The sequence below is a fragment of the Nicrophorus vespilloides genome, unplaced genomic scaffold (assembly GCF_001412225.1).
Source record: "Nicrophorus vespilloides isolate i.1.1-1 unplaced genomic scaffold, Nicve_v1.0, whole genome shotgun sequence".
Taxonomy (NCBI): Eukaryota; Metazoa; Arthropoda; class Insecta; order Coleoptera; family Silphidae; genus Nicrophorus; species Nicrophorus vespilloides.
In genome coordinates, this window is record NW_017096877.1 from 91,152 (window position 1) to 163,240 (window position 72,089).

General features: G+C 31.3%; 1 protein-coding gene across 1 annotated transcript; it reads left to right on the forward strand.

Annotated features, from left to right (window-relative positions):
- Positions 1 to 7,829: 7,829 nt before the first annotated feature.
- LOC108558373 (RNA-binding protein MEX3B) lies at positions 7,830 to 26,775 on the forward strand. The gene is made up of 2 exons (XM_017915270.1): positions 7,830 to 8,566; positions 25,583 to 26,775. The coding sequence occupies exons 1-2, from the start codon at positions 8,293 to 8,295 to the stop codon at positions 26,593 to 26,595; spliced, it is 1,287 nt and encodes a 428-aa protein (XP_017770759.1). The 5' UTR covers positions 7,830 to 8,292; the 3' UTR covers positions 26,596 to 26,775.
- Positions 26,776 to 72,089: the final 45,314 nt, after the last annotated feature.

Here is a 72,089-nt window from a genome sequence, read left to right on the forward strand (position 1 = left end):
CCGTGAAATATTGCTTTTCTATAAAAGCGTAAAAGTTCTTTACAAATTATTCATAAATTTTTGTACCTAAACGCTATGAATGGAATTCCCTATTGGTTTAGATTCCCAAGTGACAAAAATAAATTCAGTTTTTGATTTCTATACATTCAACAATTTCTTTTATATATTTCTACAAAACTACATTTTATCTTTTAACCCTTTCCAGCCCAATTTCAAAAAAATGTTGTATTCAAATCTTTATAATAGCACTTCTTTAATCACAAAAATATCTTACATGATTTTTTTTTCATTATTCAACTTTTCCTACTGTTAAAAGTACATCTAGCTTCAATTTACATTATCATTAGTTACAGTTAGTTCATTTCATTCATTCATTTAATTTTTCTTATTATGTTCTTTTTTTGAGTTTGTGTTATGGTTATATTATATTGAAAATTTTATTTAAAGTAAATTCTCAAATTTGTATTTTAAAATTTAAATGCTGATGAAATTCAAGTATAAATTATAACATTCGTTTCGATAATAAATCAATTATTTTTTTTTTATTTTAAAATTTTATTTAAAAAATGTTTATAAAATAGATATTTAAATTATAAAAAAATAATTCAAATTTGCTATCAGTTAAAGAAGTATTTTCCTTCACAGTTTTATTTTCTTCTTATTTTGAGAGGCTTGAAGAACCAGCAGAATGTGTACAGATCGTTACAGATTGGAACTAATGTAATTAAGTAATTACTCACAAATGAAGACCTTTCTATTAGAAGAGCAAGGGAAAGAACATAATAAAATTTGAGACCAATTTATAATTTTAATATTTGTTAAAAGGAAAATTTATTAAATAATTATGAAATATATTTATTTGCTTTAGTTTTCTTTGAAAAAGACATTCACTTTATTGCCTGGATTATTTATTACTTTGCGAATTTCTAATTATATGAAAAAAAATATGAAGCCAGATATAAATGCATATAAATTTTAATTAAAAATAAATTATACTGTATGCATCTATAATATTACTAAATATTAATTAATGTTTATTATGAAATCAGTATAAAATGTATATGGTAATATGAAAATTCATACTGCAAAGTTTAGTCTTTCATGTCGGACGTGCACGAAAAGTTTGCCTTTTGAAATGAACGTGATAATTATACGCAAGTTGTGTAACAGTTGGTTATTTTATTTAGTCATTTTGGGTGACTTATTTAAAAAGAAAACAATAACTTTCGTGTAATGCACGATAATCAGAAAATCGTTGAACAATAATGTTATTCATGCATTATTAACAAATTATTCATTGTGATTCGTCTAAATTAAAAGAAAAAAGGTCAATTACTTTATATTCTGTGCAAAATAATTATAATGTTAAGTTTTTGATGATTTGGTTATTTTTAGAAGAATCAGTATTTATAAAAAAAATCAATATAAAACTGAAGCTATTATATAACAATTTTATTAACACTTTGATTAATAAATATTTATTAAATATAATATTACATTAAACTCAAATGCATCAATTTTCAGTGGAACTAACAAGGCTTTTAGTTTCACCTAAAATATTGACATTCTCTTGATACTAGAATTCAAAACTCTTTACAACTCTGGCAGAAATACACAGGTTTTTACAAGGTTCTTAAAAGAACAAGGCTCAAAAACAGGCTAATTCCTTTTTTATTATTATAAACCGATCAAAGGGAATTATAAAAAAAACAATATATGCGGTTCAACTAAAATATATTTATTTATTGTTGTTACCAATAACGTTTGTTTAAGCTATTATATAACAATTTTATTAACACTTTGATTAATAAATATTATTTATTAAATATAATATTACATTAAACTCAAATGCATCAATTTTCAGTAGAACTAACAAGGCTTTTAGTTTCACTTAAAATATTGACTTTCTCTTGATATTAGAATTCAAAACTCTTTACAACTCTGGCAAAAATACACAGCTTTTTTTAAAAAAAAAAGTAATACCTGCTGTGCTGTATAATCTCTACTGCTGCGCCAAACTTTCATAATCATAAGAAATAAAAGTGGCTTAACGAGCACCTCGCATAACGAGAATTTCGTTTAACACGCAAAATGAATTGTAAAAAAAATGACTCGCTTAACGAGCGTAGCGCGCCTGCTACATCATTTTTAAAACTTGGGTACACATATTAAGTGAATTTTTGAATATATTTCACTATACGAGTAAAAATCCGTAAATTTTGGATCGGATTAAACTCGTTAAGCGAGGTTCGACTGTAATACTTCACCAGATATAAGAATTTATTAAATCCTTATCTGTTTTCTTCACCTTGTATAACAATTATAAGGCTTTTAGTTTCACCTAAAATATTGTCTTCCTCTTGGTATCAGAATTCAAGACTCTTTACACCTCTGGCAGAAATACTCAGTTTTTTTTTAACATAAGTAACGCCTCTGACGCTGTAGAATCTCCACTGCTGCCTCTAACTTTCAAAATCAAAAAGAAAGAAAATAGGAATCTCTGACGACATTCAAGCTTCGACTACCCCCACCAATAATTGTACATGCGCACAACTTAGGAAAAGATTTTTCGTACCTTTTAGATAAGATTTAGTTGAAAAATTAAGTAAACTACAGGAAAGTTAACCATTCTAGTGGAGACTTACAATTTCGAATACCAAAACTTGTTATCTAATTAAATTTTAAGGAATTTATATAATTTTAATAAATTTCTTGTACATAACTTTGTGATAATATCTTAAAATGTTTCAGTTTACTTGATCAAAACTCACTTAACTAACGTTTCTTAAGTTGTACATGATTATTTACGGATATCTGATCGAATTAACGTACATATTCCAAAGAACTTACAATGATGTATCAGATCACTTTGATCAATGAATATTTGATATTATTTACTATTATATTTATTAATACAATATATTTTCCAATTTAATTACAATTAATTGTTTATTTTGTAATATGATAATAATTATGAAAGATTGACTTTACTTAATAAATTACTAAATAAATAATTTTGATTATTTAATATTATATCTAAAACAATGACAAATAGTAGCATTAAATTGAACATAACCTCAATAAACATATCAAACTAGTTAGTTTTCTCGCTTCCTGTTAATTTGTCATACTAAAAACTGTTTTTTTTGTGATTTATTATAATCGACATATTTTATAAACATATTAAAAATAACCGCTTTTATTGATCTCATTTTTATTTAATTATTTATTTTATTGGTTTTTAAAACGATTCAATTATTTCGTTATATATTCAAGGATAAATGGTGCAAATTTATTTATTTTCTTAGTATTACATAATCAAATAAATGTATTATAAAGATATATAAAACGTTACGTTTCCCACTAGACGACTTCGCTCAAGTACAATAGTCATTCTGCACCCCATAGAGTTGCCTACCATTTCACCCTATTTCGATCATAATATATTAGAAAATATACGTATATTTAATATCATTAATAATATTTATATTGTACATAAACTAACAAATTTATTGTGAGATTGACCTTGATTTTCTCACTCTAAAAATAATTATTTTTATATAATAATTATCATTATTGACCGACTAATAACTCTTTTATTTAACACATTTTATTTTTTATAAATCAACTTTTTTTTTTAAATAAATGCAACCAAATTATTTTTAGTTATTCACATTCTTTTTAAAATACTATGAAAGAACAAGGTTACAAAAATAGTAGTATTACCTTTTACGATTTTTTTTTATTATCATAAGACGATTATAGAGAATTATAACTGAAGACAAATATATTGTTTTATGAAAATATATTTAAGTACATAATTTATTGTTTATTTACAAAATCCAACTTTGTAATATGGTAGATATATAAAAAATAAAATAAACAAAAGGACTAACAATTTTATTTCTAAAAAATCAACTTTCTTTCTTATTAAATTCTTCGTGATTCACTTTATGCACGTTTTTGCAAGGTTCTTAAAAGAACAAGGCTCAAAAACAGACTAATTCCTTTTTTATACGTGTTTTTATTATTATAAACCGATCAAAGGGAATTATAAAAAAAAAACAATATATGCGGTTCAACCAAAATGTATTTATTTATTGTTGTTACCAATAATGTTTGTTTTATTTCGGTTAACCTCAACAAACCTTGAAACTCTTACTTGACCTATTCAATTTGGTAATCCATGTGGTTAGCATTTTGGTTTTACGAACAATGTTTGACCAATAAAAGTTATTACACCTTTTGTGTTGTGTATCCTAAACAGACTTTTCTCAGTTTTTATAACACTAAATTGTTAATTACATAACAACTATTTATATAAACACTCGATGTTAACTTATTTAATAATAATAGCATGCAAAGCCGAGTTTGCAAATTTGGAGCGTCCTAAATCAATTATAAATGATCTTAAGCGACTTGAAGTGATTAGATCGATTCGGAGCGATAGCTTCTGGGACCCGGGTTTAGTGAAATTTAATGAAATTCATAATCCGAGCCATCGCCGAAATTGCCTCTAATAGAAATTTCTACCGAGACAAACCAATTTGCCGTAATTTTTTTTATCTAATCAATTGTCATCGTGATTTCATAACTTAATCATAGTGTCTCACTTATATCTTTTAAATTATATGAAAAATTGTATTCTCTATTCCATTTAAAACAAGTTATAATAGAAATATAAAGTAACCATAATAATTAGTTTTTTTTTTAATAATAATAATGTTTATTGCATCAGTCGTACAAAAAAACATATACAAAACAAAATAAATATATAGAATTTAAAAAAAGTTTACTGATACAAAGGGCTATTGACCATAGGTCTTTCTGCCATATTTTTTTATTAGTAATTTAAATTAATTTAATAAATTACACTAGATATAAAATCGAATTTTGTAACTATTCATTTTTTTTCAAATGCATTCAAATGATATATAGAACTTTTTATAATTACTTCGTTTAAACAGCGCTTTCTAGACTTACATAAGAAATCATGCTCCACTAAATCGTTTTAACATAAATCTGAATGAAACATATAAATAAAACTAGTTACGTATTGAATAATTTATAATGCAAATTTGAAAATCACATAAACAATGTATCATATTAGGTGAAATTTATAGAAACAATATCCAATAAGATTCTCCTATTAAATATATCAATTCTAGTAATTACATTAAGAAATACTGAAATAAGTGTAAACTAAGTCTATACATAAATAAACTTATTTTTTTTTGTATTTTTTACACTTAGAGGATTCTAAAAAACATCAAACTTTTACTAATTTATAAAAGAATATTTATAAGAATAGTTTATTTTGTACATAGTTCCATTATCTTTAAAATTATGGCATGAACACAATAAGAAAATGTACTTACATAATATGTGTTAAATTCTGAAAAATTGGGTTCTGAGAAGAATTTCATAATGGTTTATTTTCTACAAAGGCATTATTATATGTTTCTGCAAACAATTGAAATAACAAAATTCTTCAGAAATGTTAGTTGAAAATATATGTCTATACCCAAAAAGTTTAAATACAAAGACCTGTAAATAAAGAAATTTAAGAATGAAATTTGAAACTTTAGAATATTGTGTACTTACCGCATGAATTTAACTCATTTTAGTTCAATTGTAATAAATACTTAGACTTGCATGAAAAACTTTATACCAAGACAATAATTCATGCTAACCAATTCACTTAATATCCTTTTAAGGATAATTGTAAATAAACACACATGTAGTACAAAACAAAAAGAGTAGTGAAAGCGTGGGCTGTTAAAATTCTGTACAAATGCGCGTTTGCATATGCAGAGTGTTTTTTTGAAAATCCGACAAGTCGTTCAGGAAATATTAATAGAAATTATATTGTGCAGAATATATTTGGGACATGATGCATCGTTCTTTTCAGTCGGAAAGGAGCGTGATTGTTCATTCAAGAAATGTGCGCACAAAAGCTCTTTAACCACCCGACCATTTATTCCTTCTACTTCATCGTTTTTTTTTTTTTTTCGAAACACATCCGTTCCTTTTTTCTGTCCTCCGTTTTTCATTCGGTATCCTCGCAAAAAAAAGGTTGTCGCATCCAATCATAACATTGCAGATTCAAAAACGCAATAAATGTCTTCATTATCCGGACATTCCCATTCAGGTCTTTAAGCCATACATTTTTGTTTTCATTTCAGATCCGAGTTTTTTTTTTAATGTCATGGGATTTACTCAAAATTCAAACCCATTTTTAATTCAATCTTTCATTTTTTTTTAAATAAATTTCTTCTAAGATTTAATAATTTCATGAAATTCAAAATGCTTTGGAAATCAAAATATGTTTAAACTATATCTTGTATCAACATATATATTACTTTATCCTTGAAATTGGTTTAATAACATTTATGTAAAAATATTTATTTTTATATACCAAAATTCAAAAAGTAAATGTATAATTTAAAATAAATTGGAATAGATTTAATACAATTTATTTAAAAAGAAACTATATAGTTATATAATCTATTAAAAAAAAGCTAAATCGTTATAATTACTTCATAAATATTGTAAATTTTGATTAAAAAGAAAATTGATTTATTCAAATACAAAAACAATAAACCTACAACGGTGCCATATTATAAGTATTATAGAATAAATATATATTAATATTCAAAAACGTTGATCTATATCTATATTGAATATATAAAATGCGTAGTAATATTGAAAAGGAAGTGATAGAATTAAAAGAAGTTATGATTATTTACATTAAAATATAGTTTGATGAATTTATCAAAGATAGAGGGAAGTGGATTTGCAAAAAAAAACCGTTTCCGACGTCTAACTAACAAAGAATTTCTTGTAAATTCTTATCGATAGACTTTGCATGAAATAAATGGACTACATTATTCATTTGCAACATTTTTTCCTTCAAGTTTGAAGTATTAACAACAGAGAGAAAACTTTGTACGGATATACAGTGTATGCGTGTATATGTATGTATTTATATGTGTGTAAGTGTGCGGGCTAACAACCTTCGGCAGCGCAAACTCCCGACACAATCGTAAATATGTTTCCTTTTCGGTTTGTTGTTCTGATAAAAGTCGAAGTAGCTAAATAATAATAAAGTAAAAACAATGCGCCACGGATCGGGCACGATTTCAGCAGTTCTTTAACCATTGGTTATGGTTCAGTTTCTTCAAGTTTGGCAAGCGAAGTTGTATTGGTGAAAAGCAAAAGAAAAGAAGGGAAAAAAAAGGCGAGAGACGTGAGCGGGGTTAATGAATGTTGGGAAATTAATGGGCGCATTAAAAAAAATAATATTTAATGTGCGTCGGTGAGGTCACCGGAAGTGTATCGCAGTGGTCTCGGAATTTAAGATGCTCCATTGTCTGCCCGACGACGATGTTTCGTCGCCAATTTTCGAATTTTCGCTGTATTTTTCCGGAATGTGAAAAAGAAAAAGGAAACGTCCGTTTATACAACGCTCGATGATACGTACACCTATGCACCAACACGTGTTGTTATCTGTTATTTCTTTGTTTGCCTGTTCTATGTAGAAATTCGTTGGATATCGTAGCAGTTCGTTGGATATAGGTACATATGTGTGATGCGTGTGTGTGTGTGTGAGAGAGAGCGCTCATGGATGTGTCTGTATGTAAAGGACGTGGTTGGTAGGGGGAAGAACCTTATGTATGTGTGTATGTTTTGTATAGAATAGAGCGAGAGAACTAAGGTTCAAAACTCGCGGCCCGGCTTTTGGGTTGGCGCATGCTCCTTGATGGAAATCTTGCGCACATGGTTCTACCCAACACGCTTGTCGCTTAAATTTCAGTCAGTTCCAAGCAAGCAGTCCGAGTACATCTGCTTGATAAACACAATAAACACTTAGACCCTTAAAAAATATTTAATACTATATTTTTGTACCAGTGAAATCGTTTTTAATACTTAAACGTGGTTTTTATTGTATTTATAAAAACTATTTGCGTTCAACCAGAAAACTTACTAGACGAGAGAGGAAGCACCATAAACAATAAAGGAGAGAGACATAGAGAACAAACAAAAAAACTATCAAATTAATCGACTATATATATATTTATATATATATAGATAATTGGCCGGGCCATCGCCGAATCTTAAGTGTGTATCTTAAAAAGAACTGCGACAATCAGTCGAGGATTTAAATTGGAATCGTCCGAGAGGGAGTAAAGATTGCAGCCAGAGACCTTAGACTGTGAGAACTGTTTTTTTTAATTTACGAAAATCGCGAGCAGACGAAGATCGGCAGCAATCATTTCGAGTGGTGAAAATATGCCCGCAAGTTTCTTCTCTGAAATGGATCGTACCAATAGCATCGGCGACGATAGGGCCCTGCAGTTGGCTTTGGAACTCACGATGATGGGTCTGAATGATCCGCTGTCGTCGGTGTCCGAGCCTGATAGCCCGACGGATCCGCTCGGCTCGTTCGTAAGCCCAATGACCAACCTAGGTCTCGACGAGGTCCGATCGAAGAAATCTCAAAATATGACTGAATGTGTGCCGGTGCCCAGCTCCGAACATGTGGCCGAGATCGTTGGCAGACAAGGTAAGCACTTCTAAAATTTATTTGTTATCGTTTTATATATCTATCTATGTTTGTATCATATCGAAACCCATCATAATCTAGTAGTATATATGTATCGGACTACGAAACATCGACAAAAAAAAGTAGCAACGCACCGACATTAGTCGGTTGAACGCACGGGAAACGCGCGTACGTCGAGGCAAAACATGACCATGCCTCGTTATCTACGGATTCGAACGGAAACATACACGTTTTGTAGTCGGCATCTTCTATTTATAAATAACGTAAATTCGTGTACGATGATATCCGATCGGGTTTGGATTGTTGTAGTCCTGATCATCGATGGCATGCGATGCGATAGGACTGGGTAGTAGACATTCGATCTTCTTCATCCGCAGGATGTACCCACACATTCCTCGCCGACGATGTGGTTGAATGCCGATTCCTCTCCCCTTGTTCTTTTCTTCTTTTTTGTCTCCTCCATAATATATATTCCACGAGGTGTCCCGCATGAGTCAATGGCAGGAAGTTGTGTGAATATATTATTCAGACGGAATGGAAACCGCGCGATTCTTATACGCTTCATTCCTTCACTTCAAGCAAAAACTATCGATTGCTGATTCTCTTGCTCTTTCCATCCCCCTCGACTACTCCAACTACAGCTCTATTTACCGCTCTCCTCTTTTTCGCGATGACGTAACTCCCCCTAAGGGGTTGCTTCTCTCCTTTATATACATCCATATACTATATCTATATACAACATCTATATATACGTGCGACAAAAGGGAGGCCAACGAGCGAGTATATTATGTTCACTTTTATTTCCATTTTTTTTTCGCTGCGGCGAAGCGAAATTGCGGACGCGCAAAAATATGTAGAATTATGTATTATTAGTGGCGCGCTGAGAGCAAAAAACCCGGCCTGCACTACTACCAAGAGTTCAAGGCTACGCTACCATAGTACAATACCTTTTCAATGAATTCCGACTTAGTGTCTACATATATTAGCAAATATATGTAGTATTCTCCGATCCACCAAATAGAATACACAACACCAACACCGGAAATGCAAGTCAATTAACTCGAGAGTAGCTCGGGTGTAGATTAGGGTGTTAAAGAAGAAGCGAACCACAACCTTCATTATTTTAGTTTATTTTTTGTTCTACAGCGATTCGAATGCGTAGCAACATGTGAATACAGCCGTAACAGTTTTCTTGACCTTGTCTGGAGAGATTCAAGGCTACACCATGGTCTCTTTCTCTTTCTACCACACACACATATTTGTTTCCTATTCGTGGTCTATCCTAGACGCGATTCGCTTTTTCCTAGTTTTGTTTGTTTAAATGGCATTGTCAGAATCGATCGGTTTTTGCGTTCAGCAGAACTCGAGTTGAACGAACTGCGATCGCGAATGGAAATTTCAATCGTACTGGAATTGCAATTATTAAAGTAAACACATATAGAAACGGATGAGACGATGCGAAAGCAAATCCTGAGATGTCTCACTCCTCTTAATTGATACTAATTAAAGTAATTGATCAACAATTCATTTGCATTTAATCGATTGGAGCTTCCGTTTAGATATGTTTATTACCGAATACTTAATTTATGATGTTTCGAAAATTAACTGATCGTATATAGTAGTCCTCGTAAATCTTATTTATCAATGAACATTTTACAACTAGAAGATCAAACAATGATTGTTTAATTTAATAATATAAAACAAACAAGAAATATTAAACAAACTCAGCTAGTCCTGTTATATGTATTTGCTTCCGTTTGCAATCAATAATATAATGCGACAGTAAAAGAAGTAAATATACAAAGAATACATAATCAGAGCTATGGTGATTGGACGAAGGGGTCCAGGAAAAGTACTCAGCCTTGAACTTGTTAGGAAGAATGAATAAATCATTGCGTGGAATTAAAGAAGTAATTGAAAACTGTAAGAGCCTTAAGCGCCTTTTCGCAGCGCGATTTTGATGATGATCATATTTTATTTGTGCATTGTGAAAAAAAATGCAACCGATGTAAAATGCAAAACTGGATTCCGATTGCATTTTTGCGCCGGACGTTACAAAGTTTTTTTTTAAATAATTTACGCGATATGTTTTAAAGCCGCAATAATATGTGGATGGCTATTGACCTAGCTTTTTTCGTGCGGTTACCATAACCAAAATGTTTGACACCCAATTTATCTAATTGAATAACTCGATTGCGTATACTCTTAAGTTGCGCAATTTTCGTAGCTATTAATCGTGTTTCTCTTCCATATTTGCATTCATGTTGACAATTTGGCATTTCACTCGATCTACATGATTTATTCTACGTATTTTCTACTATGATCTAATAAAAAGAAACAACATTGATATTTATTTGTTTCGAAAATTAATTTCTTAAAACTAGAATCATTTTATTTTTCATAAAATTGATAAAATAAGTACGATTAACTTTAAACATTTTCCATGTCATTAAAAATTATATTAATATTATTATTCATTAAGTATTAGACTTAAAGTTTATTGTCTCAAATATATATTATTACAAAAAAATGTACAAATAACTATGTAAATGAGGATCGAGAATAATTGCTTTTGAAATAGTCTTTAGGATGAGATTAATTAGTGCAACAAAGGATTGAGAGGCTCTGGTTTTGGAATTGCTCATAGCCGTCGCTGTTCCACCTTTTTCATTGATGTTAATTAAGTTTTTGGTATATCTAAACTGGATTGTTTCGTGTTTGTTTGTTTCTTTTCGGACTGGAGATGAAAAACAACAACAACAGCAGCAACAAACAATAAAAATAAAAAACACGCTTCGAGGGATTGGGTTGTTGTTCTCCTCGTATTAGTGGTCATCAAGTTTCATCTTTGTGTGGGGGCCCCAGACGGGCCTCGTACGTATCTGTGTGCGTGTGTATGAGTGTGTTTGCCGGTCGATTGGATCGGCCCCGAAGATGTAAATTATTGTCGAGCGAATGCAGAACACGCGAATTTTGTAAATTAATACACACACACAGAGGCCCGACGTATTGAGTTGGTTGAGTCGAAATTCTTGAGATAACCATGGTTCGGTGGCTTTTCGCTCATTTTGCTCCCATTTGTCTCTCCAACGGGCGCGTTCTGTTTTTGTCTCTGTGTGTTTGTGTGTGTCGTTGTTGTATATAGTTTGTATATTGCATCGAGTTGGTAGATAAGGCGCGCACATGTGCTCGCTCGATTGGCGCAAACCAGACCCCAGACACTTTCCCTTTGCATCGGAAATTCGCAAAAAGGCAATATTATTGTTGGCGATGTTATGAAACACAGGCGAGCAAGGGGCACGGCAATAATCCAGTAATTGTCCTACATTATTAATTTTTTAATTGTGTCACCGCGCACATAACACACCACTCTTATCTACAATTGCGCAAACGCTCGGGCCAACCCAGCAGATCACATATTCAAATATACAAAGTTGGAAAAGAACTGCGGCAAGTAGACAGACACGCAGCGACATCCAATTATTACATATATTTCGTAGAGTTTCCCGCTTGACATTTCCAGGTGCTAGGTCCAAAAAGCAAAATATCAAATCGATTGTGCAAGATTTTCGTTGACCCGCGCGCTTGTAATAATAATTAATGAGCGAAAGTTGTACTTTGACTAAGTGGGAGTCGAACCATTGTCGACATACTCACTATTGTAGGGTTCGTTTTTTTCCCTTTTGCTTCTGAGACGTAAGAAACGTTTCGACCGATCAGAACCGAATTATTATTAGTAGATTAATTGGATTGCGGTTGTCGGTATGCAAAGCAGAACAATCACACACGCTACTATTATTATACCTGAGAGACAGAGTGAATTGGTGGATATAATACAAGGGGGCTTCTCGCCAAAGCTCGCACAATGCTCCATATTTCAAAAGGAACCTGAACAACCTTATTCCCTCTCTCTCACACACACTCTTCGATTATTATATATATTTTATTTCTGCACAATGGACTTCTCGGGCATTTTATTGATAACCTTGACGTAACTTGCTATTCATCTTCTCCAAGCTACAGCGCGGACAAAGGGAACTTCTACCAAAAAACTTATTCCACGACTCATTAAGGACAAAATGATACAGATATTTCTTGTATAACACGTTACTTTTACAAAACGGTTTCCTTCCAACTTAATTACAAATAATCCCTCTCATAACACGAAGTCGAATGAATGACACACGTTTTTTTAATAATAATAAATATTCATAATATAATAACTTTATTTATTGTAATAATTATACTATACTAAATTTTCTACGTGTTATGTGCTGTATACCTGTAAATCAAATTGGTAAATAAATTGTGGCAAACTGCATTATTCCGCAATGTGCGTATTAAAATAAGCAAAGAGTTGCAGTTTCGGGTTTCTCCTCGGCTGCAATCACCATAAAATCGCCATAAATGTCGCCTCCGTACCACGGCGCTTCCTTTTTTGTTGTTCCCTTCGATAGGGAGGGCTCTGCGGTAGGTTCCATCGTCCTTTGCAGAAAGATATTATGTTTCACTCCACGCTCACGACGTTCGTTCCTCTCATATTTTTTTCTTTATTCTCCCATTATTTTTGCTCCGAGGATCCTCCTCCCCTCGACCACTGAATTTCGTTCCATCAAGAAAAAAAACAAAGAAAAGAAATGAAGTGGTCTCTCCGCAATAAAGCCGAGACCCGAAAGGTTGTGTTTAAATTGCCCAGGTAGCGACTGAAAACTAGAACTAGAAAACTGGCGAACGGCGGCTGTGGGAACGACGGAAGTTGCCTATTGTAAACTATATACGTTTTTCAAGTAACGCTGCTTCTCTTCTCACCTCGTCTCTTCACTCCTCTTCTTTCGTATATGCGTATGAGTGTGTACATATATATTTTTTTATTACGTATTAAGAATAATAATTCATCGACACATGAGCGTGTCCGGTGGTCAATGTCTGCAAGCCATAGTAGCGGTAACAGGAAGAAGAAGTGCTTGGGAACCTGAGCATGAAACGTTCCTCTCCTCCATGGAGTCGCCTCAACGGCGCGCCGCCTCAGATACACTTTTCTAACCCATAAAACCATCTACCTGGCTAATTACATCGATTCATCAGCGATTTAATATACCGTATTCCATCTTTCCCTGCAGTCGCCACGGTCTCGCCATGTCTTTACATCCTTTACCAGACAAACATCCATTCATATTGGATAATACGTCGCGTTGGCCATCGCGCTAATTGCAATGGAAAACATGGAAAATAAGACTAGGCGCTCTTCTGCTGGTGCTGCTGCTGCTTATCCTCCGTTATAATGGACGGTGTGGCGCTTGTCCAAGACATTTCCTGGCTCCGTCCACTTTTCCGCTGCATTCAAATTTCAATTAATTCATAACAGTATCCACCGATAAAACCTTTACCATAAACTAAACCTTATTTACACCAATTACTTTCATCTCCAGGATATCATTATTATGTCAATTAATATTGGAAAATAGACGCCACGAATTTAATCATATAAACACATCCATCATTATCACCTAATAATATAATAGTTATAACATTATAACTAATCAAGACACATTATGTATATTTTTTATCATTCATCTTGCATCAAAGATTTGTCGAAATCTTTTATTAAATCATCTTTTTTGCCTTACTTCATTTTGCAAACGTTACAAAATTTCAAGTTTACATAAACGATTTTTTTTACTCAATTTAATTTATTAAGATTTTTATTTATTTGAATTCTAATTAGAAAAATAATAATTCATATTTTGCTATTATGCATAAATTAATGTATATTCTATTTCAAACTTATTTTGATTCAATTTCAATAGGATTTCTCTATATACTTTGAAATAATATAGAATTATAAGTTTCTCTTTTTTGTAATATTAATTTGTTATAAACATCATAATAAATTAAGATCAATATTTATATTACTAGAACTGCATCAACTGATGATAGACAGACAATTTTAATTTGTTGCAAATTTATCATTGCTTATTTTTTTGGTGAGAACAGACATTTAGCAAATTGCGATTTTTTCGATTCGGGTTGCGGCCATGTCACAAATTGAAACTCGACCGATTATATAACAACGTGCTCTTGCATATACACGAATAACGCGCGCGCTCCATACTTATATAACACGCGTTGTGTCTGTTTGTTTATTTATTCAAATGCGCTTTGGTCGAATTAATATTCCGAACGAGTCTCGGCTCCGATTTGTCAAAGGCCACCACCAATGTTTCGTTCTACGATTTACGCAAAAAATATATAATGTATTACCAATAATTATGAGCTGTGAAGAAACCTATTGCCGCTTCTGCGGCATCATCAAGTGTGCTCTTCAGTTAGTAGCAATTGTGTAACGCAGTCTTCGTTTTTCTTCATCTTTGTCGCTAAAATATTGTTATCGTTATTGTATAATATCGATTAAATTAAAAACGCAAATACTTTCACTTGAGACAGAAAAAAAAATACGACGAGCTACATTAAGATTCATCTTTTTGATTTTTTTTTCCTTTCCTCGACTACTTTTCTTGTATTTCGATGCGGGATTTATATTTAGAAACGACCCGTGGGGTAACAAATGTCTTATCTATTTGACTTATATGAACAACTGTTTTTTTAAGTATATCTTTTCTTAATCTTGGAGAAGTGAAATATATGTATTTAGTAGATAGGATTTTGTTTGTGTCGCATGAAAATTTGGGATTGTTGCAAAGAATTTTTTGTCTTTCTACGAAGCGTGAAGTGTGTCAATCCGTATGATTCTTTTTTTTCGTTTCAATGTTAGGTGTTTCTAAATGTATTATTGATCAGATTTTCTCTCCTTCTCGTAACCTTGAGACAGGTTGATTGAGTAATGGTGTGCGAATTCGTTAACATAGAAAATGTGTTTCAATAAGAATTAAAGGTTGCGTCGGTTGCGTAAGCTTATGCAATTGATATCGTTCAAATTGGAATTGGATGTATATTTTTTTTAATGAATTCTACGAATACTTAACAAGTGGTGAGGTTCTTCGGTGGTTAGAGAGAGAGTAGACATCAGCAGGGTAGCAGCTGCTAACCAGACCTTGTCATGGCACAAAGCTTCCGGCCAGCTGCTTGTGTCCTCTAGACAGACAATTCTGACCCCAATAACCCGCACCCGTAAGTCGCAAAACGTTCTCACGAGTCTGCAAAATTTTTCCAACCCCCAGAAACGCACAAAGAAACTGTACCTCCACTCCCACGCGGTGAAAATTGATTAGTTTCTAATGCATTTTTGATACACACGAAATTATGCCCTGTTGGGACCAAAAACAAAAACCCGAAAATTTCTCAGGGGAAATCACAGGTATACACAAAAGCATCCCTTTCCGTCCTTCATTTTTCATAATCTTCTTGTTCTGCTTCATCTCTCATTTGATTTATATCCGAAAGGCAGATGCGGCGAATGCACCATTTGAAGTGCTGATGATGATGTGGTGGAAGAAGTAAGAGCACATGTGTAAAAATCTTTTTCTTGAAGCCGCGTGCCGCGAATCTATTTTTATATGTAACACAAACAAATAATTGCTATTATATAGAAAATGGACGACTGATCTGAAACAATTTTAATTGGCGGAAAGAAAAAAAAGTGACTAATGGTTATGACGGGTTCGAAACATTTGCAATTCTGATTGGATTGTGGTTGCACTATTCGTTAACCCCCTCGGAGTATTCCACGGGCCGAAGAACCGAATGAAAAAAGAAGAGATTGGGTTGTATGAGGAGGAGGAGGAGGTTGCAGCAGCAGCCACACACACAAAAAGGCACCCAAATTTAAGAAGGTCTGTCGGGCCTTTCGCCTCCCGGCAACGCAACATCGGTCTCAACAAATAAAAGCCAACCACTTGTAAGTTATTATATATAAATGCCTCTCCGCCTGGAGAACCAAATCGGCGCAACCCAAGAGAAGAGGATTTTGAAATACACACACACTCGCACACACAAACATACGTCTGCCTTTTTTCTTTCCACCGGGCCAAAAGTCATTGTACCATATAAAAAATAAGGAAAAACCGTGGATGCTAAGGATTGCGTGAGAGCGAGCGAGAGACCAGGAAAAATCTGTTTACTTTCGGTAGTAGTTATATCCAAATATTTACCTCTGAGAATTACGTAGTCAACTCCAATGTTTTTAGGGCACTCGTGTTCAGGATATTTGACACACATCTTACATTTTTTTTTGTATATTTATAGAAACTTTTCTACTTCACTCTTTTGAATGATTAACTTTTTTTGTATTTCGTTTGGATCTTGACTATTTCGCAAATGCAGCGCTGATAAGATATAAAGCCGAGGCTAGGCAAATATTGAAAAATGGGATTAACCGTTACGCGAGTTGCATTTGGAATTAGGAATGGTTAAATTGTTTAGAGGCGCTAAATAGATTTTTCTACGAAACCTTGTGGCGAGCGAAGAGAGCCTTTTCTACCTGCCCGTTTTACCATCTATTTCTGTAATCTCGTGTTTACCTGACCTATTATGGGATGCTCGTCGGAGCCTTCGGAAATTAAAACTTGTCAAATTCTTTAAGAGGAGAATAGGAGGTGAAGAGGAGAGGAAAAGAAAAGGAAGATCGTGATTAGATTAGATGTAATTTGCATTCACGGCTTCGGATTAAGGGAAGCTTTTGATGATTCAGAGATGTTAAATGGTCGTGGGTGCTGGTTTCTTATTTGCACAGGGTGTGAAATAAGAGTGAGTTTAGAGTAAGACGCAGTGCACTTGACTCGGATTATGGGTCATCGTTTCTCGTGGAAGGCCGTTGAATGCGAATCGTTTTCGTTGTTTACGCCGTGGTAGAAAGTGATGCAGAGTGTCGTGGAATGCAGCCAACCTGCACATTAGGTTGCGTCTGCGTTTCATGGCCCGTGGTTGCTTTGAACGGTTTGTTACCTTATAAAGGAGTCCGCGATGAACTCTATAATAGCTATTGTTGGCTCGAATCCCCCCATTTTGTTTTTAAAAGATACGAGTGGCGATCCGAAGATAGAGATAGGGAGCCCCTTCAGCCGCGACCCGAGCGGCAACCAAAAGGTGAAGAAAACGAAGATGGAGGCAGCGAGGATAAGATGAGGGAGACGAGGAAGGATGCATGATGAATAAGAAAAGAATGAAGGCGAAACGAAAAACGAAAGGAAGAAGTAAAGTGGATCATGCAAAATCAGTCCCGAAATTCTGGCCCAATTCCCTCTCGCTCTCAACGGAGGCCGATCCATTCAACGGTGATGATGTGATGGAAGATGATTGAATGAAAGTGAAATGAGTGAAACTGGCCCCGACTCCTCGGGCCGGAGCAGCGCGGATGTTGAACTAGGTCCGTCTCAAGGTCTCTCGCAGGAAGGAGCGAGAGAGAGATATAGAGAGAAAGAGACAGAAGGAGACGGAGATAGAAAAAACGTGCACACACATACAGTCGCACTCACGATGGAATGCTCCGCGAATACACAAAGAACCTTAGATCCATTCAATGCACTCTAAATATATTAATTACTTATTAATAAACCTCTATTTCCGTTTCCAATGACAAAAGATGATTTTCCGGTTTCGTTCTATTTGCGCTTCTTGGCACCGGTACACGGAAAAATGCTGCACAAAAATATCTTGGCCTCGGCCACAGCTTCAGAAAATTAGAGAATATCAATCAAAAAGACTTGGAAATTATCCTGCTCTAGCTTGTAATCGCTGACGAAGATGCTGCACGTGTATGGAAATGGAGCCGAAGAGTAGAGCTTCATAATATACCCATCTTATCGCACAATTTCTGTTGACTTTACCTGCAGATAAAAAAAGAAAGAAACGCGGTATTCACCTTCCTTTTTTATTATTTCTCTGATACTGTATCACGTTTAAATTTCTAATGAATATCTCAAAGATAACATTCGTGTAAACAATCTTACGTATTCCATTTCATTTATACAGTAGTTTTTAATCAACAATCTATTTTAAACCATTTTACTAGTATTCAGAAAATCAGATATTGCTATATTGTAAAAAATGTATTACCTTGATAAATATTTAGTTTACATGCTTATTTAACAGATTAATTAGTTCATAGTTAGAGCATTTTTTTTAAATATCTACGTTTCCTGGCAACTGTTTTAATATGCAACATATAATAATTGTCCACTTTGTATCGTATGCCAAGAATGCTCACTAAGGAGAAACGATAAAATATGATTCATCATAAGCCATCCCGATTATTTATTCTATGATTTTTATCTCCCAGAAATATTATCTTTTAATTAAAGATGGGAGACAAAATTAAAGTAAATGTTATTTCACCGAAACAAACCTGTTTCGTTTTGATCACTGTGTGAACAACCACCGTCTCTCATCTTCGAACATCATTGAGACTCGACTTTTCTTCCAGGTATTTTTTTTACCTTAAAAATTGTTTATTACTGAAATAAATTGAATTGTTTATTTAATTCAATAATTTTTATGTAATATTCGTATTGTTATTAATAATATTGAAAAATCAGTATCTTCTTACTCCATTTGTAGTAGATATTCTATAAAATAGTTAGTTATTTCATAAAATAACGGATTCTATGCTTTAGAAAATAACGAAACTTATTTCGATTGTTGGTGATAAATGAAGTTAATATGGTTGATTTTAATAAAGGAAACGTGTTAGATAAGATATATGAATTGCAGTGCGCCTTTCTACCATGCATTTACAAGGAAAGTGTCGTTCTTTATATTTTAAATTTAATTTAACGTAATTATACAATAGATTGGCATTGAATGAACGCAGAAGGTGAATCGTCGATAAACAAACGTAGATAGCATTACGTCATATCGTCGCGTCGTATGTAGGAAAGGTATATTCTTCATTAGAGGCAGGAAGTACAGCTCTTTCATTACCAAGTGCAGCGATTCATTCTAATAAGCGGCAACCTCCGCCGTACTGATGTTTAACAATTGTCCACGAAGAACAGGAAGAGATTGATTCGTTTGAGCAATCATCAAACATAAATATCGCTAGAGACGTGACGCGGTAATTGCTTTGCGAGAGTTTTCTGCCCGTCCACCTCTTAGGCGTGGGCATTTGTATTTTGGATGTATAAATAGTGGAGACGCCTTGGTGAGACAACTGTAGCATATATTCCGGATTTAAATATAGTGCTTTCCGTTTAAAATGTACGAAGAGCCCGGATCTCCAAGCCCATCGAACGAAATCGCACGCATTGAATGAATGGGTTGGTGGTGGCACATCCTCTGGCTACATGCGGAGATGTACGAGAAGAGAATAGTCGTGGATGCAGCGTCGTAATTAAGCTGTATGTGTTATTTTAGCAAAAGGCCGCATATCACTTCTGCGAAGCCATTTGGAATAGTTGCATCTTGCACATAATTTCACGTCCGTTGACCATGGTTTATTAATAAAACAGAAGGGGTTAACATAATTTAATTATCCTTCACGGTTTGTTGCCTGCGGCCAGATTATTTCGGCCTTACTCACTCTATTATTGTTATTATTATTTACATTGTTATTTATAGTATTGGTATATGTGGAGACGTCGGTTTTGCGTCTCGTTAAATACGGATTTTCATGCTGGGTGAAGGAAAAAAAAGAACATTGGCATTGATTTTTAAAATATATTTTTTCGCGCGGTTCAAGGATATTGTAATATTAGAATTTCAGCGAGCCGCGCGGAAAATCGTTGAAAAATGGTCGCGAGTTTTTTTTTAATAACATTTTCGTGGTCTGGGCGGCGCGTGAATGCAGGGTGTAGTAGTCGTAGTAGTAGTAGTAGAAAAGGGGGTAACGACCCTCCGAGTCGTCCTGTGCCGGAGCAGAGCTGCCACCACGCCCTGCTTGGTGCGATTCTGGTTAGCAGGACAGGACGCGGCGTGCAGCGGTAGCAGGCAGCAGGATCGGGACCAGGAAGTGGTTCAGGACGATGGCAATGACTCTTATTGAACTGCCGGGGTCGACGTCTGCGTCGCGGCGCGGACCTCCAAAGCGGTCATGGGGTGGCGGCTCGGCTGCCGTTCACTCCCCCGGCCCGCAGCCGCCGCCGCAGTGGCGGGGCGCAAGGGGTGGAGGCGGTGGCAGCGGGCGCACTGCACCGGGCGTCACGTGATGTCTGCATCCCCCACCGATAGCTGCAGCAGTTACTATGACTACGCTACGCCACCCCTCCAGACACTACGTTTTATTGCAACTGCGCCCACCCCTCTTTGTCCTGAATACATACGTACATATATACCTATCTTTCTATATAACAATTTATAAACCGGGGGCCAAGTCTAGCCATAACAATAATCGTTTTTCGGACATTAATTAAGAACTTGACTCCAAAGTGTTTATATGATTTTGGGACACCACCCTGCGAAATTCATCATCCTACACTATCCGGCCTTCAAGTCATCTCTTACTCAAAAAACTAGTATATATTATGTAGCATCCACATGTCCCAACTACTATTGATTATGATCATGTCCGTCAACTGAAATGTCTTCTACAATTGCACACAACGTTTACATAATACTTGGTATGCCTGACAGACATTTATGTCTCATGTCACGCAGTGTGGATGCAGCATTAGATTAAATATTTTTTTCCTATTTGTAAGTTAATTAATTACAAATTACTTTGTATCGGTAATAGAATTAGCATTACCATTGATATCGATCAAAACATAAATCTAATATCAACATTCTAAACAAGATATCATACGCGTTTCCATGCATTTAAAAAATAAATTAAGTCAGCCATCATCAATTAAGAATATTAAGTTTAAACTTGTCATACGTGTGTTTAGTTTTTTAAGGAAATATAAAATTGGTATGGCTCAAATAATTTAACTTTGAAATTTGGCATTTTCAATCGTTTAATTATTATCTCTTAAAACTATATTTGTTTAAATAAATCGTCCATATTTATTTATATGACATATTTATTTATATGATGTTCAAATGCTGAGCATTGTCGTCGTTCCATATAACCAACAAATTTTTAAGCAAATCTGAACAAAGCATTTTAGTTAATTTCAAAATTTTACGCATCTATTATGGAATCCGTTTTAGCACTTGCGACACATTTTTTTGACATTTTTTAAATTTTACATCTTGTGCTATTACGGTTTGCTAGCAAACATAGCCTTCTGTTGTTCTTTACAATATAAAAATTAATTATTTTGCTAAGATTGTACTTAGTCAATAATTATTTGCAAGAATTTTAATACTACAACACTAATTAAATATATTAAATTAGTTAATTGATCTTTAAGATTATCCAATTTATAAATATCTTATAGTGTAGTTTAAAATACATTTAAGAAGGTACTTAAACTTTAAATAAAGTCTGGACACGTTCAGGGTCTCAATTAGCATATGGGAAAGTGTTCTTCATTATTAACTCCAGCGACTGTGCGATTTGTAAATTAATTAATTAAATTAGTAGACGCGAATTTAAGTTAACTACTTATTATTATATATGACAAATAGTTTGATTGAAGAGTTGTTTTATTTGACACATGCTCAGTTGAAGAGAGCTGACATCCTTGGTTCTTGAACTCAAAAAATCGTTAATGATATCTACATGAAAAAAGGTACGAATTCGATCATTAGCATAAACGTTACGTGTATCACCGGGGTGAGGGTTGCTGCACATAAAGCACGCGTTCAGTTTCGTTTTTATCCCTCTCTATTTCTTTCTCTTTATGTGTGCTTGCTCGCACGAGCGGTTCCCAACAGCAACCCCCCAAGTGTAATTTTATTATGTGCGTTTTCTTTCGTTAGGAGGGTGATCAGCTTGAATTTTTAATCCCATTCGTTACGCTTAGCGAGAAAGAGCTAGGGCTTTCCTAATGCCCCAAACGAACCGCAGTTGCTGCTTAGTCCCCCTATTACCGTTTTCGTACCAATTCTCCTCCCCTTCTTTCACCTCATACTCTCTTCGTCTGAATCTTTTGTGATATATTAATAAGAGCAATTTTGTTTAAATAAACGATTCCCTCGGCGCTTATTCCGAAGTGGATATTATGTCGCGATCGATACGCGCTCGGCGTGGGCTTTCTGTTTCTTATGTAAAGGTTTTTTTTTGTTGTAATGTATGTTGGGGGACCAAGGTTGTCTGTTTATTTGTAATGTCATCACGTCCGAGGCGTTCAATATTCTCTCCTCTTTGCTTCATTTTCGTTCGCTTTCGGGGAGAACGAGTGGAAACAAACACATCCATACTCGTATTATGCCTGTGTACGTATATATACAGATGGGAATGGCGTAGTGCAAGGGTCCACGTGGTACCTAAGTACTTCTGCCGCTCTTCCATTCATACATTAACATAATTATTTTCATACGGCCGTCGAACGTGCTAATTAATTCACGGTCTCAGAGGAGGCGGAGGTCTATTGACATGCTCCAAGTGTGACCCTCTTTCAGACTCTATTTACATACGCCGATGCCGATGTCCAGGGCCTCAGAAAGCACCACGCCACGTTTCGACATCTCTAATCATTCTTGTCCGATGATCTCTATAATTACGTAACGTCACCAAAAATGTATCACGAATTCGGTGCTTGTAACACCATTTCAGAGCTCGTTACACCTTTCGTAGTTGCAAATTTAAACCGCGTAAATATTTGATTTGTCGATGGTAACGACCCACAGTTACGCAAGGCCCCACGCGTTTCCAAATTTTAACATCGAAATGCATGCATGCATTCATCTATGTAGCTTCAGCATGTGTAGTAGGTATAGACATACACGCAATTACAATCGATCAAAGCAAATTGATTCAATTGAACGTATCCCATCCGTTTCCTCATAATAATAATAACTTATGTAATTGTGGCAGCTGTAATCGCTTTTATCATCATGTGATAATAGACGGTGCGTGTGAGAGAGGGGACGGTTTGGATACAGGAAAGATACGTACACATGCACATTATTAATACATATATGTATTTATGAATGTTGTATGTGTATGGAAAAAAATAAATAGTGTATCCAGTAACTGGTGTTTTCGCTAAGTGGGTATAAATATAGATAAATATTTACCTATGTGCCGATGTGCTAAAAAAAATAAATTCAAGTCTCGAGATAGAGGTTGGAGGATCGGCGCTACGAAATAGTTGGTGGAAATTGTGCAATTGTTCGTCCTGAAAATTGAGCAACAGGCTCGGCGATATCGGATGGCAGGAATGCGATTTCAGTGGCAGGATTCTGTGTGTGCGAGAGATATATAAGACAACACGCCGCATCGGTATATAAAAACACTTAGCAAGATGGTCTATTATTACGTGGTGGCATTTACCCGAGGATATTTCTAGACCCAGATGCTAGACTGTAGAGCGAGTGCAATGCTGTCGCCTGGAGCGCGGCCAGCTCGTTGACATTTCCACGCGGGTGCATTCCCTCTTGCTGAGAAAGGAGCGAGAGATAGACCACCTCTCTTCATCCAACGAACATGCGAGTCCATCCAAGAAACCTTATTTTTTCACTTGTTCTTCATCTTCCTCCTTCTCTCTCCCTGTTTTTTTTATTGATGTTGTCTGCACGCCGAAGCTCGTGCACTCCAGTTTTCTGTGTCCGATCCACTCCTTCTGTGCCCAGGACGAACACTCATTTCGCTCATTCACTTTTCATGCTCGCCAAAACGTATTTTTTTTTCATCAGCATTCACCTTGAGCCTACATATAATTATATTGCACACATCCGCAGCCATAATCCACCACTCGCTGCGAAAACCTACAACTTCGCCTCGCGATATACATATAAATTTTAGTACTACTACATAATAAGTGCAAGGCAAGAAGAAATAAAAAATGAAAGAGAGGAAAATGAATAAAGGAAAATACTGTAATGGCGAATAAGTTGATTCTCGAATAATTCGAGGTTGACAACACCGGGGGTTTCCGTTTCGAGCGCGGAATAAATCACGGTCCCGTGTGAATGAAGTTATAAATCGAGGTGTAATTTATTCTCTGTTCTTAGTATAAATATGTAAATTATGTGAAGAGCGTCGGGACTGTTCTTTCTGCATGTGTGTTGGAGCAAGCTGCGTGAAGAATGCATTGCCCCGTGCGCTTAATATAGTCTCACTGACCTCCGCTGAGCGCTTCTATTTGAAGATGCAAAATACAACCCCGAAACGACGACGACGGAGTGAAAGGAAACGAAATGGTCTGAAAATGAAAAAGAATAAAATGAGAGAGAAGTAGATGGAGGAAAAGAGGAACGATGGTTGCGGTGGGCCATTAGGCGAAGGGGCCTTAATTAAATCGAAGTTTCCGAAGGTATAAGAAACAATGCGGGATGGAGCGCTCTCATGCGCGGGGGGAGAGAATTCTTTAAATGAAACCTGTCTTCCACAAGCATGAAGAGCGGTCCATAATAAATCCCGACCTTACCTGGTCTGCTATTCCATTCTTGCATGCCAAGGTTACATACGTGTACAGAACCAAACTAGAAAGCAGTACGCAGTTTTATGTATGCTCTCTCGCACTTTTTTAAGATCGAATTCGTGCGCGAATATTCCTTGAGACGGCACTGTCCTTTGATTTCCATGTTCAGATTCGCAGGTTTATCTGGGAAAAGTTAACTATTTTCGGTTCGTCGTTCATGCGAACCAAGTCAACGAAGACGATACGACGACGATGATGATGATAAACAATTTCTTATGTTTGTATGAGTGGATGTTTGTGTGTGTGTGTGTGTACGGAATGGTTGCATCAAAAATGAAAATAAATAAAGAAGTAAAAGAAGAAGAAGAGAGAAATTGTTGGTTGTCGCTGAAGGTTGTCCGGGTGCAAATGCATTCGCACGCAGTCAGCGCCCTCGCACAAGGTGAATGCAACTGACCTGCGAACAGGTTGAAGGGCGGACCGTCCGTTGCTTTGTCTGCTCACCCATACCGTTTCAATAAGTCAATATTTTTCCGCGGCCGGGTGTAAAAAAAGAGAGTTAAATGCGAACGATGATGGTGGTAAAGCTGTGAGCTGTTTGGGATTGCTGTGAAATGTTTCTAATATTCTTGTTTTGGTTTGCTTGTTGCAGGTTGTAAGATCAAGGCGCTCCGTGCGAAGACGAACACGTACATCAAGACGCCGGTGCGCGGAGAGGAGCCCGTCTTCGTGGTGACCGGCCGCAAGGAGGACGTAGCGAAGGCCAAGAGGGAGATCCTGTCGGCAGCTGAGCACTTCTCCCAGATCCGTGCCTCGCGCAAGAATAACTTGGCCGGTTTGAATTCAGGTGCTAGTACACCTCCAGGACCACCGGCCAATGTGCCAGGACACGTAACGATCCAGGTGCGTGTACCATACCGTGTGGTAGGTCTTGTCGTTGGACCCAAAGGGGCAACCATCAAACGCATCCAGCATCAGACCCACACCTACATCGTGACACCCAGCCGCGACAAGGAGCCCGTCTTCGAAGTGACCGGACTTCCGGAAAACGTGGACACGGCTCGTAGGGAAATCGAGGCCCACATCGCCATGCGCACCGGCAACGGCACTTCCATTAACGGTATCAACGGTTTGGGAAACTTAGAAGACACCAGCGATATCCTGACCAATCTGTATAAGACAGGATTCACGTCGCTGTTTAACTATATGGAGCCGACAACTGACGCCTTTCCGAACATGACCTCCTCCACCGGCAGCACCGGGGCTTTTTCTAGCTCCGGATCATGCTCTTCGAGTTCCTCGAGCTCCGGAGGCCGCGGCGACCTGGGGGCAATCTGGAGTTCGAATGACCGCGACGAGGGGCTCGGCGATTCGCCAAGCTTTGATAGCTCGACAGCCCTCTCCAGTATCTGGTCATACCCGAGCGTTGCGGCGCCTTCGCGTCCATCCCCCGCGAACAGCACCAGCCCCGCCGACTCTCTGCTGAGCTCAGCCAAATGCTTGGTCTGTGGCGATGCCAAAGTCACCCACGCCCTTGTGCCATGCGGCCACAACTTCTTCTGCATGGATTGTGCCAACCGGGTGTGCGACGCCAGCGAGGCTCAATGTCCTGTTTGTTGCTTGCCCGCTGTCCAATCTATCCGCATATATTCGCCCAACCCTTAAGCTGCCTATCGATCTCGCTCGAATCCTCCACCGCGCCCATCCACATTCCCCGGGCCCGCGCCCCGTGTTCAGCCCGGCTTGGCTCGCGCATCGCAAGCCATCAACGGCGCTCACAACGAAACTTATTACTACTATATTAATATATATATACATTATTATTATTATAATTTTATTTTGTTGATTGTTTTCTATTTCGTTTAACTACTTAACTTTTCTTTTCAATATATATAAATATATTTTATATTACATAAATATATATATATATAGGAAAAAAAAACATAATCGTGGCTTGGGAGGTGCGAGCTTTGCCGGTGCGTAGTCATCATATATGCCAGTTTTTTTTAAACAGATTATTTAAATATTTTCTTATTATATCACAGTTTTTTTTAAATAGTATTAGAATTTATTATTATTATTATTATTATCAGATCGGTATATTTTTTATTGCATTTTGTTTTATTTAAAGTGAAAAGTTTTTATGAAAGATAAAAAAAGAGTTTGATAAAATAACAACACAGTTACATAATGCGAAGAAAAAATATATAAATAGAAACAAATTGATACCAAGAGATGCAAAGAAATAAACAAAATAAACAAACAAACAAAAAAAAATAGAGAGAAGAGTTTCGTTATTTTATTATATTTTTTTAAAATATATTTTTTTAATTTTGCCATGCGGCGCTCCCCCCGCCGGGGATCGTCTAGCATCAATTAAAGTCTGATTCAGCAATTCTCAATATTGTTTAAGTATAGTAATTGAAGTTTAATATATTATATATATATAAAAAAAAAAATGAAAAAAAATTATAAAACGAGAAAAAAAAGTGGAAATTGTAATAACGAGAAAAAAAAAAGTGAAGTATATATATGAATTATATTATATTATATAAACAAATGAAGATAGATAGAGATTTGTGCGGTGTGAGAGAGACACATAGAGAGAGAGAGTGAGAGAGCAGGGTTTTGGGGGTCTGGCTGTGATCCGAACTGCCACAGGCTTCGACGGTTTCCAGGGGGGTGCGCACGGAATAAAAAAACCTAAATAATTACGAGTAAAATTGAGAAGTGACGGAGAAGTTTATTGATGAAATGGATTATAATGATTATGACGACGATGACGAAGATGAACAACAACAAAAGAATGTAGATTCTAATAAAAAAAACGTAATAAACGACATACATATCCCTTATTGTTAGTTAATCACTCATTGTTACTATTGTTCTGTTATGTCATGTGATGTGTGATAAACATATAAGTATATTTCTTATAGCCTATAAGTTATTGAAGAGTATTTTATGAGAAGATGAAATTATTTATTGACGCTGTGCGCAGCTCTGTTTAGTGAGGAGACCGGTGCCGTCGCGAGTTGCGTGTCTTGCTGCCATCGTTTCGGAAAAAAAAAATATGGTGGTTTTCCGTAACATTCGTCGTAGATTTGCGCGGCCCCCGCCCCTAAGTTCGTGCCTCAGAACTCCAGTATTCACTGTCAACTTACTTAAACTAGGAAACAATATAAAATTCAAGAGAAAGACGATAATATTTGAAGAGGAAGAAAATCAACCCCCACCCATCCCCCTGGGCACGATTCTACTACTATTATTACTACTTAATGAAAAAAAAATAGCATATACGTACATATACATTCATATGTGTATATATATATATATACATATGTTAGAAATTGAAAGTGTGTGTACCCTCTTCCAAAAATTAAAAAAACACACAACTTAAACCTTAAAGTAACACGCATAAGACAAGAACAAAACCATCGTATTATATTTTCTTTTTGTTTTGCATTTTCACCCAGCACTTAGTGAATTGCGGCTAGCGTGGACCCGACAGGAAAAACAGGAGAAAAAAATAATAATGAAACAACTATATACATATATGAAATATATATATGCTTATTATTACTTAAGATTAATATATTGATTATATTATTAGAAGCAATATTCTGTTTATTATTTATTTTTTTATTTTTTAATTATATACATATATATATATATATTATTTTTTTTTTGTGAAATACTATTTACAGTTCGGTTATGATAATCGTTATTAAAATGAAATGATATATTCGCCTATATGTTTTATTGGTAATAATAATTATTATGAATGGAATGACGTAACGGACGGAAGTGAGACGCGATAACATGATGATGAGGAGTTGCAAGTGGTCTACGCTAGCCAAGTGTGCGGACCCCCAGCCGCCCGCCAACTTTAGTTTGTTATACGTATATTTGTATATAAGTTGTTGTTAGCTCTTAATACCATATTATTATTATTATTAATTATTATTATTTTATTTTTTTACATATTTTTGTGAAGATATTTAATTATGAATGTTAGTACAAGTACATGTCCACAGCGTCTGTGTGCAGCGTGACTGTTTTTTCAAATAGTTTAATTAGAATTTTTTTATTATATTATATATTTATATTGATATTTTACTTTTATATTATTATGTATAAATCAACTTGTGGTGATTTTCCTTTATTATTATTATTTTATTATCATTATTATTTTTTATTTCGTATTGATTATTATTATTTTGTTCGCCCTTTATTATTATTATTATTACTATTTTTTTTAAATGTATAAGTTTCTTCATTTCGCGAGTTATTTAATTTCTTTTTTTCAATTTTCAGACGATATCCAAAATCAATACCAACAAATAAAAAATGATAAAATGATACGATAGTAATAATCCGCGTGTGACCGAAAACGCTTAAACATTAAAACAAACAACAACAAAAAACATATAAGACTTTCTTTTTAACTATTTCTTTATAATATTTTTTTTTCTTGATTCTGGTCATGTCGTTATTTGATTTGTCCCGACCAGTCGCTTTTATTTTTTATTATTTTTTTGGAATATATTTATTGATCTATATATACACTATATATATATTATTTAAGACTACCGGTACGCTGGCTCGGGACAAGTCACTAGGATGATTAATATTTTTTATTTAATTACTACTACGAAAAAAAAATATACAAAAATTTTATTTTGACTTTTATATATAAATTTAATTGCTACCAAATATTTGTAATAAATTTCGTGATTTATACATTTTTTTTCTTATTATTTATTTTTGTTTTATTTTCGCATGTTTTTTCTCTTTTCAGTATCCTTTTTATTTATTATTTTTTAGTAGATTTGGATGTTCAATGATTCCTGCATGTTTTGTGAGTACTGTAGTTTTTAGAGATACATTCACGAGGCACAAATTCTCATAAGGTAATGGAATACACGAAAAAAAACATTAAACATGAAAAACAAACTAAATTTAGTGGATGAAAAAAAACGAGGAATCGCGTTTTATATTTTAATAACTGATATTGCTATAATCGCAAGACATATTTTAGTAACGCGTGAGTGTAGTTTAGAGCATATATTTAATAAGGATTAAGGAAATATATAAAATTATATATACATATATGTGTGAATTATACAAATATATATATATATATATAAATATTTGCGACGTAAATGATCGATTGACAAATTCTGCTCAAACAAAATGTAATATTATGGTTGATTGTAAAGGAAAATGATTGAAAATCGGGGTTGGGAACGGTGTTAGTTAAAGTAATAAATAGGCTAGGCAATATGAATATTTAGGGTATCGATTGAGGAATATATTGCACCGTTCTAAGACAAATGGGGCTTTGGACTTGGCGAGAGCAACCGTTCAGATTAGGAACAAAAAACAAGTAAATTTAACAAAAAAAAAGTAACTAAGAAGTCTTCCCGCCCGAAATCATCCCATCATAGACGATTAAATACTAAAAGTAATAAGAGAATAGGAAAAAATCTTTAAAAACGAGTATTTTAGTTCATTTTTACTATTTGTAAAGAAATAAAAAAACAAAAAAACAAAAAAAAAACAAAACAAATGAGATCCAAAATGTTGAACATTTTGTCGAAATTTAGATAGTCAAATTGGCATAAATCGAGACACTCATTTTATTCTATACTCATTTCTAGTTTCGTGTTCTTATTTTTTATAAAATTTAAACCTTAAAAGTGGGGCATCAGCCCCACCGCAATAATTGAATGAAGGAATAAAGAAAGGGAGAACAAAGAGGAATACCATATTTTCATCGTTTACATGGAAATCGACTGCGACACACAAATATATTAGCAAATCACACTGTATATTAGCATATTTTTAAAAGAAAATGAAAAGTGGGGATTGATGAAGAACACTTAATATACAGGCCTAATTACGATATTTAAGTAACAATATCTATATTTCATAATATATTATATGAGGAGTAATTTTTTCAAATAGCATAAGACAAGATGAAGAAAAAAAGAATTACGTAATAGATGTTTCTAGTAAAAAAAATATTTATATTATATGAAGAAAAAAAAAATAAATAAAAAAATTATATATAATAAAATATATCTTTTTGTAGCCTCCTGTATGAGACATAAGCTAATGGATCGCAGGTCTAACTGTTACGGGATTCCAATGGGTTGTCAAAAAATAAATGGTATATAATATGTGTGTGTAAATGAATTCAGTTCCCATGTTCCTATTTGCATATACAGTAGGAAAACGTAAAATGAGGATGATGAAAACTGATCTAGAAGATGGAGAAAAACGATGAAAGTAAACAAACAAAAACCAAAAAGAAAACAGCCCCTTGATCCCCATTTTTTTTTTATAATAATTGTTATTTATATAATATCAAAATTTCGTCTTCTAATCGTAACTGAAAGCAATAAGGTAACGAACTAACGTTTTAAAGGCTATCTATTTATCTACTTTTTAATAAGTGTAGAATAGACGTGGTGAGGGAGTAGAGCGTAACAGAGTATACTTGCGAACCAGGCTAGTCGACCCGCTCAGCATTATATAAACAAAATATATATATACATAAATATATGAAGAAAAAAAATAACTATATTATATACTAAAAAAAAGATAATATTTAGCAGCAAAATGTTTTAATAAGAATATAAAAAAAGTATTTCTATATAATATTATATAAATATATAAAAATTAAATGTGTGCGAGACGTTTGAACGTACTATTTATTATATATATATATTAGATTTTGTCTTTTCTATATTTTGTGTTGGATGCTTTACTGCTGTTGGTCGTTGCTTTAATCGAATCATCGAAATCGTAAATTAATTAGCATTAACAAAAAAAAATGAAGATGTAACTCCAAATGGACTTTCCAAAGAAAATATTAAATAAAACAGAATCACACAGATTTCCAATACCTCTATTTCGTTCGATGCACTGCATAACAATAAAAAAAATATATGGTGGAGTATTAAGATTTAATGGATGAAGATGAAACAACACAGAGAAACCGAGCACAATAATTTGATCATATCAAAGCTTCACTGTGATTCGTAAGACTGACTTAAATGTTATTTCGGAATAGAAAATAAAAACGCAAAAAAAACGTATAAAATAAATTTGTAATAATTGATAATGCAAAAGAATTCTGGAACACACAGAGCCCTTCCTAAGAAAAGCGAAAAAAAATGTGAAAACAAAATAATTAAACGAAAGTGAACAAAGTGAGGAAACGGATGTCGATGGAGAAGAAAATGTAAGAAAAAAAGACGTGCTGACGATTTCGCATTAATTCAATTGCGCCAACAGCTCTAAAGCCTTTGAGAAATATATATAATAATGAATATATTGAAAATATAACAAAAAAAAAAGTGAATAACAGATTAAAGAAAAAAAAAGACAAAAAATATATTTTGGTGTGCAGTGTGTATATTTTTCCAGTTATATTTAAAACAAATTATAGAAAAAGAATATTTAGATACGTTTCTATCACAATATATTAATTAATACGTATACTAAATATGTATATATAAATATATTATAATTATAAATTCTGTAGGTGAAGAAATAGCCAAAAAGAAAGGAAAGAAAATTAAACAGATGAGTTGCTTTCTGTCGATTGTCGCTTTCAACAAAAAAAATATGCAAAAAAATATATATAAATAAATCCTACTTAAACCAATATTGTCGCACACTTAACAATAATTATATATTGGGGAACATTTGTCAACATAAACATCGATGAAAATTTAAAAGAATTGATACGCATTCTATAAACAATTTTGTAATTATTAAAAATTTAAGTAAAAAAAAAGAAATATAAACAAAATCACAACAAAATATGAAGAAAACTATATTAAAAAAGTAAATAAAATATAAAATAATATTCTGGTGCCAAAGAAAATAAAGTTACTAAAATATAACACTGGTAGTGCAAGAGCATGAGAGTTCTATTGTTTCTCATTTACGTGGAGGTATTCGTTCGTGTACTATTTGGGGTTTTCTTATTCAATCGACGAGTGAACTAATTAAATTAAGAAGCGAATTTGCGCAAGTGAATTCAAATTCGTGGTGACCAATCTTATTGATCTTATTTCATCCTCAAGCAATATTAAGTGACGAAGGAGAACGAACAAAAAGAACTAAATTAAAAAATAATAATAATATAAAACACGCACGCTCCGCAAACGCAAAGTTCCGGCAAAACCGGATGAAGAAAGAAGACTTATTTATTTGTAATACCTGAAAATTCATCAAGTACAAAATAATTTAAAGAATAATGAGGAAAAAGAAACTAATACTAAAACTAAACAAAGAAGAAAAAAAACAAAAACAAAACTATGAACAAGAATTTAAATGTCCAAAGGAAATAAAAGAGAATAAGAAAGAAAAAAAACTTTAAGTTGCCTCCTGAAACGGAGTAAGAAACATATATGATATATTTTAAATATGAAATAATGAATAGATTTATTGAGCTCTTATGAAATGTTATCGCGAAAGAAATGATTTATTTATCGTAGATTTAAGCAAGGGATTGTTTGTTGGATTTGCTGGGAATTTGCGGATCGCGTGACGCGTGTGCTCGAGCGACGGATATTTCATATTACTCATATTATAGTAGCCTAGGTAGTGGAATTTTACCCAGAATTGAAAAAAAAATATGGACAAAACAAACATAGGTTGTTGTACGTACCTCGGCGTGTGTTACGAAACGGAGGAAAAATTTAACAAAATAAAAACTTAAAGCGCACCATGTATTCACACCAATAATTAATTAAATGACGAAGCGAAATGGAGAGATGATGAAGTTTTTTGTAAAACCTTAGCCGCATGAAAATTAATATATTTTCATATTATATTGATATTTTAAAAGTGCGTCAAGATAATCTAATCATAAATAAATTTTAAAAAAAGCGTATATTAAAAAAAATACCAAAAAAAAAAATTAATGAGAAAAAAAATATAAGAAAGTAATGACGGAATGGATGTCGACACTAATATTGAGGAAGGAGAAGATAAAAAATATATATATTATGATCGTCCTATGTATTTCAGATTAGTAAGTCGCGAAAACCTCATAACATATATATATATTCCTCTAATATCCACGAAAACAAACCAAAAAAATAACAAATTGCTTGGGTTCACTTTGCCTTTGATTTACTTAATTTCAACTCCGATTATGTTCAAATCTAACAAAACCTTTCGTATGAGAGATGTGAAATGCTAATGTTTATAACAAAACAAGTACTAAAGGAATTTAACTTACGTATACTGAGAGAAATTAAAGTAAATTTAAAAATATCGACGGTGAAAACATAAAACATAACATAAAGAAAACATTAAATGTTTACACTATATACAGATTAATTTCTGTTCATTCGATATTTTTTTTTCAGTTGATATTTTTCAAAAAGGGCGACGGTATAAACTTTGCTGAACGACACTGAATCTACAGAATATTAATTATAATTATATAACGGTATGGGATCGATCCTCGAAGGATCTTGATGGACACGCCAGAAAAGTGCAATATACTAAATAAATATTATTATTATTATTATTACTATTATTATTATTATAGAGAAAGAAAGTGGTTGGAAGTGAGCGTCGAGTTAGGAAGATAATTTGTTGAGACGATTTAGTGCCGTTCGCGCAGTTTTGTTTCATACAATTGTCCTTCAGAGTTCCACTGAACGTGTTCTCGATGTGAAATATTTTATAATGAGTGTTCATGGTGTGTGTGTAACCCCATGCGTTTTTTTTTATTGTACATGTCAAACGTTTCCAAAGAAAATGCATTTTGATTTTTCGATTAAAAGGACATTCGAGCAACAAAAAAAAACACCACATTGAAAAACAAATAAGAATATAAATTGATAAAGCTAAACTATGGAGAACGGGAGTATGCGATTTTGGAAATCTTGGGAGATGCTGATGCAAATGTATGTACTTTCGGAAAGGTTTGCTTGTTTTATTGATTGTTATTTGTGAGGATGTCAATAAGATTTAAAAGTGAATCCATATGTAAGAGGTACTCCCCCATATATATATTTTAATAAATATAAATATATACGTAGCATATATATTATATATATGTTATGCAGTCAGTATTTTGTACGAGTACACGTTTTTCGGAAATATAAATGAAAAAAAAATGAAATATACTATATATTTAAATATATATACATATATATATGAAATATATTCTCTACTTAATATTATCTTTCTACATAATAAATACATATATTATAAATGTTGCTATACCATTATATTACCTATTTATTTTATCACACACATAAAATATACATTATATATAATAGGAATTATATATAAATATATTATATAAATATATCTAGTGAAATATATTATTACAATAATAAAAATGTATTTGTACTGGACTTTGTTGACTTATTATTACATTGATATTTCTATATCCGTATTCCATCTTCCATCAAAATATCCACATTTTATTTCAGTGAGCGGTGAGTAATTATTTTTACTATACAGTGGAACCTCGTTTAACGAGCTTTCCAGAATTGCCAAATTTTTACTCGTATAGTGAAACAATGTTCCCCATATAAACTAATCTAAAATGCGATAATGCGTTCCACGTCGGAAAAAAAGGATAAGTTGGTCTCGATTCTTAATGATTTTGCTTTAGTTCGGAGAGATGCAAGTGTATTAAATTTTGCACAAAAAAATCACAAATAATATGTCCGAACACACGTTTTGAAAATGATGTAGCAGGCGCACAATCTGAGACTTCTCTTCTTCACACGTTATGCGAAATGTCGCCCGTTTTTACAATTTATTTTGCTCGTTAAGCGAGGTGCTCGTAAAGCGATGTTCCACTGTATACTACATCATATTGAGGTAAGGAAATATTTTTGTATACTATATACATTTGAAAATTTAATACTAGATGGAAATATTGTTTGTTTTTGTGTATTATTTATAATTATGAAGAAGTTGTGGATGCAAATATTATATTATAAAAATTTTCTACATTCATCGTTAATAATTAAATATATTTTTCAATATAATTTAGACTCAATAGACAACTTACGTTCGTAAGTTAAGAAAATTGCTGTATTAAAAATTCCTAAAAATTGATGAATTGGATAATTAAAATATTGTTTAAAATTAGAATATTATCAAAAATTATTGTTTGCACATCTGCACCTTATTTATCACTATCTAGAACGATTTTTTTTAAATTTAATATTTAATATTTATTATTTAATGAATTTATCATTTAAAACAGATTTTCTTGTTCAAAACAGTCTGAGCAAGTAGAAGAAATTGGTATTTTGCATATGTCACAAAACGTTGCTGTTTTATGGCGCTCTTGCTTCGACAAAAATAAACACTTATTTCTTTTGAATGTAGGAATCCGTTCATTAAGTTGTGTTTCAACATATCATGCAATCAGAATTATGAGATTTTGGTTGCTTCGATCATGCATGTTCACACAGCTTGTCCCACTTGTTTTATCAAAGAATTTTTTATTCCCAATGGTGAGGATTCATATATAACTGTTGATACTACCGATATTATATATACAATGAAATAAATCCATTGAGATATCGTGCATATGTGCTTTAGTCACAACATATGATATCAGTTTATTTTGTATTTTGACAGTATTGGTGCATACTGTATATCATAATTACTTATTTTCACCATTTTGGTACATGGAAAACCAAAGTTATTCCACTTTTATGATGATGATATTGAAAATATTAATGATATTTCAAGAACGTATTTTGTATAGAATGGTTAATTTGACCAGAAATACACATAACAATAAGATAAGTACCTCTCGCCACAATTGCTTTGCTCCTACTGAAAAGTATATTGGAACAGTGTTTCTCAAACTATTTGGTCCGTGACCCCGTTTTGCATTTAAAAAATTTAAATAAACCCCGAATGGTTATGTGTAGAAAAACATCCCGTCGCGACCCTCACTTGAGAATCACCGTACTAGGTAAACCTTCACAATTAAATTATAATATAATGCGAATGAAAACAAATATCAGGTGCGTTACTCTGACCCATCCGCTGTACTTACAGGTTACTGTTCACACAGACGTACATTTTTTCTTCAAACCACAGTATCATATGCATTAGCAATATAGGCAAGAATTTATAAATCAGTTTTAGAAAACTGAATGTATCTATTGAAGTAATTTCATTTGAATGTATAAATCCAATGTTAAGAACAAATACTTTATATACTAATAAATAACTGTATGAATAAAGAATCCATAGTTATGTTTGTTCATAACTTTTGCACACATTATATTCTTATTACCTTAAAAACTTTCAGTTTATCAATAAATAACATTTGAAAATTTATATTTAATTTATTTGTGTTATACCAACGTTATGGAATGATGAAAACCTAATGTCAATAAAGTAATGTTCAATTGATAAATTTGACAAACAAAAAATTGTTTTGAATTATTCAAATCAAGTATTGTAAATACTAAAAACGAGTCAATTTCTTATGATCATTTCAGTATTAGTTTTAACTTTATAAAATTGCTTAACCAAACTGCAGTACGTTAAACGAAATGTTCGTAATCAGATTTTTTGATACTTAAGTAGCTATGTGTTCGCACAAAGGTACTTGATGTTTAAAGTAACGTACACTATGCCGTTCGTTCCAGACATACATTTTATTTAATGTACGTACAGAGTAAGTACATTAAGTGTTGATTATATTTGTCTTTAGTTATGTGTGTGAATAATTTAACTTGTGGTTATTTATGAAAATTTTATATACATCTGTTGACTGATTCGTTTAATTCTATTTAATTTGATATAATTGCTTAATCAAACTGCTACGTTAAAAAAAATGTTTGTAATTAGATGGCTAATACATGCAATCACTAATTTTTGGTACTTAAGTATCTTTGTGTTCGCACATACGTACAAAATAAGTACATTGTGTTATTGTTTAAATTTGTATTTTATGTCATATTTTCTTACATAAAAGTATATTTTCGTCGTATATCTCAAGAACATTCATCTTTATATTATATTATTTACTATCGCAGTTTGCTGAAATTTAGATTAGAGGATCACGAAGATTTGTGAAATTCAATTCGGTAAATAAAGTTAAGTGTAATACAATAGGCAATAAATCCGTGAGGCCGACCTTTGCGTGGCAGTCGCGTTTATAAAAATAGAATGTCCAGGGAATAATAATATAGACCGAACATGTGAAAGAGGTTTGAGATGTACCGATGCAAAAGAATTATGGTGGTCTCCCGGGGAGCTCTCGTTAAAGGCTGCCAGTAAACATCAACAACACTGTTAACCAAAAATTACAACCACTTCTCGCATATTTGCGACACTCGGCACTGCCTACATTTCAGGATACAGAATAAAAACGAACGCATCGAAAAAAAAAGAATAAAAAAAAAATAATGCAGACCACAAAATATATAACAACTCTCCAACTCAGCAATGTTCAACCCGGTCATCTCCATAAAATAAATCTGCCATTATGCCAAATCGGATTACATTACTAAATTATCTTTTACACCAAAATACATGTACTTAAACCTCATCACTTCGCTACTTTATAGTTTGCACTGGAAATCGTTACATTGTTTGTATGCTTCTTTTTTTTTCTGTTTGTGTGTTTTTACCTGCACGATAAATTTATGGGTAATTGCTAATTAAACCCTCCAACTATTAAATTTTTGCTTTTACAGTAGATGAGGGTCCATTATTTATTTAATAGCTATTTTTTTTATCATATTCCAGTAACATTATTTTGTAGTTTCGCTATACGAACATTTTATTTTGCTAATTGCATTTCATTTACAATGAACACATTTATTTCCATTGATCTATACGAAAAGAACATTAAACAAATAATTGTATATGTAATAACAAAAACGTCAATTATGGACTACTGTGCACAAAACGCTTTGTTTTATCCGCTTTTGTTTCCATATTAAATATTATTCATCATGCTTTTGAATAGACATTTTTTTTGGGGGAATTTCATTTCAATTTATAAATAGAAGCTCTCCAAAAAAATTTAAATAAACAAAGAGTTTATTTTGTTTTTGATTTCCAATTGAAACTATTGTTTTGTGACACATTATATAATATTTTGTAAAAACTATTACATTTTTTAAGTTAAATATAAAGAGATAATACTTAGAGATAATAATAATAAAGAGATAATATATTGTTTTATTATTATAAAAGATCTAGAACTAAATGATGGATTATCCATTTTTCATTCTTCTCATGGAAAAAATAGTGTAGGTTATCGAACAGTTTTGAGGAATTTATTATGTTCGATAATCCTAGTTTTACCAACAAATATTTTATTATTTACTAATTTTATTTATATAGGGTGACCCATCGGATACGCCGGATTTAATTTTTAAATTATACACAGTAAATTATTATTTAATTGGGAAATTTTTTTATTGGTTTATAAAGTAAATGATAATTTTTTTTAAAGACTTTTTGCAAGGAAGTTAGCTCAATTTCAGAAATAAAGCGTTGGATTGTTAATGGTTTGTTAGTATAGACCTTGGACATTACAAAGGAAAAAATCGCATGGCGTCAAGTCAAGATCTGGGCGACCAATTAAAGTCAGCATTTTTAAATATCACTCGACCAGGAAAATGTTATCTTAACAAAACGATGGTTTTTCTTGCTGTATGGCATATGGTGCCATCCTGTTGAAACCACAATTCTTCGAGGTCCATGTTGTCCAATTCATCAAACTAAAAGTTAGATCATTTTAAAAGAGAACGGTTCAATTAGATCTCCAGCTCATAATTCGCACCAAATAGTGACTATTTATGGGTTCATCGTTTTTTCATTACTAACTCGAGGATTTTCATTACTCCAAATTCAACAATTCTGCTTATCTACAAAGTCATTCAAATGAATCTTCATCGCTGAAATATTTAAAAAAAACTTTTTGAACAGTTACCGCAAAACTTTAGCCAAATTTATAATGTGTTTTAATAATACGTTGTTCTTTTGTATAGAGACCCATTTTTTATAACCTCAATAACTGCAGATGACAAATGTCAAACATTAGAGTTGCCAACTTAAATACAAAAAATGGAATTAAATTTAAATCCGGCGTATCCGATAGGCCACCCTATATAAATATCATAAAGCATTGGTTTAAAACTTTTCGTATTTATAAATCATAGGAAGAAAAATATATTCGCTTAATATATTTTATTTTTTTTATATATTATGGATGTAATTTTTGTTTTTTTTTTTCGTTTATTTAATAAATTGTAATTATTATTATTTTAAATAAAAAATGCAAGAAAACAACCTTATTTATTTGTAAGGAATATTATTATGTTATATAACTACTGTGGATTGGAAATGTGAAAATGGATTCGGGTTTCGAACAACTTTTAGAAAGTTAGTTTAAACCATTTTTCATCAAAAAGTAAAACAATAAATTACATTATTTTTCTAACAATGAATAAATTTATATAATGGATCGATAAAATAGCACAACATTTTTAATACTTAATAAAAGTGCCTCGCAAATGCATGCTAATATAAAAGCATTTAATTATATGCATTTAATATGCGACTTGAAAGACGTGCAAGTGCTCCACTCTACATACAAAACGGCAATACCTAAATTAAATTCATTAATAATTGAAACAATACGCCCCGAAGTGAAATAGCTTTTTATGCGACGGTTTGTTTGTTTCCTCTGCTAATTAAAACGTCTGAAAAAGCACCTTAAATATTCATTCCAATTAACTAAAAAAATATATATACATTCGCCCGTTCACTTTGCGATCGCACAATTCTTCAGCGCGTAACTTGTCTTGCTGCTGTCACCGTAATTGATTTATTGGTTGTTAATTTAAAATAAATTGAGAATATTGATTAATAATAAAGTACTAAAATTACTATTTCGATGAAACAAGAAACGTCGAGTTATATATAATTATATCGGTTCAATGGAAACGCTGTTCGAGGCTAGTTAATAGCACAAAGTGTAGATGGCAATTAGACTTTTCCCTGGATTATAAAGTGATGAGTGTAATTTGCCTTAGAAGTTTGTTTAGCTGAGGAATGAATGAAAATTGAGTAGGCAACAAACGCAGAATAAAAAACAACAACGAACGAACGAAATGGACGGAGGTGGAAGAAGAAGTAAAAAAGAAAAGAACAAAAAAAGAACTGGAAGAAGTTGAAGAAAATGCATTACGAAGCGTATGGAAACGGTCGTTGACTGTGGAAACAGCTGCACCTTTCCCAGTTCTGCGCACTGATGCATTCCCCAACCCATTATCTATTACCAAATTAGACCATTTCACATGATTGCCATTACAATTCCATTTGATTATTTCACAAACACAAACAATGCGGACGTTTACATGTCATAACTGATTAATACGAGTTGCGCTCATTAAACCAACGATCGCGTAATTTCGTCGCATGCACCAGAAATAATAATAAAAAAATGTATCAAAAAAAAAGCGCGTGACAATCTTCAATCCGGCGTTTCAAGTCTCGCTCACCTGGTAAAACTGCTATGCATAATCTGGCCCAGTATAATATTATAATAAATTACGTAAGTACAATGGAACAAGGGTAGAAGGCACGTGCCCATCCCATCCCTCTCTCTCTCGAGGGTCGAATACCCCGGTATTACATAAACACGCGGAACACCTTTTTTTTGTTCCTCCACAGAAGAATACTCTTTAGCTGGAAAAGGATTACTATTATTTACGCTAAATCTCTTCCTGACGCAATTCCTGAAAAGCTATTTATCATCGGGATTTTGCATTTTACGAATTTTCAGCAGCAACTCGTTTTGTCCGGGACGCGTTTCCTATATTTGTCAACTTCTACCTTTTTTTTATGCAACAATACTGAAGGTAGGTCGGCCTCGGCAAATTTTAAGACTCTCAGCAGCACTGTTTCCTTTCACCGTCTTCCTTTCAAAACGAACAGCTGGACAGGAAGCGCGTATTCAGTTTCTGTTTACCTTTTTTTCTACGGGAAAAAATATTTTAATGCATCTGCACCTTCCTAATGCATTATGTTTTTTTGATTTTCGAAAAGCAAGTGATCCTCGTGCGGTCAACACGAACTACACCATGTAACCAGTTTCTTGTAATTATTCAATTTACCAAATGAGTCCCATTTAAATGCATACTCCGATTTGTAATAATAAAGGCGTAGTTGCCGCAAGCCCGGGGCTAATCTAGGGACTTACAAAGGGTTTACAATTTAATAAATAGGACGTCAGCTGGTGGACGGCGTAAGCGCGCTTTCTATCCTCGAAACACGGTAAAAATGATCGTTATTAAATGCAACGCTATTGTGATATATCTGCATGCGTGTTGGGGTTTAGGGGATGAAAATAGAATTCTTACAAAACTATTTTGAAATTTATTGCAGACATTGGATATATAATTACTTGCAATTAGATTATATCTGCTTTATTGACAATTGTCTAAAACCAATATGTATTAAATTGTAACATCTAATATCGACATATTTAAATAATAAATGATTGAATCTGTAGGAGATTTCTATCATTATGATAAAATAGATTTTTCTTAAGTCCTTCGGTACTTTTATATTCATTAGAAAATAACAGTAGAAATACTAAAGGACACATTTCATTGTTTGACATATATTTATTTCTTTACTATTACTCCCAAAAAATGTCATCATTTGTTTGAGGGCGCAAATAATTTAAATAATTTTAATATAACTTCAGAACTTTAATATTGGCCATAATTTTGTTAAGAATATACTTAGTGAGAATGAAAATGAAAATAAACTTTAGACATTTGGGACACGTCATTGCATTTCAAAGGGTTAATAACTTGTTTAAGCTCTATAATAATTTGAAAATATCAAAATAAATGTTTCTATGATACATACAAATGCATTCATATAAACCTTTGTATAGCATTCATGTACCTCTGAATTGTAACCCGTAGTTCTCTAGAAACGAATAATTATTGAATGCAAAGGTTTTATGATAAATTCATGTGCGTGTGAGAGTTTTGGGGATGAAAATCGAATTCTTTTAAAATATTCAATTTTATTCCAGTTTTTTTTTATCTGGAGGGATGAAATTTAATAAAGGTGTGTATGCGTGAGTGTGAGAGAGTGTGTTGCAGTCTTTCCGGGTCCCACGGCTAGATGAAGATGAGAAATGGCTCTCGAAAAATATCTCATAACCCTGCAACAGTAGGTACCCATTGTTCGGTGAGGACTCCTCTTTGCCCTTATTAAAAATGCCCTGTATAATTTTTCTCTTCCAGTTCGAATTACCTAAGTGATTTTCTATCGATCTATTGAGAGCTCTTCCAGAAGCGCTTTGTTACCTCGCACAATGATTTCTATAATTGGAATCCCTGCGCTATCCCACTTTTATCTGCAGATTGTTATCTATTGAGCACTGTAATTGTTATTTTTTGCCGTACTCTAATTACCACTTACACACAATAGACAATCATCATCATTGAATTTTATAGATTGTTAAGGATTTGATTGCGCCTTGTGGGCATTTATAATTTCAGCAGCTGAGATTTGTTACCAGTAAATTTCATCTTTATTGTTAAGATTAATGAGCAAATTTGAGAAAATTATAATGTAATTGAAAAACAAAATACACAAACCTGCCAATATAAATTATTGATTAGATTAAATTGGCTATGATTTCATTTGTTAGTTCTTATTGCCAACTAAGCAAAAGCACAATTTTATTAACTTCTATCCAAGTACGTAAAATAATCTTTTTTTATTAAATGAACCAAGAGTTTGGTAATTCAATTACTTTATAGACTTTAGGGGTAGGCAATCCGCGGCTGGTTCCCAACCTCTGGAGCCTAAAAATGTATATGTAATATATTTAGAGATTATTAAACATAGGAGAAGCAAGAAATGATCTGCGTTTAAAAAAAAATAGTACTTGTTATATTTGAAAACTTTTGCTAATGTCATTACATTTCATAAAAATGAGTTAGACTAATATAAATTTGGAAGCCATGTACTCTAGGGCAGTGTTTCTAAAAAAAAAAATTGTACACAATTTACCCTTTTGTATTTAAAAATTTTGAAGGACACCCAACATTGAGTATATGTAGAAAAACATCCCTTCGCGTCTGTCATCAATTTATCTGCGACGCCCCAAATATTTATCGCCCACCCCACTTTGAGAATAACTGCACTAGAAAACTATATAATAAATGGTTATAAAACTTTTTAAAATATAAGTAATATTATGGTCAGAGAGTCAAACCGAAATTAATTTCTTTCCGGTTTACGGTTAGGTTCCAAGTAAATGTTTATCGTTCTAGATTCGGTTTCGGTTTGGTTCAGTTCCGGTTGAAATTAAAATTTAAAATTGAAAAAAAGCAATTACAATATCAAATTTTGATTTAATTTTATATACCAAATTCACTTACTATTGTTTTCAATTATAAAATTATACATTGTTTGTACTCTATTCACAATAGACCGAGCAACACAACGTTGAATGACTATATAAATAAACCAAAACACTAGCACCGGCATACATGAAAGAAAGCGATTATTAATTAATTTAATGAAAAGAAATTGAACCGAAATTATTGGTAATTAAAATTTCGTTCCGGTTTCGGTTTTTCAATTGAGCAACTTTTCGTTCCGTTTATAGTTACGGTTCAGTGAAAAAATCGGTTTTCGGTTCCGGCTCGACTCTCTGATTATGGTGCGTCCACACTACAAGTGATAAGTAGATTTAATATTAATATATGCAGTCATTTTTATTATAGAAGTGATAGAAATCCAAAAAGTCTAATATTACAAATACAATTTTTTTTTTTTAATTAAATAAACATAGTTATTAAGCAACTGCGTATGCTGAAAATCACTCATTAAACATTCAAATATTGTTCTATATTCTATATTTGAGGGTCACTCTTTGACGTCATATAACAAAACATCGATCAATCATACTTCTTAAATGATTATACCATACAAGCAAGAACCCCCAAAAACGGACTGAAAGTGTCAAATCATGAATTCCATTTTCTTGGATAATATAGTGCATACAGTTAATCGGAATATCAGTAGAAAAAGACCTTGGTTTAAATACATATTTATGAATACAATTATTATTCGTTTACTCAGTAGCACTCACTCGATATATGTAAACTGAACTCAATATTTTAATATGATGAGATATATCTAAATATGTGTTTTATAAATAGATTATTTACTGTATTTGAAATACAGATATATTTAATTAATTGTTATCAAGTATACCTCGATAGTGCGAGTAATCCGTCAATATTTGAAACTGTATTAATAAACCGCACAAAACGTGACTTAAAGGCACTTAAAAATAATATTTTGTACTTATGTTATAGAATTTATGTTATTCTATATATATATATAATTTAATCTGTTTTTTATGAGTATTGAAATAATAATTTAAAGCTAAGCTAAATAACGTCCATACTTCTTTATAGTTAACAATTGACGTAAGGTTAAACGTGGTTATCGTAACGTTTTGAAAACTATAATAATAATTTAGTATAACGGAGACAATTTACTAAAGCCAATGAGTAAATGCAGATGAAGTGAAACCTCGGTTCTCGAACAAAATTAGTTCCGAAAGATTGAATTGTTCGAAAACCGAAACCATTTTTGCAAATGCATTTGTTCTCAAATTAAAGAATACGTATAAAATAATACAATACAAGACGTATACAAAAACAAGCATTATAAAAATATAGACAAAAATTCAATTTAATGTTATTCGCATGGAGGAGAGTAAATAGCATAAAGAGAAGATATGGGCAGTAACATCTCACATTTCTATTATGTTCGGGAATCGAAATTATGTTAGCAAACTCAGGTATTTGAGAATTACTGTTTCAGTGTTTATTGCTTTATTCCAATTATTATTTATTCTATTTATTGAGTTGGCAAGAAAGTTTGTTTTGAAGGACTTCTATCAATGTTCAGCTTCCTTTAAAGGCCAATTTCGCGTAATATTATTAGCATCTGTTAGTTTAGATTCAATTTGACCAGGAGTACAAAAATGAACAGTTTCCACTCAGTTTTTTTGTCAGGTATTTTATATTTTACACAACCACTTTGATGTTTTTAACGTCATTTTCTAAAATAAAAAACATCCCTCTAGAAAATTGGTTCCAAAATTCCTTTCTGGAGATAGTTCACTCAACTGAAGTTTATGTCATAATTGAATCGTCATAACTGGACAAGATATTGTAGAGAGGTTAAATGTATCACAAATATTTTGGTTTCGTTAAGAAATGGAATCGTTCCATTTTAAACGAATCACTGGTAATTAAAAAATCGAAAACGCTTATGATTCAATCGTGATGAACCATCACAAATAATCGAAAACTGAAATACATCAATCATAAAAAGATCATTCTATCAATTTGGTAAGATTGCAAATATGTTATGCATTTTGAGCTATATCCAAGGAACCAAACGTTGAATTCAGATGTTTACTGTTAACAACCAATAAAACAGAAGGAAGCAATAAAAGAAAAATGGTCAGAATTGGCAAATTGCATTCCACCAAAACAAATCATTGGTAACTCGTGGAAAATTATTGGAGCATGGACACCTTGAATGGTAAATCTTTCACTAATTATGATGACCTGAAGTCGCACTTGGTTCAGTTTTTTTGGTGATAAGGATGAGTTTTATAATCAAGTATAGTCAAATTGAAACAGTATAGACAAAATGAAAAATAAAAAATTGATTAAAGTTTATTCGTAGTATACAACAAAAGTTTTATTTCACACTAAAAAAAATCGATTTTTTTTCATGGCAACCTAATATATGCTAGCAAATTAATTAAGTAGAAAATAAGAGACTGTAAAGAACGTATGATTTGAGAATATTTGTATGAATTCATACGCCCCCATGCGACTCGCATCGTTTTGTTTGTCTTTGTTCTGATTTGACGTGTATTTTAATCAATATTCGGAAAGCCTACATGTTTTTCAAAAAGAAGTACATAATATCGTTCAATAGAAGAAATATTCATTGCATATGTAGATTTGATTATTCCATTGATTGAATGAAAAATATAAATCTAAAAGAAATGTTCAAATTTAACTTACAAAAATTTCAACGAATGTATTTAACTATTTTCCTTGACATTTCGTAGTTGGAAGTACTCTCGCCATGTCCATTCAGAATATGCCCTATTTATATAACAGCCGGAGATATTTATAAGTTTTCGAGGATCTTTAGAAAAAGCACCGACGTGTATATTAGTCTAATGAATCGAGCTAATGTTTCTTTTAAAAAACTTCGGTTATGCAATTTAAGTAATGTTACATAATTTATTATTTCAGACGATTTCAATAAGAAATAACATTAATTTTAGCAATAAAATAGATATAAAAACTGTATTTCTTAATTTAATTATAAAAAGGCAAAGTTAGTATAAATGAATGTTAATATTATTAAATTTATGAAACTGAAGAAAAGTTAAAAATAACACTATGATAATTGTGTAATGTTAAAAAATATCATTGTGTATTTGATAAATTTACACCTTATGTAAATTACAGACTTAAGCGTAGTTTTATGTTTACTTTTATTTAGATTTCTAGTACACGTGTTGATACATATTCCAGTTTCTAGGTGTATATTTACTTTATTATTTTATCACGTATTACGATAGTATAAATAAACACATAGTATTATCATACTACTTCACTCAGTGTTTAGATTAGTTCACAATGAATGGTTATCTAAATATTTATTAGAAAGTTGGTATACGTTTGGTAATTTGAAAAGTTATATCATATTGAACCATAAAATAATTTTAATAAAAAATTTAATATAAATACAAATTATAAAAGATGAGATTCTAAAAAAAAATAAGTTTAAATTGAATTTCTTAATACCATTACAATGATTTAATAATTGTTATTTCTGTACAAGATTATTATTATCATCATTATGAAGTATTTTGTTGAAACATTTTATTATATTTGATCAATATTTTTTAACCTTCATTTAAATATAGACATAATGTAAATATTATAATTAAGACATATTAATATATTTTATACTGATTTAAAACGTTCATTAAAGCAGAATGTTTATATTAATGCAAGTTTGTTGAGTTTTATTGCAGAAATTTTATTCTGGAATTGTACAACTTTATGTTAACTTATAACAATTAGCATATATGCAAATACTATTAGTATTAAAAAAATAATATATTAAAAAATTATATCAATTTTAATAAATATTATATTTTGTTTCTTTTTGGATAACAATCAATGACTGAATTTAGTATCATAACATGCATATTTATAGCTTATAATTTCAAATATAACAGTTGTATTAACTGCTGATTTTGCATAACATTTGTAACATAGACACTAAATAGTGAAATCAAATTACATGGAACTTTTTGGATGAACTTTGACAGGATGCAGTTTATTGGATGTAGTCTTAACTAACGTAGATTTAATATACTTCCGCTTAATAAGTTTTACCATGTTGCATTCTCTGCATATAAGCCTTGTCTTTGTCTTTATTTTCTAAATACTCATCGAGTATTCGTCACCTATTAAACAAGAAATTAGTTCACATTTCATATATTTTCATTGTAATAATGTATCGTTTTTTTATTTGCATTTATTTAAATGTGACCAATATTCTTACTATTAATATTAAATAGTATATTTATGTTATATCAAACATATATGGAGTATAAAGAAGTAAGCAGTCAAACGAAAATAAAAGAAAAAAGCTTTTGAAGCCTATGGCGAGATCAATAAATGAAAATACACGAAAGGAATAACTTGAAAGAAGTATTTGAGGGCAGAAACATATATTGTAAATATTCCTTTGCAAATATTTTATATGTATATTTTATATACTTTCTTTTTTTGTGAATTATTAGAGGAATTTATATTTCAAAGTTAATAACACTTCGCAGTAGTTATTAATACTTATAATTATCCTTATTTGTTCATTAATAGTACATATTATTGACCATTTGTCCGAATAATTCGCATATTTTCATACTTTTATTGTAATTTAGTTATTGCATTTTCTATAATTGAAAATGATTCTACTGGTCAATGAAATATAACAAAGTATTAATAAAGGTTTGTATTGTACTATAAAAATATTTATTTTAATTACTATATGAATAACCTAATAACTAATGTAACTGAATTTAACTATATATTTATTAATGTAGTTTTATTGCTAAGTAACTTTATTGTTGAAGTAAATTAAAAAAATACTAAATATTTTTAATAAGAAGTAAAAAATGAATGAAAATACTTTGAAACAAAGATTAAATCTACATTTTTTTAAATATTAGAATATTGAAGTAAAAGAAATAATGGGGTACAAAAACCTGTGGTCAATAGCTTTGTAATATTTTATATACTTTTATTATTATCATGATGGTTTTACTTTTATTTTTTTTTATGTGTGACTGTTTTAGAATAATATAGAATGAATCTTTTAATTTTTTGTGTCGTGACATAAAATTAATCTTGAATATTTGTATGTCATTGATCCTGAATTTATCTCGACATCGATTAATGTGTTCGTTTTTGTTGTGTCGTCAGCTAAATTCGTTATTGAATGCTCGTTATTGAATTTAAAAAGTAGCAAATTGATGTAACTAAAATCGGAGCTGAACGTAACGAAAGTAAATCCTTTTGAAACAAAGTTGGCGAGCTTTAGTCGCAGACCTCGCTAAACCGCTAAAAGCTCGAGAACCACCCCTGAAATCTCAATGGCGTCGCCGTATATAATTCAATGAATGTTTCACTTTTAGTCGAGGAGGATTTAATGGATTGCGTTTTCGTGGAACCGGGCGACGATTAAATGGAAAAGCAACAACAAATGGCAAATAATTGAATGGAGCCTTGACTGATCCTCCCCGCTCGATTTGAATGGACGAAATGCGTTGGAAAATTATATCGCATAAATGAGATGTCCTTCGCACTTTAGAATCCAATTTTCTCCGGGCGACGACGTTGAAGGCCGCACAAACGTTCCGTACGATTTACCCTTCACCCGTGGAAAAGTCTCAGGGTTAAAGGGCGGTACCTCCTGCGACGCCGTCTCGAGCTATTGGGAAAATCTTCGGGAAGGAAGGAAGTGCAATAGTTTATCTGCTCCTGAGTGTGCAATTTATGTCCACACACAAACGCATCCACACAGATGCTAGCAGGGTTGTTTTTTCTCTATTCTTTCTCCTTTTCATCCTATCACTATTTCTGGAGTGAAGGGAGGAAAAAAAGTGAGCATAGTTGTAGTGTAGCAGTCGATCAATCCGGTATTTCAGGGGAGTGGGATTGTACTGTTCGGAAGCTTCGTTTTGTGCGGCTGCACTCCGGATCGTGGCCATGGAAACCCCGTTTCTGCTCCCCCGTCATCTGGTGCTTTATCATTCTGCCCAACGAGCTTTGCACCCTCTCCAACTATGGCTGGACGCACGAATACGCACATATATGCCCATTTTATACCACTGTGTTTTTCAACATGCACATATACATATATATAGTTAATACACGTTTAGCCCTTCATCCTTTCGATGGTTTAATTAGAAATACAAACATTTGTTTATTTCAGGTTTCCAATTAGTAGGGAACAGGAGTGCAAATTCTAGGGGATTCCGATTATTTAGGAAACTTCCTTTCATATTCTTTTTTTTTGTTTCCGTCGAGGTATCATTATCCTACATCGCTTCTATATTTGGAAGCAGACGTCGCACACAAAGTTATTGATTTTATATGCATTCAAGACGTTGCAATTCAATTCACGGAGCCCCGGCTACAACATTACACTCGGCTTGTCCAGAAGACTAAGGTCTATAAATATATAGGAAATAATGGATACAATAATAGCTTTTTTTAAATTTATGGACTATTATTCATACTATCCAATATCGATATTTATTATCACATTATTTACCTTCATTTTTTTGACATAAACGTCAAAAACTAAATTTAATTCAGTTGTAGATTCATAATAATTGCGAACATCCTAAAATAGTTCAAAACACCTTATTTGATCAAAAATAGAATTAGAAAACTATTGAAAATAAAAGTAATTGATCATTGATTTAAAAAAAAAATGTAACATTATATATTAAAAAAAATCGATATTTTAAAGTTATGTTAATCATTATTAATTGAAGTAATTAAGGTATTCAACACATATAATAATATATATAGTATGTATTTGATAATAATAATAATATTCAATGAAACATTATAACAACATTTTTGGTTTATTAATTATAATATAATAATTAATCATTTAATATTAAAATAGATTTCATATGTTGTGTTTTCAATTAAGAATAATTGATATCTTATTTTTAATGACAGTTTATATCCCTTGGTTAAGAAAGTTTTCAATCGATTACTAAATTTTGTATATTGTAATGCACAAAAATCGCCAATATAATATTAACAACAATATTGAATCATCGCGTTCTGATATATTTAATTGATTTCTTATATTTGTAATAACAACTGTGAATTAAAATGTTTCAAAATTGATTGTTGATTCAAATTTTTTCTATAATTCAATCAATTCTTCACGCAAGGAGAAATTAATAGCGGTTGTATAACTTTTTTCAGCAATTTTTGTAACAAACATTGATATCTTCTTTTAATTATTTCAAATGGTACATGTAAAGATGAATATTCCCGCGTTAATAATATCTTTTTTACAACAAATTATGGAATTATTATAGATTTCATCATTATTTATATACATTTTAAAATGATTATTATAATTAATAAAATTTAAAAACGTATAATTTTTCATCGATCTCGTATGATCACCTATGATGATGTGTATAGACCCTTTCAAAACTACATAGGGTCAACTAAACTAAAGGGTCAACTTGGACCCAATTAGAAGACCCTGGTTTAAGGTACTAAACTATAAATAATTTTGCTAAAACTGTTTAGAGAGAATTCATAAAAAAATTAACATACAAAACATATGAGTACAATTGACAGGATATTTCAAAATCACCGATAAATCACGTAACATAAAAATAGGTGTAAACAACAGTGATAAATAATATAGAAGGTATTTCAGCATAATCCACGTGGCCTATTAGAATATAATAAAAATAATAATAATGTTCGCTTTATTGGTAATGAAACAGTTGACGACAATGAAATGGCGGCTATGAACTTAAAGACGAAACGCACTATTCCGTCTGGACTCAAATCTTTCCTTTTGTGATTCAGATGCTTTGACATGGAGTAGTTGTAAATCTATTGCGATTAATGTCCAATTGCCTCTAAGAAATACTATTAGTTTAATGATGATATTAAAGATGTAAACTTAATTCATAAAAGATATATTATTTTAATTACATAAGTACAATATTCTCCTGTTTTTATTTGCCTACTTACAAGTAGTATGTACACACCTTTCAATATATAATGATTTTCTCCAAAATTTGCTACTAGACAATTATTATTATATACTCCCTCCAAAATGAATGTCCGATTTAGGAATTTTATTTGTTCTAAATTGTGTCCAATTTCATAAAAACAAAAATATGCAAAGGAATAAATAACTGTAACATAAAATGGAAAATATTTGAAAATTAAAACTTATAAATTACATTTAAAAAAATAGTAACTATAAACGGTCAAGTGCTAACAATGTTCCCTGCAAACGCTGTTTGTCGTGGCTCATGTGAGGAAGCTTGTAATTGTTTCCTCCTTTATGAAGCAATATCATGTTCTGCAATATCTTTATAGTTTTTCCGCGGTTATTTCGTCTCGTGCTTTATACACGGCCGTAATGAGTTCATCAACACTGGACTTTTTGTGTTGTAATGATTGGAATGGCGTTAAAGAAACCCAAATCGAGAACATAGAAATCGGGTTTGTTTGGTGGTTGGCAAATCATTCTTATGTTCCACCCATTTTCAGTACCAGCGCGAACAACTTTCTCATCATCAACCCTGCAATATGGTTTAGAATTATCTTGCTGGATTTTGATTGGCATGGTTCTACTACCAATACGCCATTTTTCATTTAAAGTTTATTTCTTTGTAATTGTTCGAATATAGACTTTTTAGGTAGTTTTTGCAATGAAGACCGTAATAATTAATCTTAAACAAATTGTCAGCGGGTAAAAAGCCAAACTAACAATTGTTACAAAAATTTCCTGTTCACTACGAAAACTATTTTGACAAATGTCACATTTTCCGTGCTTAATTTAAATAAATAACTACTGGTACATTTACATTATTAGTACGAAAAATAGTCTTTAAATAATGTCACCAGTCTTTTATGTTTGTATGTGCATGTATTCAATATGTATTTAATACTATTAAAATATGAATTGTTGTAAATTTAGTTTTATTTAACTGCTATAATCATATACATTTAATTTGGAATTATGAAAAACTTAAGTAAAAGCGTTGGTACAAATTGGGGTCAATTAGAATGTGAGCCTAATATTTTATAAAATTTGGTCTAATTAAAAATAAATAAGAAAAAGTATAATATAATTGTAAATAATAATTATAATAGAAAATAATATTATATTCTGTATCTCAAATCTGTATCTCAATTCTTTTTACAAATATATTTGATTTTTGAAGTGACTTTATTGTACTTGTCTTACTTTTTGGTGCTGATAATAACATTGACAAACCCTCGTCCATTGATTTGACAGACAGACAATAATCCTAAGAGAAAATGCGCTTTGCAAAGTGGTGGAAACCCCCAGATTGGTCTACGTATAATGCAGACAACAGCTTAATGAAAAGTCTCGTCGTGCAGCGAGGGTGCGGTGGTCGTTCCCATGGCGACGCTGCATCAGCTCCCTAGGTTTGTTCCGGGTTGCACCCTGTCTGCTGCCACCCCCTCGACGGCGGCGGCGGTGGCTGCAATAACTCCTGCAGCAGGTGCCGCCATTCGTTACTATATATACTATGTACTATATAGTACATATATATATATATGTATACATCCTCACTATTTATATATTATTATCATTATATAGCTTCACTTGCAGAGGGAGCGCAAATAACTCTTGCAATTTCAACATTTTATCTTTCGCATGCTTTATTTTCGCGCATCTCATATTTTAATTAATATTTTCACCAGCTCCTCCTTTTATTTCATACACATATTTTTTTTTTTGGAAAATAAAATAATATTTCATTATTTAGCGGAATATTGTATTACGTACCAAAATGTGGTAATAAAAATATCTATAGCGAAATTTATTTTTTATTAGGAACGATGGAATTATTATTGCGTTCATCGCATGTTTACGTTTACAATTTATATGCAAATGCGTGGCTATTTCAATTTACCAATTTAATAAAAAAAAAATACAAATTTCATTTTCCAATACAATATATTTATATTTCAATAATTACGATCGAACCAATTATAAAAAATTTCAAGCCAATCTCGCTCAACCACACTTGTGCTAACATTTTGTTTATATTGATTTATGTCTATGTTAATTAACTTGTATATGTTTAACAAATATTGGATTAAAAATATACACTTTAATTAAAAGTATATACGTTTTGAATTTAGCAATGTTTTTGAAAGTATCTATAAATTGTTTTTTTTATTACCCAAGAATAAAATATGAAAAGTTTTCTATAAAAATATAAGCTTATTATTATATTATTTTAATGCCTAATTCAATAAATTCATTGAATAAGTTTCTAAGTATCCAAACTGATAGTGCATTTAAGTAAATTTAAAAAAATAGTCTCCAATTTTATTTATACAGAAACGATTGTTTTTCCCCTTTACGTATTCAAGTCTCGTTTTGTGCGGTTTATATATTACTTCTTCAATTAGTCCATTTTCAAATAGTTCGGGATATTGACAAGAACAATTACCCGCATTATGCGAGGTATTGCAGTAATTACGTAATAAATATTGTTAATATTAATTATTTGTTGCAATAATAATAATATATGAAATTGTTGTAAGAAAATTAATAATCATAAATATAAAATATATAAATAATTGTATCAGAATGTGTCTTTCTTTAAGTTTCTATAAATATATTAAATAAGGGTAAAGAAAATCAAAATTAATTTATAATGGACAAAAATATTCCTTTTGTAAACCAATATATATGTTTAAATATAAATGAAATAATAATGTTTGAAAATATCCTACAGAAATTATTAATATCAATTAATAATGAAAATTCATTGATAATATAAACATATATTTGTTTAACAACGCCCAAAAGCAATTATTGCTTTGTTGTTGTTATTATTATTATGCGCTTCGGTATTTCGATGCAAATATGTAAAACAATTGCTAAATTGCTGTGGGCACGTATTAATAATTTTCTATAAATTATAATCGACATAAAGCTAAACATGAAATGCTGTAGTTAAAATTAATAAAAAAATAGTGTGTATTAACAATCAAATGCATCCCATGTAATCGGATTATGATAGACTATACAGAGCAAATATGCAATATTTTTGGAAATATTTACATTTATGCAATAAATAATAGTGTTTATGTAATTTCAATAATTTCGCTCAAGTACTTAATAATTAAAAGTTAAATCAACATACAATTAGCGTTAATTTTTTTATAATACGAATATGATTATAATACGTATATGATTTTTACTGGTTCTTAACATAATTTGTATTATAATCAGATAATTAGGTTTTTTTATAAAGTTAGATTAAGGAAAAAATAAATAGTCATTAAATTAAAAATGAAATAATGAATGTTGATTATGTTTGTGCAAATGAACTAAATCTATGCAAATTTACTTTGCAAATAACGTACATTCACTTAACGTACGGTAATTTGTGTACGCATTATGTACGTTAAGTGAGCGTTGACTAAATGTAGCTTTATACATCTCACCAAATTGTATTAATTCTGGTTTGTATGAAATGAAGTCCTTCTGATTCAAATACTTAACGATTCGAGTTTTCAGGATGATCCTGTACTCCCTTCAGAGCGACAATCTATAAAGCTTTAAAATGTTCTAATGGAGAAAACGGAGAAAATCAATGCGGAATTTAATTTCGATTATTATGTAAATCCGTTGGCGTCGGCACGACACAAGGGATGGGAAATTTTTGTTTGTGTTGAATTCGAGTCGAGCATGCGATTCTCTGGTGTACGTGTACAAGAGGGTGTATGTATGGGTAACTACTTTCGACCCCCCTTCGACCGTGCATACATTATCTTTATCATTTCATCCCTCGGACCAAAAGAGAACTTTGATTAATAATGGATCGAGGGTATTAAATACATGTCTAAAGGACTTTAAAAAGGACCTTGATTTGGTTTCTCCGACATTCAATTTCCACATAAATAGATTAACTTTATCAGCATTGGACTATGACTCAAAAGAGTACTGTTGAAATTGTATACGTATCTCACAAAAGATGATGAAGGGACGATGATAAATTGTAATTATTTTAATAAACATATCATATATTTACATTGCATTTAAAACGTTTCAGATTATTCAGAAAATAACCTAGTAAACATATATTGTATATGTAATTAATTTAAATTTATTATACATTTTTATTGGCTATCGGCAATCTGACAATTTTATTGATATTAAAATATATATTTTTTTTCCAGATATTCACAATTGGCTATTGTTCTGGTATCAAGTAAATCGTCTAAAGCTTAGTTTTATTTTATATCAAAGGTCTAAATGAGCTTTATCCTCTTGTGTGTTTATCCTCATTGTAGGTTTCCTTTTGGACAGCCGGCCGCATGAAATAATGATGTTGATCTTATATCCGGATTTATATAATGTTAAGTGTAAACGGCGGAGGCTGGACCTGTTTATGTTACATAAAAAGAAACATCACTTGATCCTATTAATATTAGGAGTAGACCAATTTATAGTAAGTCTTATATAAAATAATAAATAACTATTTATGTTTTAAATCAGTTGTGTAAAGAGAATACAATATTTATATATAATACATTTATCAAGAAACTGACTAATGACTAAGTTTTTCATTTTTTTTTTCAATTACTGCAATTAAATGAGAACACAATTTGTTTTTGGAAATCAAAAAATAAAGATTTTTTTAAAGCTAAATGTTAATACCATAACCTCATTTCAAAAAGGAAATATTTTTAATTTATTTGTATTTTTTGTATAGATATGATTTAGTACATATTATTATAATTATTAGTGTGACATGAAGATTTGCACCTAAACACTTGTATAAGCAATGATTAGAGTTAAATTAGGTTTGCAATATATACGGTATTATTGGCTGAAGTGGATTACAACTCATATGTCATAATCCTATAATCATCTTATTATCGATTTAAACTAGGAATTAACTAATGTTCGAGCTAACTTGTATTTGTACAATCATGTATTATGGCAATTAGAATAAATCTAATTTTATTGCTAGCAATCTATAAGAAATATATATTATAAATATTTTCAAATTAAGTATTTAATACGAAGCTCTACAAAATTTAAAGTTTTTTTCTTATATAAAGATTTATGTAAATGTTACAATATTTGCACATTTCTATTCTATTCTATTATAATTAAAATCTGAATGAAGCAATTTGAACTAAATATAAGTTAAAAACTGTCATGGAATTATTCTTAAAGATTTTTGCTTTCTATATTCTTACCTTCCATGATTCTAATATTATTTATTAGCAGATTAAAGATAATTAATAGTTAATTTGGAAAAAAAAAGATTTTTGTGTTTTAAATTAAAAAATATAGTAGGAACTAGTAAAATATAGAAGAAGTTTTCTATTTCCACCATTTAACGATTCAACTATATACTAAGATTTATACACTAGAAAAGTATAGATAAAAAAATAATAGAATTACCGAAATATTAAGATACTAACTTTGAATCAAATATGTCTAAGTTAAAAAAAAGTAGGGACATGCAAAGATTTCTATGAAATGTACACTAAATATATTGTAAAATTAGATTATTTAATTACAAAAAAGGCTTAGTAACTTATTTATTATCATATAAAATATACAAAATTATAATAACTTTATTAAAAAGATAAAAACAAAATGAAAGTTTTCAGTTTCTACCTATTAATGCTTCGACTATAGACTAAAAGATCCACATGTATATGATTCATCAAATTACTAAAATATTGATTTAATAACTATGAATTAAACATACATAATAGTAAGTTAGTAATACCACTTATACAAACTTACTATTTTTCTTAATGACTAGAGAGATACCAAGATTAGATGATTCATATAATGACCAAAATATTTACTTAGCATTTTAGTGATTTTATATGCCCTAATTTGATGATATAGAACGTGTGAACTACTCAATCATACTGAAAGTTATCAGTTTGCATCGTTTAACGCTTCTTCTATAGAATAAAGTCTAGATGATTCATCGAATTACCAATATATTGACTTAGTAACTTTGGATCAAATAGGCCTAATAGAAAGTTCGTAAAAGCAAGGACATGCGAAGAATTCCATTTGCGCTCCATAGGAAATTAGTGAGTTAAAAAGAAAATCAATGTCAGCGCACACACATAAATTCCCGCAGGACTCATGCAAGCTAGAAGTCTGCAGTTTCCACCGCAGAATCCTGCTGAATTATTTCGAGTGCCGTTCTTTTTTTTTACTGCAGACCATGTGCCGTTGGGGTGACCGACATCCCCTACGTGTACTACAACCGCTGTATCCGATGGGCTTAGTTTGATCAATGCTGCGAGCCACACGAATTAACTATTCCACCCTCCCCAACAAACACACCCCGAACGTTCGCACACACTCACATTTATGTATGTCTATGCGTATATGTGTATGAATGTACATGTTCATATCTATATATACATATGAGTATATGCTCCGCCATCGCCGAGTAACCCCAAACGAAAATATTTCCTAATTATTTTTTGAAAAAGTTCAATAAAATCCGAGAGCAGGAAAGGGTGATGGGCGTTTGGTCGAGTTCGAGTGAAAAAGTGTGTAAAGCATCGAGGCCCTGTATCGCTTCGCGGAGGCCGTTAAATTTGCATAGTAATTGTTCATAAATAAAACTTTGAATTATAAAATTGCTAATCTGGCAGCGGCTTTATGTGCGGCTGTTGCAGAAGGGGAGGGTGGGTGTTACCCGGTAATTTTGCGAACCATTTATCCTGCAGCTTCCAGGTTATTCCGAATGCGGACGAATTGACTATCACTTCCGGTCCGCGACGATCCTAAATCATCTCGTTTTAAGCGCCCTTTTCCATTTATCCCGTATCCTGACTATCGAGCTAATACTATAAATTCCACGACCAGATTAGCCTCGTAACCCGCCTCAGATCGAACAGCGCAAATCGCACGCAAATCCCAAGGACACAACTAATTTTACCAAACCCTGCAGGCATTTCAAAGGTGCAGTGTTTATTTATTTCGACATCTTTTTGCACCAGTTTTGATACAAAACAATAAATATATAGATCACATTGTTGCATTATGAGTAACATCAACATCTAGAAACTAAGGTATATAATAAACATTCGCTTAACGTACATAACACGTCCTTAAATTACCATACGTTAGCGATGTTGAACAAGTTTTATGTTTCAAATCATATAAGTTTTGCTTAAAATATGCATTTCGTTGCACACAACCAACTGGTTGAAACAAGTATTATTTCAATAGTTTTGAAGATGTTTAGTTATAATATCACAATTTAGATTTCAGAGACCTAAACAGTTCTTTTGTAACAATGTATAATACTGACCTGTTATTATTTTTTCCAAGCAGTCGATGATCTCAAGAAGCAGGAGTCATCATGTATCCATTGATGCAATGTTTTTTGACTTGTTAGAATATAGTTTTTCGCTTGTCTCAGGAATATTTTTATGTACATGATTTACCGACATGCTTTTCTTTTACTGTGGATCAACCGTGGCGCTGGTTGATACTCAGCTGTTTCTTGTATTCAATTGCGCAAGCGTCAAGCAGAGAGCGGGAATTTTGAAATTGTCAGCGGTCTCCAACTGGGGGTCCGTGCATAATTGGTGGTCGGCGAAAGCATTTTGGTTGACCACAGAGTACCGTTTTCACTTTTTTTTTTGCAAAATTCGTCCTATTACTTTGTATTTTTATAAAGACCCAACGTAAAAACATGTGTAAGTACTCATTTTTGGAAAAAAATATGTTAGTAATTTCAAAGTTGGGAAATGAAAAAGTTTGACGATCACTGATATAGTTCACAACTTTATAGTGTTACCTGGGTTAAATACGGTAAAAATACTAGTTCCCATGTACCCTTCTGATTGAAACATCTTTTACTTCTTAGAAGATAGTTGCTTGCTGCGACTGTACCTTAGTTTCAGGTTTAGTATGGTATTTATGACTCATGGACAGATTTTTCCTTTGGGTCTACTATGGTGCAAGTTATGCCACTCAGCTGTATTTTTTCTTATCATGGTTGAAGTTATGGAACTTAACTATGTATTGTATAAACTGCGTAGGCGTGCTCAGAGGAGAAAATGAAACTTAGAAAAATCAGTATGACTTCCTTATAATGTTACCTGGATACAAATTAGAAACTTCTGTAAAATACTAAGAATAAGGATAAATCTTAGCTTGTACATTTCCATCAACCTGTCTAGTTGAAAATATTTCATTTCGGCGAACCCAATTTGTAACGAATAATAAATTATTATATCCATTGTTGAAAAAACATATTTTCTTTGGTTGATTGCCACATCTATATTATATACACGATCTGTTTTAAAATGTTACAGCATTGGTTTGACAGACAACTGTTTCACAATATGTCAACTCTTCATGTTTTCAATGCCAACTTTTAGTTTTTTTCTGGAAACTAACCGATGAGATTCGTAATATGTCTTCAACAGCTGCAATCAGTTACACTAAATATGTGTATTCACTATATAACATCCATTTCAGAAGACAACAGAAATATTCATTTATAATCGTTAATTCGTTATGTTTCTCATTGAAACAAAAGTTGTTACAAAATGTTTACGCGATCATTAATTAAGGATTAGTAATGAAACGAATGGCCGTCTTTTATTCGCGGCAATCCTCTTAAGGACGTTTTGCGTCGTTAGCAGTTAATATTTAAACAAGCTTAGAGCAATATTAGTTCCTTATTTAAAGTGTTCGGACGTTTCAAGTTGATGCTGTTTCCTGATTTAAACATTCTAAAAAGCCTTGCGGGTACCGAAATCGGTATTGCATGCATAAATCGTATAATTACGTATCGCGATAGGAGAATAGCGCGATAAATAAGAGCAATATAACGTATTAATTGTGTCGGTAATGGCGCAAATAACAATCTTAAATCTATTTAACGCCATAAAGCATATTGTTATTGATGTTTCATAATAGATATTTTACAAAACCCATTTTTTGTATCTCCGTTCTAACCTATTACATCCTGCTTGTACATTCGTGATCAAAAATCATTACTTTACAGTATTTTAATATAATAATGTTATTATTGACTTTAATTTAGTCTTTTGTGATATTTCATATTTAATAATAATTAATTGGTTATGAACATTGAGTAAATTGGTTCACGACTGACAATGCATGTCATAAACAAGCCTGTTTTATCCAGGAGTTCCCAAACTGCGCCGCGAAAAGCGAAAATACAGATATATTAATATAATGTTTAGACCTTTGTTTTGACGCCACAAGTCAAAACAAAGGTCACGGATAAAATCTGTTATATCAAGGGCGCCGCAAACCGAAAAAGTTTGAAAAAAATGATTTATGTTAAAAGACAATTCATTTTCAACTGAAACAACTATTATTTTGAAATAATTTCAATAGCTTTACTATAAATTCTTGGATTAAATAATTGAAAGAATGTGTTTATTACAATTTTATTCTTTAGTAATTCTCAATTATTTTCAATTTTTTTAAAATTTTAATAATAGTACTAACATCTTTTACAACAACCATAAATGTATAAATAAGTATGAATGTATTTATAGTAATTAAATTAAAATAAATATTTCAATTTATATTTTCAAAAATTTAATAACAATCAAAACACTATTAATATTTTATTTTTAATTATTAAATATATTAGAAAACGTATTATATTTGCATTCGTATTATGATTATTCGTTAATATTATATAAATTAATATAATAAGTGATTCAAATCAATTTATTTTCAAATTAATTTAAATACCTGTCCTCCCATATTAATAAATATTGATAAATATTTTTAAACATATGTCGAACAATGGTTTTACATTCATTCTAACACAACCCAATAAATAATGGACTTGATTTGTTTATTGCAATAAACAGCTGCAAACTATTTTTATATAATTTGTTATTGTACTTTAATTATTTAACTTCGTGTCCTTGCTTATACAATAAGTGCTTGTGAACTGACATTTTTTACTCACATTCACTGTTAGATGTAACAAATACAATTTTTAAATAACCAAGTAATTACTTTAAAATTTGTATTTGTTTCTTTATTTCTAATCAATCTTGTTATGTAGAAAAAGACACACATTTTTTTGTAAAATATACTGGTTTGTTATTGTTTGTTTATTTCGATATTCTTTTGCTCAAGTATATATTATTAACACGATGATTATTAACAGGAAAGTGATTTACACTAGAACAATTGAAGTTTATACTTTTATTTCATATCCTGCTTTATTCATTTTTCTATAATTATTTAAAATATATGTGTTTTTAGTATGTTTTCTTTCTAACTGAAGGCTCAAAGAGTAACTGCTCTCAAAAAGCCTCATAAATTGTTTTTATTAATGTAAATTTAAAACCGAAAGTCGACCTTGAGACATTTGAGATGCGAGTTTTGAGTCAAAGTTCAGTGTAGTAAATTTTGATACTATAACAAATCGTTCCCATTCTAAATGTATGAAATTTTAACAATATATAGTTAATTCATTAAACTAATATTTTCTACATACTTTACTAAATGTTTGTAAATAAGTTGTCAAGAACTTAGTGATTTCGTTATTGTTATACTATAATTATTTTTTAATTAGTTTATGAATTAGTAAAAATATAAATTATGATTAGCATCTTATCCCATTGTTCAAATTGTGAGAATTTCCATTTCTTTGGTTATAATAAAATAGGTGAATTTTTTTAACAAAATAAAAATTATGTACAATGTAGGAATATCTATTATTGTTAGTTCTATATTTTTTAGGTACGAAAAATTGTATGAGTGGTGTCAATAAATAATAAGGTGTTTTTTATATTTCTTTGTATTATTTTAGCGGTGTTGAAAGAAATAAAATGTGTAAAATTTATTGCAAAATGAGTTAATTTTAATTATCATAAATATATTTATAAGGAAAAACGTTTAAATCGGTTATTGAAAACAGTATTTCGACATTTATATTAATTTATGTGTAAGTATACAAGAATCTGAAATAACTCATTTTTAAGAGAAATATTGTTATTTTTTATGCAACTCCATATTATAACTAAAATATTCTATTGTATTTATTAAATATTTGCTTAGAGCGATATTCAAAATGCGGAACAAATTGCAATTAGGTCATGTTTGAAATAGAATTACTCTATTATCTAAAAATAAGCGGTACAAATTAAATATAGTCTATACAATATTACAGAAACACATTCAAAATTTTAATGAGGCTTAGTAACTATTGTATATATTAACATAACATCTTCTAAATTCTTCGTTTACTTTGAAAAAAAAATCTGAAGGATAATACTTTAAATACTTTATCTTTTTCAGGGAAGGAAAAGGCAGTTTCTTTATTGAAGTTGCCGCTTTCTATGTCCTTGAGAAACTGCAATTATCCTAAAGCTATTTCCACATGTTGAACCAGCAATTGCAGTTTACAAATTTATCATCCTTCTAGGAATATACAGACTCATATTTGAGTATTTGAAAAGCAAAATTAGTTTTCCTTCTTAGTTACGTTTTTCCCAATTTTGTTACAGTTAAAATATTGTAGTGAAATCTCTTTAAAAAGAAATCCGTGACTATTTATGATAACTGCAGGAATCAGCATTTTATCCTTGATTATAGTCCTCACTTTACAAGCTCTTAATCCGCTTTTGACAAGATTAATAATTTTTAGTTTAATTTCTACTATCAACGTTTTTGTCATTTTATACTTGATAATTTTTCATCATCTGAACTTAATTATATTAAGAGTCTAGGTGTAGTGTAATTTTATATTTTTATAACCCTAAAATATATCAAAATGTAGACATTTTGATGTTAGAGCAATTTGTATGATGTCTTCATTGTAACACAATTTCAAATATTTGACGACATTATTGTCAAAAACTTTTATTTTAACTTTTACTTGGGGAAATTTACTTCGATGTGCTCAATCTGTATGTATTTATTAATATAAAATCTATAATTGCACTTTTCGTACGTTCGAAAATTACTAGATAGAATAGGAAAATGTTAATCATTTATTTTATAATATACATTATGTCTTTCTATAATACATTAATGCATAGTGCGACTAATTGCAAAACTAAGAACACGATCATTTATGTATAAAAGATAATTTTATTTTAGAATTTATAATTATTTTGCCTAATTAAAATTTAGTTGTTCTGAAATTATCAAATGGGATTATAATAAATCCAGACTGATAGAAGCCGTACTATTCGAGGTATTTGCGGTACTAATAAATAAAGCGGTGAGTTTATTTATATTACAAATAAATAATAATTAAAAAATATAATGCAGTCCTATTTTTAAGTTTTGTGTGTAGTTATTGAGTTTAGATTTAGTATTGTGTTTATTTCTCTTGTCTAATAAACAAAATATAATATAATTATTATTACTTTATATATTAAATGATTTCTTACAAAAGATACAAGTTATTTAGAGCTGCGATATATTTATAAAATAACAAATAATAATTACTAAAACCAATTAGCAAAGTTACTTTTATATATTTAAAGTTCTTGATTAGTCAGATTTCAAGCAGTGCGGCGCAACCGCACTTTTCGAGGTATTTCTATACATAAAACCTATTCAGAAATTTCTTCTTTCCTATTATCAAATCCAAGTTACACTTCTTTTATGTACCATAAATATATAAAAGTTACATATATATTTCTCATAATAAATTCACATTTATTTAGGTCGGAAGTCCTTTATATCTCAAGCATTATTATGCTTATATGTTTTTTCATTTTAATATTTTTCAGCGAAATTTATATACATCATTTGTATCCCACATAGAATGACCATAATAACCTGCAGGTTTCGTATTTGCATAAAATTGCAATTAAAAAAGGAAGCACGCCACGGAATAATTGGTAGGAACTATTTTCGACAGCGAGTTCGCGAAATTAACATCAACGCAGACCAATAATTAATTGAGTAATTTAAAACCTTGTTTGTAATACGTGCATAATGCACGTCGTTATTTTATTGGGAACTTTTTTTATGCTCGCTCATATTTTTTTGTTTGTTATTATTTATTTTATTTTTGCAGTTGGCTTTCCGCACCGTTCAGATTTATTGTGCCGCTCGATGAAAAGGTATCCGAAGGATAAACGGGCAAAAAATATGTAAAACAAATTCGGATCCGCGAATCATCGGGTCGACCTGGGCATTCCTTACTCGTTTCAATTAATCGGTGGATTTAACAAAGGTGTCGGCAACAACAATCAATCGCAGGTTTCCGCAAACTGTTGTTTTGCTCCTCGTTTACCGATATCATATTTACGATGTTATTTTTGTGGCCAATTTAATATAAATCAGAAAAATATTTTCGTCGATGAATTATTTAAATCGCGATGTTTGTTTGTTCCCTCAATTTTACGAAAGAATTACAATCGACATGTTATTAAGATCTAGGAAATTGTCGAGTTTCGGTGTTTACTTGTTCTTGATATTTAATTAAGATATCATTCTTTTATGGTAGTATCAACTTGTGAAACGTTCTCGATCATCTATTAGCAATACACGCTGCTTAACTTTCGAACATTGTTAAACTGCATATAATTAACTATTTACAACGTTTATAAGGGTGTCCCAAAATGCACGTAAGAAGTAATTTTGATAGAAAATATATGTTTTTAAATGGAAATTGTATTTTTATTATTGTTTCATAATGTATACAGTATAAGGTTATGTATGGTATAGCATATCGGCTCCCACGGCTTTGCTGGCATAGACGCATTCTTTTATCGAAATTATCCATGACCTTTTTGACATTTATGCTAAATTTCGTTGATACCTCGCTAAAATTTCTCCTTCAAGGCGTGGGTGATCGGTGGCTTGTTGGCATAAACCTAAGACTTCAAAAAATCTGAAAGAAAAAAGTCCAACGGTGTTAGATATCATGATCTGGGAAATGATTCATGCATTAATTGAATTGTTTCTCATCCATATTCATATATAGCAATTTAGGCACAAAAAAACTGGATTATCTAATTGATCCAGACTCTCTGATTTTTTTAATTAATCTGTATTTCAACCATATTTTGCGAACTGTAGCTACCAAATTTTTTAAAATATTGTATAATACATAACCTTATACTGTATACGTTACGAATCAATAAAAAGAATACAATTTGCTATTAAAAACCCGTGTTTTCTATCAAAACTACTTCTTGTGTAAATTTTGGGACAACATATATAAATAACGCCTCACTCAATAAGATCATAGGACGATATATAAATGGCGCCTCTATCGACAAATCCATATGATCATATGATCCATATGACCAACCTTTAGACAACTCCTGTCAAAATTTCATGGCAATTTGACGTTTATTTGAAAAGTTACAGTAGTTTTTGTGACGCTACTTTTGTAATTTTTAAAACAATGGAAAAATCTGAATTTCGTGTGTTGATAAAACGTTGCTTTTTGATGGAAAAAATACCTATATAATAGCTTGATAAGTGTTATGGAGACTCTTCTCTGTCGTGTAAATGGTAGAGAAGTGGTTTACTGATTTTAAACGAGTTGGTACAGACACAAATCATGCTGAACGCTCTAGTCGCCCAAATTCGGCAATTGTTTCAGAAAACATAAAAAAGTCCTCAAAATAGTTTTGTCCAATCGTAAATTGAAGTTGCGTGAGATAGCTGATTCCCTGAAAAAAACAGAAGGCAGTTCATTCACCATTTTTCATGAACATTTGATCATGAGAAAGTTCTTTTTAAAATGGCTACCGCATTTGCTCACAGTGGACCAAAAACAACAAAGAGTTGATGATTCCGAGCTGTTTGGAGCTGTTCAAGCGAAATAAAAATGATTTTTTCATGCGGTATGTAACAATGGATGAAACCTGGACCCACCACTACACTCCAGTGTCAAATTGGTCGTTAGCTGAGTGTATTTTTGGTTTTACACGGTATATTATTCATTGATTACCTTGAGAAAGGAAAATATTATATGGCGTTATTGGTGCGTTTGAAGGAAGAAAACAATACGTTAAAAAATACGATGGCAAAAATGCACGAATTGCTTTTCCAGACACCGTATTCTCCAGATCTGGTCCTAGCGAGTACTACCTGTTTGCAGACCTAAAAAGTATACTTAAGGGAAAGAGATTAGGCTCCAACGATGAAGAAATTGCCAAAACTGAAGCGTATTTTGAGGCCAAAGATAAATCGTTCTACAAAAAATATTCAATATGATCAAGTTTTGGAAGCAACGTCTTGTTCGCATAGTACTATATAAGTGCGGCACTTTATAAATAAGTAACCAGTAATAAATAAATCGCACAAAAAGTTTCTTGTCTATATAAGTAGAAAAATCAAACATTTCTGTATAATAAGTAATTTTGCTCAATTAATAGTTTGTTTTGGAATATTCAAATCGGACTACACATTGTGAAGTATTGCAAGTGTTAACTTAAATTATTCACTACATTTACATATCGAACTTAGATTTTAATTATTTTCTATAACATATCGATCAAGCAAATTTACAATGTCATTTTTAACCAGTAAACAATGTATTTAAAAGTTTTGTGTATTATAAGTTGTGGCAATGATAGAATCAAAAGGTTGCCAAATTGAAGTTGCCATTCAATGTATATTTTGTATGGATTTCTATTCATATTTTACTAGATTATCGTTAATTAAAATTCGTAGAATGTTAATCATTTGTTAATGATTAATATTAAATTGTAATTCTTGCTTTAAAATGTATTTTCTATTTTTACAATATGCACAGCAATACCTCGCATAGTGCGGCATCGATCAGTCTGGTTTGCAAAATTCCAAAACAAAGTAAGTTTTGATTGATACAATTAAATTGATAAAAAGTACAAAAAAATAGTTTTGTATAGAAAAATGACTTTTCTTGATACATTCAAGTCTCTTTTTTAGTGCTGATTATGTTTAGTCGGTTTTAAAGTCCGTGATTTATTAAACAGCTATCTCGTCCACAATTATGACCAAATGACTATCAACCAAAGTCTTCGAGATATTGACGGCACCAATTACCCATACAATCCGAGGTATTGCTATATAATGTTATATCCAAAATTTTACTTTGTTTAATTATATTTTGTTTACTTATATAAAATCGCTTATTGATTGAGAGGAAATTGATTAAAATTCTGATCGCCCATTAGAGCGTTTGCTTAATTATTATAAATTGTTTAACAGTTAGTTTTTAATGATCGTTGCTTGACTATTACAGTTATATAATTAATTACACTGAACGTTTTATCTAAATATCATTTTATTTATTTCAAATTATTTTTAACAAATAGTTGTCAAAATATATAGAGAAAACTATCTGATTAATTGGATCCAGGAAACTAGATCCTCATATACCGATATCAAAATTAAGATATAAGTTTTGTAGCAAATTTAATTTTGCCAAGAGTAGTATTCGAATGCTCTGGTTTATTTCTTCGCATATCCTTAAGAAGGAAATACACCCGAAACGTTGAGACGTTGTTAGGATCCAGGAAGCTGCCGGATTCCGTCGTTCACTTGTACCCAGGATAAGTGCTTTGTTATGTCTTACAAGATCGAGTATTGTGTTACAGTTTATACCCTCAAGATTATAGAAGGGATTTACGATCACACGTGACAAAAACGACATATTAATTAGTTTCCTGCCGGTTCCTACCCGCTTCTCCCATCTCCACAACACAAAGTGATATATGACATATTTTGCCTGTCATATTTTTGTCTTCTCTATTTTTTTTGTATCCTTTCTGTTACTTCTGCTCCACATGATTCTTATGAGTAAATCACGTTTCACCTATAGCATCGAGGCAGAGAGAACACAAGTCGTTTCGTATTTATAAATAAATCGCGCGACAGTTTGACACACATATCTCTTATATATAGTTTAGCTAATTTCGTATGTTGGTGAATTCCAGATAGTTTCACCTGTTTACATTTCACTTTTGGGGCATAAGGAAGCTTTCAAACTAAATTTACAACGCTCTGCCACGTTCCAGCAATTATCACCTCAATAAATGTATAATTTCAGCTTAATTTTTTTTATACCATTTATTTACCAACAAAAGAAATATAATTTGTATGAAAAAAAAAGAACATGTGCGAACAGTTAACTTTATTAATTCATGCTCAGCACATTTGTCAATAAATCGCGAACTGAATAAATTATCGTCGGTAGATTTATGTCCTTTCATAATGCATACGTCTATATTACATTCGTGCCTTTAACCATGCAGAGAACTAATAAAATTATTAGAATATTAAATTCTCCTCTCCACATCTTTTAATCGCTCCACCGCTCATCCATACATCCATATAATAGATACATTCCACAGGCAATATTCTAAAGATTATAATTAACACGTCTTCATTTTGTATTTGAAAATATTCACGCATAAATATAATTCATTCGTATTGTATATAGTTGAAAGTCTTCTATTATTTCATCGTTTTCTTTGTTTTATTTACTTTGATGAGATACACTCACACCAGATTACTTTACAGATTACTTCTGTATTCTATAAGTATTTATTTCAAACACTTATTAATAAATAATCAAATGTGTTATCAGTTATTAGAAAGTATATTAATTGATACATTATTTATCAACTATTTGTAAATTCACTTCAGTAAATCGACTTTATTTTTAAACTAAACAGCAAGCGTTAAACGAAGGCATATTAACTACAGAAAATCTCAAAATCTCGTAGAAGCGCTAAACGAGGTTTTACTGTATATGTTACTATGATTCGTCAAATTCAGAACTATAATTACTATGTCGTAATTACTTATAAGATTATTGATTGATTTTGGTTTATAATTTCATAGTTTCCAATTCAAACAAAGCCAATTAATATTTCGTATATTTTTTAATACGAATATCTTCTGCAAATTATTTGGTAAAAATGTAAATTAATTATTGTAATCAAAATCAATTATTTTTTTATCAAACATTCAACAACCATATTGTACTGTTTAATATTTACATTAAACAGCAAACCGATTTTCTTCAGTTGATAAAATTGACAAAAAAATACTTTAACAGTAAAAATCAATAAAAATATCTACATTGACAAAAGTTATTTGTTAGTACTTTGCTATAAATATAATTTATTGGCTAGATATAAATGAACATAAATATACAATAAATAAAAAAATATAAAAAGTATAACAATTCCATATATTATAATTAACTAAATACATGTGACCAAAACTTTGGTTATATATTTGAATTTGTATAATATATAAGTATTATTATAATATATATTTTTGCTTATACAAATATTAAGGAAAAGTTGTATATTTGTAGAAAATAATCGATTATTCAATGAATTGTACTTGAAATTATAGAATTATATATTACTAATGCAATAATAATATTAAAATAAACAAATTTGAAAAAATAGATTAAAATTAACAAAATACTTTTTAATGTAGACATCACAATTATTTAATAAAAAAACGTCAAAAGAAACAAATGCAACAAAACAGATAGTATATATTCCAAAAATATTATATTTTATTAAAGAAATTATCAATTTTTGTTTGGACAGTTATTTTTTAATCACTATTTATCTCCTTGTAACAGTTAGAGCTTCTAGAATACCTGTATTTAGTATTAGAAAAAATACTGGTTCCATACTTATATATAATATTTTTATGTCGTTAATGTATTTTTTTATGTCGTGTAATTTTATTTACAATCTGTCCAACAATGTGAACATTGAGTAAATTTAAGATCGCGGTTTACATTAGGATAGTTACCATTATGATGATTTTTTTTTAATGTGTAGGTTGGCTGTCGTCTTGTAGGTTAACTTCAGTAGTATATTGATGCTCTGCGATTCCACTATTTCATTTGACTGTGAATCTGCTGCTATCCTTAACACTGTCATTGTCCATCGACTTGGCTGAAGGTCCATATGCTGAACCTCATTCATTTCACTATCAATCTGTGATGAACGATGGCCCTAAATTTGAAAACCTAGATTAAAATTAAGAAAATACTTACTTGCAAATACTTTTTAATGTAGACATCACAATTATTTAATAAAAAAATGTCAAAAGAAATAAATGAAACAAAACAGATAGTACACATTCCAAAAATATTATAATTTATTAAAGAAATTATTAATTTTTGTTTGGACAGTTATTTTTTATCACTATTTATCTCCTTAAATTATTTATGTCATGTCCCAGATGGTTTTCTGGACACTGTGGGATATCTTGTTCTGTTGTCGTTGTGGAGTCTCAGTTGTTGGGAATTTAAAGAAATTTGTTTGGTTTTACATAACTTTATTTGTTATTCTTATAAGACTATGTTCATCTTTTAAGGTTTAAATTTTGTTCGTAAGTCCGGGAGTTTGTACGGTATCCCCCGAAAAAAATACTGGTTCCATAGTTATAAATAATATTTTCATATCGTTAATGTATCAACAATATTTTGGTACTTTGATATAATTGAATATTGAAGAAGATATCAAGAAAAAATACTGATAATAATCATTGTAACAATTTTGATTATTATAATTTAGTTATGAGTATACGATAAAGTAGAGTAATTAATCTATAAATAAAAAATGTGATTTTTTTCTGTATTCCTGCATTAATATTGATTAAGAAATGTTTAACTGGTCCAATTTAGGCAACTCTCCTAGGAGAAAGAAAAAGTAAATCTAAATAGAATAAATACATAAATAAAAATA

Coding starts and splice junctions, on each gene's coding strand:
- LOC108558373 (XM_017915270.1), top strand. CDS start 8,293: ATGCCCGCAAGTTTCTTCTCTGAAATGGATCGTACCAATAGCATCGGC. Junction 8,567..25,582: donor CGAGATCGTTGGCAGACAAG/GTAAGCACTTCT, acceptor TGCTTGTTGCAG/GTTGTAAGATCAAGGCGCTC.